Genomic DNA, 54,045 nt, shown 5'->3' with positions numbered 1-54,045 from the left:
TATGAAAACCAGCTCTGACTGGAGCAGAGGAGATCATTGAGGCAGATTAACAGTAGCATAAAAGGCTTTTTGTACTTTCTCCCTTGGTGAAGGCACATATCTCTCAACAAAGTCATTTTTCTCCTAGGAGCTTGCAGCCTTATTAACAATCTGAATGTTTGTGTGCTGAAAGTGATATTTCTCACTGTTACCACGCTTTGAGTTGTGTGGACCCTTAAGCAATGAAGTCTCTTGTTGGCTTGTTACAGAGAGTTATTAGGTCTGCCCCCAAGGCCATGCTGGTATTTAATTACCCCTGCAGTCTCCCCGTTTCATCATGATGGAAATGACTGCTGCCATTGCCAATAGGGGAAAGAGGGGACTTCAACTGACCTTAATTGGTTCATTTACCTCTGCCTGCCAGGCGCAGATGGAGCTCTTTATTACTGTCACTGCCAGGTTCATTCTGCTCTGATGAGGAGTGTCTTAAGAGGGAGAGCTTGACAGTATATGAGGGCACGATGACACGGTCAAAACATTATCAGTCTGTGCGATCAAGCAATCAACTTTCAGAGCTTCAGAGCAATATACAGACTTTTATAATACAAGTTTCCTTTGTCACCAGTTTCTTGTTCTTTTCAGCCATACTCAGAATATAATCTAACCATCCTTATTAAACTGGCAAAACAGTTTTACTTGTCTACATTTACTATTCATGAGCTACTCTTGATTATTTTGTATAATAGCTGTAGTGTATTTGCATTTCTGTGTATCTAGGTTGACTGTGTCTGAATGATTTTATTCATAGGAATATGTTTCTACATCGAGTCATCACTCGGTAATTCAAGGCAAAAGTTCATAACACTCAAGTGTGGTATAGCTGAAGAATATATGTCAGCATGTTTTAAAAGCGACAAATGAAAAACTCCTCTTCACTCAATAGGCGCTTTTATGTGAATAAACCCTGTGTTCAATTTCAGATTTACATAATCTTGTTTGCCTAATGCTTCCTCAGCACATGCTAAAAGAGGACTTCACTTTCTTTCAGTTTAACAATATATAATTGATTTGGGAACAATTTCCCATCTTCATCTTCCTTTTTCAATACAAGAGCATCAGTTGGCATAGTAACCTCATTTACCATCTGCAGGCCTCATTCATACTGAAAAATGACACTCAGGGAGCTGTCAAGAAACAGTTCGGTATTCCTCAGCAACAGTGGGTCAGAGTGTGCCTGCTGTTAATCTCAGTGCTTTGGAGAGTGCTTGGCTGTCTTTCTTTGAAGATAACAAAGGGATGTTTTTAGAAGGTTTGAGTTGAAGGTAGCACGGTTGAGTTCCATCAACACACATTTCTGACATAGTTGGGGAGACGGATCAGCGGGCAGGGCGTTGAGAGCATTGTGAGAGGATCAATTGTTGTGTGCTGATAAATTTATATGGCTTTTCAAAGTGGCATTCAAAATATATGTTATTACTATATGAATTACTTCAGGAAGTCATACGTTTTGAATAGCTCTCTCATGTGGAAAATACTAGAATTATGGAAAACCGCTAATCTAGTGGTGTCCAAAGAATATAAAGTTTACATGTAATTAGTCTGTGCAAAAAAAAAAAAAAGCAAAGTAGAAAAAAAGAGAGCAGTTTGGGTCATTAAAAAACTGTACCACACATTGCATGATTTCTTCCTCTGAAGGCTTAAATAAGATAATAATAAATAAGATTGATACAAATATCATCAGATATTTGAATGAGATTGCAATCTCCAGCCATGTCCATAGCTTCCAATCTTTATGCTAAGCTCTGAGTGGTTTCAAACTGCTTCCAGGACCCTAGTACTACTGATCTCTCAATTAGCAAGACAAGAAAAAGCCTCTCGCACAAAATGTTGAACTGTTTCTTTTAGAGGAGAGGTAGCCGCTGCTGATCCATCAATTACTTAAGGCAGAACATGACATTTGGACTTGTCATAAAGGCCCAGGTGTTACTGATGACATTTAGAATGAATGGCTCCTTTCTAATCATGTGTCGCTTTAGGCCATGCAAGTGTTACATCGAACCAGCATGTTCAATATCAGGATCTTGAACCTGAAGCAGCTAAATCGAATGCAGTCATCAATTTAACATTTCACATTTCCCCTATTACTATCTCAAGCAGTTTTCCATGGATAAAGGCCTATGTTTTACAACACATCAGCTTAATATACACACACGTGGACGCTCACATAGATACATTTTTGACTTCATGCTGTGATGCTATGATACTTAAGGCATTCTCATTTTGGCAGCAACAAGAAACTGTTATTAGATTTAAGCCAAGTGAGCAGTCAAGCAGAGACTGTCATTTCCATCTAACAATGTCACATACCTCATGTCCTTAAGGGTAACAAGACAGCAGATTATTACATTGATAAATGCTCTAATTTTAAGTGCTTCCACCTCGGGATGCAAAATGTATGATGTAAAACATTATTTCTGATTTCAGCATAGAAACATGCAGTTTATTGGATTATAGATTAAGTTGTATTTCTGTCTGTGTTGCCCAACTGTGGCATTTATAACACCCCATTGCAGATATCTTCTACTTGTCATTTTGAGCAAAGCCGTAAAAATAAAAGTTATTACCTTAATTAAAGAGTTAAATCTGTGTGAAAATGTGCTGCATGGTGGTGGTGGCCTTGCAGCTAGAAGTTTCCTTGTTCAAATTTTCGGCTCGGCCAATCCCACGCATGTGTGGGCGCTCTCCCCACGAACCCTGGCTTTTTCACACAGTCCGAAAGCATTGACCATGAGAGTGAGTGTGAATGAGCATAGCTTTTTATCTCCTTCCCTGTGATGGACTGGCAATCTGTCCAGGATGTATCCTGCCTCTTGCCAGGTGGTAGCTGGGATGGGCTCCCACTCACCCGCACAGAAAAAATGGGGGCATGGAAAATAAACAAATTAACTATTTAAAGGAACCCATTAGCCAAAGTAAATTACACTTAAGACCTTATTGGCACATAATGTCTTTGTTGTTTTACATTCTAGAACAATTCTGTGTGAAAATGAGAGGATTAAATAATTGAATAAATGACTTTGTGGCAAAATAAACATGTGTCACTTACCCTGAGTTATTTCTAAGCATAGATACAGGATTCATAATAAAATCATATTTGTTATCTGATGTCAGGGCACATTTGTGTTGATACTCGCAATGGGAATGTTTTCGTGCACAAATTTGAAAATCACATTTGGCTTGTAATGCCGTAGAGTCTCTAAGTTAAAGTTGGACAGTTAAGCTTTTTAGGATCTTATGTGGGAAACACAAGACACCCGTCTGTGTCAGTTCATCAGATTATGTTTGAGCGGTTTCTGAAGCAACAGTTTACTGTGTTGTGCTGGGTCGCATATGTGAAGGTGTAGCGAAATCGGTTATGCCTTCTAAATTCAGTGGCTCTGAGTATCAACTTAAGCATATTTTCTGACACACAGTCCTGATGAATGTGTAGCTAATTTACCTATTCCTCTTCTACTATTTTGTACATATACTTCATAATATTTCAGCAGATTTGATTGTACTTTTTCACTGCACTTCTATTTATATAAGATCTTTAACTTCTCTTAAAATAGTTGCTGAACAATGGATATGAATGCAGAACATCTTAAAAAACTTGTAAAATGTTAAAAACTAGTATACAATATGAATCAGTTTTAAACACGAGTGCCAAACATCTTAATACATTTCACAAAATGATGTGTGTATGTGAGCACTTCAAACAAGATCATGGACAGATTATTGAATGGTCCTACCTGGCAAGGGTCCAGGAACCCAAAAAGTCAGTTTCGTCAGCAAAATATATCTGGAAAAAAAGTGACCATAGAGAGAAACAAAACTACTGTAGAAATCACCAAAGGATGGTTCCCCCGAGGTGCCATTAGTGGCTTTGTTATTCCTTTTCTTTTTTTATTCAGACAACATGATTTTCATGTTCACACAAGTTATTATGCACAAGATAAAAGACACCACCAATGGCACTTCAGGGATTCTTTGCTAAAAAAAAATCCAGACAGATGAAAAGTGACAACAAAGGGATGTAAAATTGCAACATAAAAGAGCAATAGAGCTATTGAGATACACAACTACAAAAGATGTGCTTAATGGCTACAAAAAGAGGCAATATAACCAAAAAATTAAAACAAAGACACAAAATTACGACATAAAAATTTAAAATGGTGACGGAATGACTCAAATTTGCAATAAAAAAGACACACAGTGGCCACAAAGAGAGTTTATTTTCAGCTAAGAGCTAGCCTGGGAATTCCCATGCTGCTTTGCGCGCGATTTCATTCACACTGCAAAGGCAGCCTGGAAACCACCGCCCTTATTTTTGCCTGAGTTAGGGAACCACTCACAGAACGGGGGGGGGGGGGGGTAGCAAGACGATGAAGACGTCTATGCGCGACACCGAAGCTTGTAGAGTGTTAATCCAACATGGCAGCGGACACAACGTTACCGTTCGATGCAGCCTTAGAAAGTGTTTTAAGTAGCTTAGAGCGCAAGTTTACTTTTAAAAAAGAGCAACGTTTGGCGTTGAAAGATTTGATTACCAAGAAGGATGTATTTGCTCGTCGAATTTCTGTCATCTGGTATAAGTGATACAATTAGCTATGAATCGCGCGCAAAGCAGCATGGGAAGAACCAGGCGCCATTTGATAGACATTCGTAGCGCCCAATAAACGGCTCTAGGCATTCGTAAACCACCCCTCAAATACGAGAAAATGCACACCTAGTTCCCAGACCACCATCTCATCGAGATGTGGACGCGTCAGCCAGGCTAGCTAAGAGCAGCAAAATGACTACAAAAGCAGACAAGTACAATAAAAAAGAGGGCACGCAACTACCACAAAGCATAAAAAGAAACTACACGAGACAAAACTTAGTGCTTAGTGACAACCCACACATGTAAAAGACATAGACAAAGATCTTTGTCTCATAGCATACATTTTTACTGTCAACAATCACCATTGTGATAGCAGGAAACAGAGAAAAAGCAAATATAGTTGATTATGACTAGTTCCATTAAAACAAGACAGTAGGTGTGAAAATGTGCCAATGTTACTTTAATGCTACTTTTGAAGGAAGGAGGCATGTTGCTTATTAAGTTATTATTGCACACCTGATCCAATTAGGAGTTAATTAGGCAAGAGCATTGGTTGAGCTAAAAGAAATATACATATAGTCTGTTATTTAAAACATCCTTTTTCTATATTAATTCCATGTGCAGAGGTCAACACAGAATAAGAAAGACTAGCATTTGTTTTTGGGCTAATTATATCAGAAACTGTTCTCCTTTAAAATGTTCCCCCAAACAGGGGAACGTGCTTTCGCTGACATCACGGTAGCCCCGCCCTTTCTTTCAAACGATTGGCCGACGCGTGGGAATATTCAAATAGAGCCTTGATTGATTGGCCCGGAGCCGGTTTCAACAGTGCGGAGAACTCGTTTCCCATTCCGACGTCTCTTTCTGTCGCTCACACCGCTTCCGTCGACTCGCTGAGATGATACACAAGTGTCTGCACGCAAAACCCAATCGGTGAAATTGTCCTCCCGTACTAGTGTCGAGCATGTCGAGGAAGTACAGTTGACGGCGCCAGCTTCATCAATGGATGTTTCTCCGGAGGTTTCTGCTGCTCATCGAGAAATCAGCGGCGAGAGTGCTTTTGCGAAGGAAATACGCCTTCCGAGGAGGAGAGGACCCAATCAGCCGTGGCGAACCAAAGATAAACAAGCCTTATGATTAGACAAAACTCTGTAAGACATTGATAATGTTTATTTCCTTCGTTTACAGGGCAGTGTGTGGGGGCTCTTGGAAAATGTTTCCTAGTTGAGAAAAAAAAATAGTTTGTCTCGCCAAAAAAAAAACAGTTGAATGCTTTTTATTTTTGTGTACAGCCTAAACAATGACGGATGAAGGGGGAGAAAAAATAAATATGATGTACAGATGCTTTGGCGTATAATGTTAGGGTTTTAGGTCGACGGTGCGTAACTGATCAAAGATGTCCTATACGCACTAATAAATAAACGTCTCACCTTTATAGTGTGTCGTACATCCATCTTAAATAGTGATCTGAATGGGCGAATGATTTTCCATATGGTTGGACTCCAACTATTAGGTCATCTTGTAGTTAGACTATTTGATTTTAACGAGATTCTTCTCCGTAATATGCTTTTAACAATTGGCCGTCGAGAAAAGTAAGCTCGGTTAATTACTATATGCATTAAAGATAAAACTATGTTTGCGTATTTGCGTCGGGTCCGCTGTGAGTCCATATCTGTCTGCACATGTGCACTGAATGATGGCTTTGCCTGCGCTGAAAGGCGTTTTATATGTCAGCATCTCAGTGGCAGCGCTTTGAAGTATATTATTGGTCATTCGGGGCTGCTCTCTGAGGGTTTCCATTTCTATTGTCTAAGAGCCGGAGGTGGGATCATTGCACCTCACTGCACCGGTGGCAGCTGGGGTTGAAGGTTAGCCGCAGCAGAGGTTCTTATAGATTATTGGCCAGGTGTGAAATTCAACCCTGCATGCTTTTCCTGCCTCTGCCAGATCATTTATTACTCAGAGAGAGATGGGATGTCGGGGCTTACCACCAGAGGCAGAGAGGAAAAGGCTGCAATTTGGTGCTTTATCTCGTTTTTTCTTTTTTTTCTGGGTGTCATAATAAATAAAAAAAAACATCACTACCCTGCCTTGCTCTCTTTGGAAAATCCAAGCATGATTATTTAGCCAAAGCCAGCCACAAACATGTTCAATCAACCAGCTGTAATTACTTGCTTGTTACTTGCGTGAAAATGTACAAAACGTATTTCGTTTCCTGAGCCTGAACTTTGCTGGAGACTTTTAATTTGTATTGTATCCCGGCAGTGAATGAGCAGGTATCCCCACAGGGGTTTCCCTCTGATCTCACATCACACCCCAGCAGTAATTCCAAACTCTGTGAAGAAAAGGGATTTGTCATTTGGCTGCCTGCTTCCCTTTGCTTTCTCCGGAGCGAAGCTGAGCTGTGATTTATTGCGAAGTTTCCCCCAGCTTGCTCAATCTCCAGGCCTCCCGAATTACTGAATGAAGGGAGCTGCTCTCTGCGCCAATGACCTTTTCTTGGAAGATTATTACCCAGGCCAGAGCAGAGGGGCTGATTAAGGCTGTGTCCTTTTCTGCCAAATCATCTACTGCCTCACTTTCAGAGCTGTTAAGTGTACAGTAAATTCTGTGTTGTGCATCAGCTTATAGCTGGCAGACTGAATGATGAGAGGAAGCAGATTACTTTCATTTGATATGCACCCACACTTCCGTCCCATCTTATAGGATCATGTCAAAATCTCTGGCTGCTTAACAATTTGCCTTGTGCACCCTTGGTGATCACCTTTGTATCTGCAAGGGGTTGTCATGTGGAATTACGAGCAGGCTGCCATATTTTGAAATGAGTCTAATTGGTCTTTTCATTCTAACGGGGGGACTGGGTATGAGATGGGGAGTTTAAGGGCGGAGGGTTAAGGACTGGGTCTCTCAGGTCACTGGGGAGGGGGCAGAGCAGCCAAGGTCATTATTATTGCCATTTGGTCTCTGTGCTTCTGTTCAGTGATTATGTTGAATTAATGATAATCCTGCCACCAATTTGCACTTGATGCATCATCATTTGCCCGGAAAAAGAAAGGCGGTGAGATTGTGACGACATATATTTGGTCCAGAGATCAAAGACTCTTTTCTCCTTGAATGCTTTTGATGCTTCTCAGCAAGGGAGCGTATCTGTTTGTTGTCTGCCACATGAGATTCATATGGGCAGCGTTCTTTTCTAGTTTTTAATGAGTGGTATGTTTGGTTCCAGATCGACATGGCTCAAACGAATCGCTGACCCTAAACTAAGCAGCGAGGGTACAGGATGTAAAAATGAAGTTAAAGTCATAGCTTTTTGTCTTCTGGAAAAGGACTTCTAAATTTACTGCCCGTTTGCTCAGATCTGTTATCAACCTGAGTCAAGGTTTTCTAAAGACTGTGCCACATGCCCTGTAGCTCTTTGACAGTGTTTCTCAGTTTGTATACAGGGATAAGGATAAGATAAGGCGGTATTTACCCTCTAATGCTACTTTGACTTTACCCCATGGAGTGTGTTTCTTCTTCCGTGGCACCAACTATGAAGGAGGGGAGATTTGGGTCAGTCCAAGGCTTTCTACTCCCAACCAAGGCTGTACTCAAAGATAAGACTTGATTGTGCAGCTTTGGATTCACAGCTTCATTTGTGCACAGTATCTGTGCATGTGAGCAGATGGATTTAGTTTTCTCTGAATAACGAATAGATTGAAAGATAAACTCACAAAAGTAGTCTTTATGAACTCATAAGTAAGTGATTAATTATTCATTATTTGATGTTTAAGTCGCCAAACCTCAGAGACAAATATTTCATGCTCGCAGAAGCTGTGAAAGAAATGAGTGCTAGCTTTGGACTTTGACTGTCCTTCAGTTCAAAGCGTTTGTTGTTACAGTGTTAAATGTTCTCAAATGTTCTGCTGAAAACCGCTGGTGGTTTATTATTTGCACTTTACTTTCTGCTCCCTTATTTATCCGTGCCACTGCAGTTCGGTGGCAAATATGAAACTTTTTACTCCTCTGAAAGAATTTGATAACTTTTGTTCACAATTGCGTAGCAGATTTAGTGTATAAGGCTTGATGTCATATTGTAGATGAAGATGTAACCTCGAAAATATGTAGCAGGTACGTCCAACTACCAACCTCAAATGGCTCTTTGAATGATTTAGTTAGAAGCCGTTTTAAAATGGGGGGGAAAAAAGACGGTCAGTATTTATGAACAAAGCGAAAAAAGTTGAGGACAGCTAAGCGGATTTATGTGAGTCTAATAACGTATTAAGAAAAGGCAACCTTGTTAATTAAGAGGAAAATTACAACGGCTTATATTTTACTTTTGACAGACTTTTAATGAACTGTTAATAGGTTTTTTGTTTCTATGGAAAGGCTAGTGTGTGTGTATATATTAGGCTAGTGCTGTCGTTTGTTTAAAGCTTTTGCCCTCTTATGAGAGTATTTGACAGAAATTGCATAGTTATTGGAGAAGTGGAGTATTTCTATTGTCATCAAGGATGTACAAATTTCAGGCTGATCCGCTTCTTTGTAGCACAGCTGTGCCTTTGCATGAGAGAGACTGTAATGTTAATGTTTCTCTCGGTCACCCAGCCATTAATGCTGCATGATTTACATCTAAATGAATGCTCTGGACATCTGTCTGAACACTGCCCAGAGATAAATGACATACATTTTGAGCATGCGGTAAAAATGTAAAGGAAATGCTTTCTAATGTTGTAATACCTTATACGGGAGCTAATCTCAATGGTAATGAGGCTCATTGTTCCGAGCCGCAGGCCTGGAGTGTTCTTGCAGCGCAGAGCGGTGCGACTTTGGGTTGTTTGGTTATATTGTATGTGAACCTTTGTGTCCTCTTTTACTTTCTTCAGAATGAAGAAGAGGAGAGAAATCTGGGTCTTTTTTTGTATGCTGTTCTCATACCAATTATGTAAACTATTAGAGAACTTAACAAGGCCAGCTCTTATCAGCTAATCCAGAAGTAATAGATTCTATTAAGAATGTATGAGGGGATTGGGGGGAGATCTGTGCATGTGCAGAAGGTTGTATTGAGATGAATCCAGCAGCTGCTGCAGCGCTGCTGTCTAATTCAGTCTGTATTTAAGACTCCTTGTCTGGTCTCTTTTACTGACGGGTTCCTGCAGTGCCTACCTTTATAAAAACTATACACAATACGCAATTGATTATGCACAAGTGGATTGCTATTCATTGACTATATCATTCATATTCAAAGAGAGGCACTCTTCCTCTCTTCCTTAACGACTAATTGCTCTTTGTTAGTCCTTTATTTATTCCTAAATACTCCTGTTTTTGCTTTTGTGCTCCTCCCTATTTGGCTTGTCTGCGCTTCCTGAGTCGAAAGAAGGGAAAACATTTGCATAGCACTCATGGCAATCCACTCGGATGGAAAAGGGTGCTCGCCTTAAACCTTTTCATTGTCATGTAATCATTTAGTGAGGATCCTCAGGACTGCTAACAGGAGCTGAGATGGAAGAGGTCGGGAAAGATGTGTGTGTGTGTGTGTGTGTGTGTGTGTGTGTGTGTGTGTGTGTGTGTCTTTTATCTGCGCATTTCATGTTTGTTGAGAGGGAGGCTCTTTGTGCAATTAGCTTCTATCTTTGCTCTGACCCTTGATGCAGCATGAAGTCAAAAAAGACTGACAGAAGGTCAGACAGACGCTGCAGCCTGAGTGCATGTATAATTTAAAGCCTTTTCCTACTTTGAAGGATGTTCTTGTGCTGTGGCTTTATACAGCCGAACAGGTGAAGCTATGCACGATCCATTTTAGATTTTTCTAACATCGTGGTGGATGGTTTGAGTAATAATGCTTTCCCAGCTTTGTTATCTCAGGAATTGTGTTCAATCGGATTAGATTGCCTGGAAATTTGCTCTGCTAGTATGTTGACTGTTGTCTTAAGAGTAGGTTCTGTTGAACAGATGTTGATAAAGTTCCGTTGAAAGCTTTTCACCTGTTTTGCTCAGACGGACATTATAAAATCTCTCCCTCTTGGCCCTTCTCTTTTTTGTTATCACTGCACAGAATGTCCCAAGCATGGATGCCATGCGAGGCATAAAAAGCTTGAAAAATAACTTTGTCCGCCTAAGCATTGTTATCACAACGCCACGGGGGACGGTTAGATGGACGACAAAGCGTAAGGTCTTTATCTCCCTGGCAGGCCTTCAGTGGACCACATCCGACTGCTTATCAGCTGCACGGTTGTCGCATGAGAGTGGCGAGAATTAAACGCTCTCCCAGCTTAAACATTGTGTCCTTATTATGCACGCTAGAGAAGTCCTTGAAAACATGGCAAGACACTGGAAGTTTCAGAGTATACACAACTGGGTGGTAACTACCACCGCAAAGTCTCACATTGAGGTCTGTTAGCAGCTTGTTGGAAGGTTCATCGAAGGAATCCGCTTTGACGGAGACTAACTTTGATTGTTACATTAATGTTAAGATCCTTGATCCCATTTGTGAGGATGAGTTAAGCTAAGCTAATGTCTGCCATCTTATCTAAATATCTGCCAAATCGCTGACAAATGCTGTGCTTAATTTCTGTATTATTTCAGCTACAAACCCTGAAGGATATCTTGGTATGGCGTTTATAAAGAAGATGGTTTTATTGGGTAAAATGCAGAGGGATGCAGGGCAGTTAATGTTGGGCATTCTTGTGTAACTTTGATCTCATATCCTGCTTCCCTTTTTCATGTTCGAAGTTTACAAAGGGAATTCTAAGGTTAAGTTTTTATAAAATCTCTTTAAATTTTCAAGTCAGATAGCAGGATGAAAGACGCCATCGTTATTTTTCAGTTTCCGCATCATTTTGGGCTGTCTTTCCCACTTTCATTGAAACTTTTTCAGTTGAGCTTCTGTCGGCCTCTGCTTGAATTCTAATGCCCTCCTTGATGTGTTTTCTTCCTGATTTCAATTATGGGAGTAATGGAAGGTATTCCAATTCATGTCTCATTTTCTGCTTGCGAAGGGATTTCCCTGGAGATGCCTTTTCACTCTTGTGTTCCTGCTGCCTTTTCTGTGTCTCCCCGCTGGCAAATGTGTTGTAATGGAGGGGTTGTTTTGAAATTGCTATTATTTTCCAAATGGAATCTGAACATTCTGAGGCTTTTAGCTCTCCTGGTGTGTCTGCTCAGATGAGACAGGTTGCACTGAGCTGTTTGAAGTGAGCTCGTCACCGAGGCACAGATGTTGAGTGGAGGAGTGGCGCAGGGAAGAAAGGAAAGAGGCGAAACGTAAGGGAATCTTTCTTTCCTTCTGTCCTTCTTTCTTTCTTTCTTCATCCATTTATGTGTCAGCACCTGTGTAAAACAAAATAAGAAAAACACTACCTCTCTTATTTCAGTTTAAGTAAAGGTAATCATGTTTCTGCAGCCCATCACTGAACAGTTTGTTCTGTGGTTATTCACTTAAGCTGCCCTCTGGACCCTCGGGGAGAAATAAAAACAAAAATCCAGGAAAGCTTTAAAACCGAGCAAGAAAAACACAATCTGACAGCTTAATGCTGCAGGCTTGTATTAGCCTTGTTGGGAACTACTCTATTGTAAAGAAAATGCAGTGTTTCCATTTGTAACCATTGGATTGATTAAAAATTAATATCATATCCTATGTGTGTCTGACACTTTGCATGGGTAGCCTCTTTACCAGATTTCTGATTCGCATACATCAACATATTTCGCAGCCTGACTTTTTTACGTTTTGCAATGCTAGCATTCAGATGTTGCTGACTCCTCCAGATAATCAAAGCGAATGTCAAAAGTGATTATCACTGAACTATTCCCTCAATGCCTGGCTTTCTCTTCAGAATGATTGCTTCAATCCGCTCAGCTGTGGAGAGGAGCACTCTTGTTCAGACACAGGCTCTCATTTCCTCTGACAGTACTTAACTCTGCAAACAGCACAGCCTGCTTTAGGGAGTGAGCTGCTTTTGGCTTTCGCTGCCGATCAATACAGCCATAAATTTACAGAACAAGAAGCCAAGGTCTCTCGGCTGGTTAGTGTTTCCACACAGCCTGACCAGGCTGTGTGGAAACATACAGCCTGAGGCTACAGGAGGGTTAGTAATGATCTTTGTGATCTCAACCGTCAGAGTAAGGTTTATAATAGGAAAGAGCCATCATGACAACTAAGCAGATGAAGGAGACTGAGTAACCATTAAGTGTTTCTTCTTTCTTAAATGTACAGTATCAGCACTATTTTTCTGTTTGATATGATTTTACAACCTATGTGGTGAAGACTCCATTTTAAAGCCTCATGTTTAATATTTATTTATTTTTATTCTTTTAAATCTATTTTTTCAAACCGGACATGAAGAAGAAGCACTTAAGGATGCCATGAACAACCCATTAACAACTTGTCTGTTATGTTGCAGAAACACCCTAAAACATGCCATGCGTCATTGCTTATTTTATTTACTAATTCAACATAGACTTGATATAAAAGATGGAAATCAGTCATCTGGTGTCGGACTTTCAGCCACTGAGGAAGCCATAAAGTACAATACCACTTAATGGCTCCGAAAGTCAAATCCGTGTCAGCTCCATGCTCTTGTGGTCACGTCCGGCTCCACCAAGATGGCAATAGCCAAATGCTAAACTGAAAGGAATCAAAGTGTCGAAATGGCAGTTCACAAATCAATGGATGAATCAGTCTTTTGTAAAAAATCCATAGAGTTCACAAATCAGACATTGTGCTGCAGTGTGAGGGGTCTTACAGATTCTTTTTGCTGTCAGAGGGGTTTCTCCCTGCTAGGGTAACATAGAGGATTTAGGTTGAGCTTTGGGCTTTGTTAGGGCTTTGCAGTCTAATTGTTCCTCCGACCCTAAGGCTATGTCAATGTTTTTTCTACATTGTTCATATATGGTCAATTCACCACTGTGGTCCAGACTGAGATAACAACTATTTGGATAGTGGGTAGATTGCCATCTTTGAGCAAAAATGTATGAATAAATCCATTTCTATGGAAATGACACAAGCATTTTGAGGTTTCAGCAGGTCTTGGAAACTCTTTGGTTGATTTCCATGAAATATGGGACAGCCATGATGCCATAAGGTAAAACCTAATAACTGATAATCCCGGTTTAACCTTTAACCCAACTAAGGACGTGCTCATCAAGCTCTGCTGTACTCTAATTGGCTAATTAGCTTTGTTAACAAGCTAAATTTAGCCGAACATTGTCACTGTGAGCAGGTTGAGGTGAGCATTTGGCTCCTCGCACTGCTGTCTGTAAGTTCAGCCTCCAAGAGCTCCGCATATGGCCCTGTCTGGTTCCTTCTTGTTTGATCAGCATTGTATTCGGTGTTGAAATCTTGTTATAGAGTCAAAACCAGTTATTTTTCTTCTTCATTTTAGCAGGAATACCCAGGCTGCGTGCAGCCCCAGTGAACTATCATGTTAGCCTGTATCCAGAGACGGCAGAGCTTCTCATCGCAGCGTTTGGCCTGCACACCCAAAAGCCTTGATGTTCCAGCACCACCGCTGCTGCTGCCGGTACCGCCACCGCAGCCATGTACCCACAAAGGTGAGTGAGACAATTTGCCTGAGAAGACAAAAGGCAACTACCAGACCCAAGGCATTTTAACTGTGGAAGAGGACATAGTTATTCACTACGCACAGAAAATGTCTTCAGGATGTTATTCACACTACTCTTATCTTCTAAAAAGAATCTTCTCCCTGACATTGTCGCCCAAAGGTTCTTTTAAAGATGCATATGCATAGATTTAGCAGCTATTTCAGCTTCTTGATTTTATAAGAAAAAAAAAAAAAGCCTCCTGACAACGATGCCTGTTAATTAGGTCAGTAATCAATGTGCTCCTGCAGTGAAAATGTATGCAAGTCAAAGTGGACTATGAAATTACAGGCTTAATCAACTCTCCCACACAGGGTTACTAACGATGCTCACATTCTGTGCTCTGTGTCAGCGCTGTTTGACCTTCATTTTGACTGATTATACTGCCATTGTTGAAAGGTTGGGAGGGTATATTCAGGCCTGGGATTTCTGATTAGATTTCTTTCAATTAAGTGATTAAATTTAGCACATCTACAGATTTAGATCTCGTTGGATAGGGCTTTTTTTTTTTTTTTTTTCCTTTTCCTACATCTGTGTCGTTTATGCCATGATCCACATTTCATAGGCTTTTCTTACTTGATGGCCTGTATTCACTGAATGAGATCATAGTGCTCCAAATGAATTTGTTCTTTTTCAATGTCTCAACTGTCCAGGAAATAAAACAAAAAACAAAAGAGCTGGTGATTCTGCTTATTAAAGATTTTTACGTAATGTTAATCTGGATGTTTTTTTGTTTTTTTTTCTCAGGCAAAATAAGCCAAGTTTGCATATCAGTGTCATGTTTGCCAGTATAACACATGTCTGCAGAGCAGGGCAATGTTGCAAATTAATGCTTTGTTTGTCGTCATTGTTATACAGAATATCTTTAGATTTAATGCTGTAGTTTCAATTTTTACTGTGTAGGTTTTAGTAAATGTCTCTTTTTTTTGGAAGCATGAAAAGAGGGAGGGACATCATTATTTTTGGGTTTGATAACCCTATAACTATCAGGTTTCTGAACCTAACACCTGCACTTTCACACAAGTGTTTTTACTTATTCTGCATAATTGGACTTCCTCTCAGGTTGAAGTTGAGTGGAGCCATGCTGGGAGTTTACTGAGGTCACCGAAACGCATATACTGTAGTTAAAAGGGCCATAAAAGCAGTTTTGATCTAACAGGTGCAACGAGTCGAACAGGACATTTGGGGAGGTGTCTGTAAAGTACCCACGTAGTTATGAGCTCTAAACAGCCAAAAAATGAGTGAGAAGACTGGGTTGTTGTGATAGGCCGTGTAGTTAATTGTGCTTCCCATATGTTGCTGCTGCTAAACCATGCATATCCAACTATACAAAAATGTTGATGCTCCATCTACTCATCTCTTATTTCCTCAGGCAAAACACCTCTTTGTTATTAAATATTAATTGGGAATCAGTGGAGCACTTGTCCGCTAAATGTTGGAACAGAAGGGCTTAGTTTGCCTCGGGCAGAAGCAGGGACGCATTTCTCATCCTGTTTACCTGCAGGGCCTCCACCCCTCCTCCACCTCGCTTGAGTTTTATGTACTGCGACTGTGCGTAGTGCAGCACCCTCCAGCTCTACTCTGACATTTCAAGCACTGCCAGAGGGAATAGACTCCTGATGGAAGCTCAGTCTGTGTGGTCCAGGCTTGTTCATTAAATGAGTCGTTGCTGGATTGAGTTAAATAGGGACTTTTACCACTGCTGGGCTTTTGAAAGCCATTTCCATTTTTAGCTATCAATAAATGGAAGGCACTGGACATGAGAGCTCTCTCAGCTGCATAAAGCCATGTGAATCATTTCTAAGAAACTAGCGTTACGAAGATGAGAGTAAATGAGAGCTGTGCTCTTCTCTGCTATCTCGGCATGAAAGCAGGAGCTGGGAATGCTTTTTTCCCACGCTGCTGGCCTGTGCTCAGGCTGGCTTTGAGAGGGGAAACTTTGCCCAAGCTGGGCCAAGCGGCACAGAAACAAATGAGGAATGACACTGGTGCAAAGAAGTACTCACCAGAGCCTCCTCAAGCACACATAACTAAGTGTTCAACCCTGAGGTTACTCTGTTCTTTGAGGACCGTTCATATAGAGGCTACTGACACGGAAGGAGGGAGGCAAGAGAAAATGGGGTGAATGAGTGTCTGTGCTTTTTAGTTTTGTGTGTTTACAGAGGAAGGTCATGAATAGAGAGGCTAGCGTGAGGGGGGGAAACGTGAGAGCACATGCTGTGGTGTTAGCATGTCCTGTGTCCTACTGCAGTGTGAAACTTAGCGAATCAGCTGTTGGATGTGTTGCTTGGTTTAGGTCAGAATACAGCAAGTAGCAGCTGCAGTCGCTGTGAAGGAGTAGTCTGTTATAGTGGGGGCAAATTCAAAGCTTCCGTTACATGGCCCGCATGTATAAAGTGCTTTTCTAATCAATCGACGCACATACAATCCTATGATACTTTTTTTTTTTTGTTTCTCTACACTGGGAACATATGTATGTGTGTATATATATATATATATATATATATATATATCACACACACACCTCTGAATGCAATATGGAGGTCAACTTTGTGACCAAGGATGCTGTGACATGTGGCTTAAGAACCCAGAGATTAAACCACCCACCATCTGATTGGTGGACAACCGCTGCATTTCCTGAGCTGCTTCTGCACATAATCTTATACTGCTTTTTAATGAGGCTGACACTTTCAGAGTTCCATGCCCACCCAAACCATAGAAGTGATCCGCCTCTAAGTCCCTTTAAAAACATCAGTGGAAAAAAAAAAAAACGACTGGAACGTCTAATCCCCAAACTGGAGATACCTGAAATGACTCCTTCAGCGATGTTATAACAACTTGATAAGCTGTTGACATTGTGGCGTTTGGTTTTTATTGTTTGGCCTTTTTGCGTCCCCCTTCTGTCCTGAAATCAATCCCGGCAGCTTGACACTGTGTGCATTGAAAGTTGGACATTCGGCGACTGAAACTTACCGAAATAATCAAAGACACCAGGATTTAGTTTGCATAATATAATCATGTAAATTTCTGAAAAACAAGTGGCAGAATTTTATTTTCACTTTGTGGCTTGAATGTAGTGCGAGAAGTTGGCAGCTGCTAGTTTAGTTGTTTCCTCTGGCTAAGCAGCAGATAGTCGATCGCAGAGGCTCGTCTCAAATGGATGAACGAAGGCAGGACCAATTAATTACATGGTTCTAATGACTGGGCTTATTGGGCCAACTCTGTGCATGGGAGACGTTGTCATGGTAACAGAGAATTAGGTTTAAAAGGCATTGTGTGTGTGTGTGCTTACCTCTGTCCCTAGTTATTAAGGTAGGCCAGAGTATTTTAAATATGAGGATTATTGGTTTGGTAAACAAGTATTTATGCCTGCTGAGAAGCGCTGTTCTGTAATTAACTGCCAGTCTTCAGCGCCATGTTCCTGCTGAGGATTTGACACAAGTAAACAAGTTATCTCACCCAAGTGTTCAAGATAAGTCTTTAGCCTAACATCAAAGACCTGTGGGCTTTTTTTGCCTGGCAGCTCTGCCGTTGTGTTGTGGATATATTTTAGTCTTTATCTCATGTGGGAATCATATCTAGCAGTCATTGTAATTGTTTCCTTATGTTCTCCCTGTGGGTATGAAATGGTTGGAAGCCGCTGTTTTGGAAACCCAATGAGCTTGTCCAACTCCCGCTTCAGCCCTGCCTCTGGGGCTTGTTTTGCCCATAAATTAGTGATTAACTCAAACTGCTCCAAAACAATGAGGTCTCTGCTCTAATCTGTGGGGGAAATGGCTTCAAGTGTAACCACGGGAAAAAGATTAGCCAGTTTAAAGTGGCAGAAAGCATCGAGTGGGACTGTATGTGGGTGGAATGATGGTAATGCAGCGGTTATGTACCACTGCATGATTAAAAAATGTTTTGCTACTCATTTTATATTTTGGTGGTAATGTATAGAAAATCTCATACTTCAGATCACAAAGACAAAAGCATCGTATCATAAATTAGGTTTCTAGTGGTGAGTCTGGGTTTATGATTGGGCACCTACCCCCAGCCCTTTATTTCCCTGCATGTCCGCTCCGTGGGAAAAAGGAAATCAGGATTAGGTGTTTCCTGTGAAAGGGTGCTAGTTTTGCTTGATGCTGTAATGGCAGCACCAAGCTGAACCAAGAAAACATTGAAGCGCAGGTCAATTTAAATTTAACGGCCTTCTAACTTCATCACACATCACTGCCAAGCTGCTCATTTTAAAGAAAAATAATAATACAATCAAGGTTTTCAGTCTTGTGTGGTATCCCTGAATCAGCCCTGAGGGAAATGCTAAAAGGTTAGAGAGTGTTTAAGCGCTGCGTGACGGCTTTGGCCGAGGCTGTTATGTTCTGTGCTGCTTCTGCTCTCTGTCAGGGCTGAGGAGAGATGCATCGTGCAGGCTGCAGGTTCAGGGTGATTAAGTGCTTAAGGTCAGACTGCTAATTATCTCCCTGCCATTCCTTACCTCACTACATACAGCTGCCATTCCCCTGTTGTCATGTGAACGGCGTCATATTTCTTTTAATTTCTCATCTTCTTTTTACAACTCTGAATTGTGCTCATTGTGTGAATACATAGTTTCCCGGGAGCGGAACTTCGAAAACGTGTCTCGTAGAGGTTTAGAGTTGACCATATATGGTGTCTAATGATTATTATTTTCAGGTCTTTGAATGTGCCAATAGATTAAATATACATGGCAGTTCTTTTGAGCTATGGGGCCATATCACAGAGGCTTCTAATCTTAAGTCTTATAACAGTGAGTGTAAAAGCTTTGGTATTGTATCTTATCTTATGTAGACGTCTTTTACATCTCAGGTCAGGAAATATGTTAAACGTATCAACAGGTTCTCCAAAGCTGGTTGTAGTTGCTCAGCTAACTGCAAGATCGAGGCCTGAGGTAGCCTTTATCGACTAATGAGCCTTCGGTCATTAAAACACAGTTGATGGGGTTTACCGTAGGGCACTTGGTGAATAAGTTCCATCTGCTGACACTTCATTAGTTGTGTAAGTAGACTGAACGAGTTGCAAAAAAATGACACCGTAGCTTTACGGTCCTCCTAAAGTTAGGAGAGATTTATATTTTGTGAATTTATTTTATTTTTTTCCAGAATCAGGTCCTACTGTAAGCTTAATTACCACATTTACCAACACTTAAGACGGGACCTGCATATGTATAAAGAGTTTCTTCTTCTTCCTCCTTATTATGTCGGTAATCTTGTGACCTTTTGTATTTGTCTTTGGTCAGTGCCGAAACCCTGGGGGATTGGGAGTTTCCTTGTTCAGAGGTAGAGACAGCGTTGTATTACCTTCTTCTGTTATTTAAAAAAAAAAAAAGAAGAAGAAACTTTGAATCGATACTAAAGCAAAAGATAATCTTGTGACTGTCCAGATTAATATTTAGACTTTTTTTTTGGCATCAAAACCGCTGAGTTGGAGCAGCTAAGATGAGTTATTTGTGTAAAATTTATTTTGGCTTTTCTTCTGGAAGTGATTAATGCACAGACTTTGAAATACAACCTCTACTTTGACTTTTTCCAAAGCAAACTTAAAACCGGATTTTTAGAGTGTTCACATGACCTCTTTGGACACTTCAGGATCATCAGTGACAGGATACTTTTTACTTGTCATTTTCCCTGATGTGTGAGAGTGAAACTTGAGCTTTCATATTGCCAGATTGAAATGAATTAAAAGAGTTGGAACAAGACTTGGGATTCCAGTCCTGACTTAAAAAATGTGTGAACATGGTGAAGAATTGACTTCAGGATATGCTTTCATTACAGCTACCACATGCTTTGTGAAAGCATGTAAACATCCCGTGCGGTGCTCAGTTTACAACAGCATGGCGCTGCAGTTCACTGCCATTTGACACTACTGATTGCATTTAAACTCCTCAAGATTGAGACACTTACCTCTGGCTGTGATTTAGAGCAATTTTAATACTGATCATGCTGATCACAGATGTGAGTTCAAATTAAACGGCAGTTGGGGTTTCTGTCGGCATAACCTAAAGTGTTTATTTTTATTTTTTTTTTAAATGTATATGTCATAGGGTGCCGGTGCTTGGATGATAAATGTGAATACAGAGTGCCTATTTGCTAATGAGGTTTCCATAGTGCCACATTAAGGCAGCCACAGTGGGAAGTGCAGCTGTGTTGTGTCTCCATAGCTCTGACAGGGCTGTAATCTGTGGACTAACAATATCAGACACCCTGTGAAGATGTGTTAGCATTCAGAGTGTTTGAAGTGTTTGTGGAGCAGTAAGCCATTCACACCACGCAGGGTTTCGCTTTCACATTTTACCCAACTAGAAATGGCTAAAATGCCACGATTTGATTTGTTTTGCCAAATTGTCTGTCACTGGTAACTGCACATTACCCAAGACAGAAGGGGAAAAAAAGAAAAATGTATCAGTCCTGGTGCGTGTGATGCAAAGAGTCATTACATTTTTAAATGTGTCATTGCTTCTAGTCATCTAAGCTCCTTTCAGGTGGTTATGATCCTTTTCCTCTTATCTTTATGGTCATGAATAATACATTTTCAGCCAAAAGCCAGAAATTGTTATTGCAGCTGGCTTTTCCTGTTACCTCTTTCTTCACATGTAGGATTATGGGAAACCAGAGAGGAGCAAGCTCACATCTTGATTTTGTATACAGTACAAACACCTCTCCAACATCCCAGATGTCATTGTTTTTCTATAGCAGCACTACGCTGTGATAAATAATAAGCAGTGTTTTGCTTTGTTGTATTTCTCTGCAGAATTCATTCATGCTCCTGGCACCATGGTGCTTGTTCCTTCTGCTCCATTGGGAGATTGTTGGATGAATTGAGCACTCCAACTTACCTCTTTCCTCCATTTTAAACACCCAATTTATTTCTTTCACGAGGTGGATCTTGTAGATTGACTCATTTTCACAGTCGGAAGGCTGACTGTGGGCCTGAAATGAAATGTACTCCCAAATCAATTTCAAATGGGAACAACGAGCGAGCTCTCCCCTGCATAGCTAAAATTGGTTTTGTTATTGAAAATGAAATGAAGTGTTTTGTTTTTTTTATTTTTTTTTTGTCCTTTATTGCAGATTACAGCCTTGTTCTTTTGCCTGCTGTGGTTTCCACTGACTCGCAGTGTGATGTAGGTTAATGTCAGTGGCTTTTGTTGTTTTTTTTCTGGCAGAAATTCCATAAAAATGTCACACTGAGAAGTGGCAGTAATTTCTACCTGGTGATTTGTTGTTTTTCCAAAAAAAAAGGCACCTATTCCACCTTTTCTTGGTCAGCAGGAGTTAAGCAGCCATGAAATAGCCTGAATAACAGTGTTTGAATCCAATCTTGTCCCGTCTGCTTTCCAGCGCACATTTCAATCAACGGTGCTCTTGATGACTGCTCCTTTTCCCATCAGCAGCAACTTGTGCTGTACAGTATGTGCTCCAGGGTTTTACTGTAGATTCGGTCGAAGTTTCTAAAAGCATGAAGTAAAATGAAATTACATTAGCCGGACCTGGTGATGCTTGGGTGATTTTTGAATTTCAAGGCTCGGGCAAATTGCAGAAACGTTTTAAAGTAATCTTAATTAAATTAGTTTTTTATCGCTTTAATGATATTAAAAAGCCTCTGTTATGCTTTGTGGGTTCTTTAATTTCTTTTCGTGGGTTATTTTTTATTTTTGTGTGCATGTGAGTGGTCAGAAGCCACTGCCTGGGAGGCCCGGTTTTTAGTCCAAGACTTCCTTCCTCAACTCCCCACTTTTGCATGATGCCTGCTCAGTGCGTCGTTAGGCACACATTTAAGCAAAGAATAAGCATATGCCTCTCACTCTACCAATTTCAACCAATCAGAGCAGACTGGGCTTTCGGGAGCAGAGCCTTTAAGAATCTAAAGAAGCAAACGCAGAGCATTTCAGGCAGAAAGTGACGAGCCATTCTGCAGCAGTTTACAGTTTGAGGAAAATACAGCTTTTTATTTTAGATTAGAACATAAAAACCTATTCATGTGAATATACAAATGAAGCCATAAACCTTTTAAATGATTAAAACCTGGGAATTTTAAGTGTGCTTATGACTAGGTTAATTGCAATTGTCAGGTTTTTTTTTAAAGTTTTTTAAATCATGCAAAAAAATGAATAGTTTAAGGCTATTTTTGAAACTAGAACTCTTCTCCATAGATCTCTTCTGCTCAATGGCTATAAGCCTCAGTTGGACGCACTGTGCTAAAATTTCCTCTCCTCTTGCTATAGCTTTTGATTTCTACGGGTGAGCTAATTCTGGGTTATAGTCTGAATTCATTTAATTAACCACTGATCAAACGCTTCTGAAGTTGTTTACCCAAGTAAAATTATTTTATAAGACTGATTGATGTCTACCATTTTCTCCTAAAACAGATTGAACACCATAAACAAAAGACTCTGACTTCATGTATTCTGATCTCCTTTTCTCCCCGCTTTCTTCTCAGGAGAGCCGGCTTCCATGATTTCTCGGTATCCGTCTCCTGCAGAGTTGGACGCTTTTGCACAGAAAACCGCCAACAGCCCTCTGTCCATCAAAATCTTTCCATCTGATGTGCGTGTGCCACAACACAAACAGCTAAACAAGACGGTCAATGGGTTAGACACCACAGGCCAACGCTGTAGCCCCTACTCACACTCTGGAGGTTACCAGGGCTTATTGGGCATTGTTAAAGCCTCTGTGTTGGTCAAAGGTGTGGTGAAAACCTCTGAGGGCAAGAGGACTAAACATGCAAACTCCCAGGCTTCTGTGGCACCATATAATAATCCTGTGAATAATGGGTACACGGTCAGACACGGGCATAAGGCCTATCATATAAGCTCATGTAAGCCCCCTGATGTACCCATTGAAACTCTTTGTTCTACTGCAGGAATTGCCTCGGGAGATCAGAGCCTGGCCCCCCAGTCTGAGCTGGCAGAGGTTCAAAGCCTGATGAGGCAGATGAGCAGGGTTCCTCACAGCCAGGCCCTGCAGCTGGGGGGAGAGGCTCGAGCCAGCCCCTCTCTGCAGGCTGTGGCTGCGGTGCCGCATTCAGATTCCGACTTTGTTCTCGGAGTGCCGCCCCAGAGCAGTCTGGCCTTTGCAGGGGCAGTGCTACCGGCCCAGAGTGCAGACACAGCCAAAGCTGGATACTTAGAGAGGGGAGACTACACAGTGTGGCGGCACAAAGCTCAAATGCAGCAGCAACCCTATCAGCAGGGAGCAGGGAGGATGTACAGTGTAAGTCACAGCGCTCACGGGCACAGAGCAGCAGAAGCTGGGGTTGGCCCGTCTCCTGAAACCTGCCTCCCTTTGCCATGCTCCTCGCAGCTGTCATATAGACGGCACCCTGGAAACGTGGGCAGTGGACAGGAGCGAGTCAGCAGCTCCTCTCTGAACCGCACCGCCATGCAGGTGGAGCAGACGGTCGGACAGTACTTCGCACCTCTCTGGGACAACCCTAACAGTGACTGTTATTCCTCTCAGGTGTTGGCACCGGGTACATGTGCAGCCAGGCCTAGAGATCATCCCCATTTCCACCCAAGCTGCCATCAACACAACCAACCACAGCTCCACCTTCCTCCTCCTCCCCCTCATACCCAGGCCTACAGCACAGACCAAAACCTCTGCTGTGGGCTGTCTAGTTTTAGCCTGTGCCACGCTGCAGTCCTCAGCAGCAGCCTGCAGTCTCTGGAGTGCCTCATCAGTGAGATCCACCCTCCTTGCATCAAAGAACGCATGCTGGGCCGTGGATACGAAGCCATGGGGATGCTTCAGCAGCTGGAGCACCAGCAGCAAACCCACATCCAGCTCCCCGTCTACAGATAAGACAAGGGGCTGCCACGCAGGGGGACACGGAAGACAGGAAACTTTTTATAGACATTGGAAGTGTCAGTTTCCACATCTGTGAGAAAGACATGCCTTTTTAGTTTGTGCATGTGTTTGTAGGTTTTGTGTTTATATGCCTGAAATAGGTAAACGATAATCATGAGTAGAGATGCAGGTTTATGATACGGACCCTTCACGTTTTTTTTTTGTTAAGTAAATGGGCGTTAAACACGACTGCTGTTGTTGATTTAACACTGAAGCTGAGCACCTGATCACGCTTGTATTTTAATATTTACTCTGTTTTACAATTGTTTTTTTTTTTCTTTTTCTTCTTTTGAAGGCTTTTACAAAAATGGAAACGAATAACAGAATTGATTGGGGCTATCCATGGGAACACATGCCCTTAAATCAGAGAAAGATCTTTGGTAACAGTTTTTTGTGCATCTGTATATTTTTAGTCAAAACTGTTGATGGGCGGGAAAGTTTTTTTTTGACTACCTAAACTTTTGGTTGTCACCTGCTTTGTGAACTTTTCTTGTTCCCACTTCCTACTGACTCCTGTCATAATTGATAAATGTCGCTTCCCAGCTTGTTCTTTAAGATTAAACTGTCATGGCCACTGTAAGAGGAAATATTGCATTTAAACGTGAATATCCTTTTCTGTTATACAGTTTTAGACCAAGTGATGTAATTTACCATATTAACCTATTTCATGTAATCCTGCTCGGCTCAGCTTGATAGGATTGATGCATATCCAAATCAGCACTGTGGCATTCAGGCCATGCAAGATGTGCCCTGTGGTTGTATTTTTAACTTTTTTTTTTTTAAATCTCAAAGTTTGTGTGGACATTTTTCTTGAATGAAATGCAGTTATTCTCCTGAAGGTGATTGTTTAAAAAGAACACTTGTGTAATGGAGTGCTATGTTGGAGAGCAGGCTGCCTGAATCATTTAGTGTCTTCTTTGTAGGGCTATATTATCTCTGATGGTTTGAGACGTATGATTGAGTAGTTCTTTGTGTGTCTGCGGTGGTTCTGTAATACTATTTATTTATGTCAGCCTGGTGAGATATATGGCAAACTGTTTCTATAATTATAAAGTGCAATTATTATATATGAACATGTGAGCTCTCTCCATGAATTATGTTGAAATAACTGCTTTTTGCAACGTATGACCCTAATCCTTCATCCTTGTTTTTGTTTTTTTGTCTCTCCTTTTATTAAGGATTGTCAAGTAAATTAAATTTTCTAAACCCAGCAAATACTGTTATTACACTTTTAGATTTATTATGTGGCACACATGCAGCCTTATTATATTCGTGAATGATAAACTAGTTGTTGAAAGCTGAGACATTATTTCATCCCCCCCTTTTTTTTTCTTTTTTTTTTTTTATTGCTGAGGGATTTAAAGCTTAACCAGACAAGTCTTTTTTTTTTTTTTTCCCATAATTTTGCATGCATGCATCCTTTCACTGAATGATTTCAGCTCTGTAATATGATGGCAGTCAATCCTTGGCTGAAACACACTGGGCTTGTTCCTTTATAAATGATGCAAGCTGAAAGTGCTAATTTTCTTATCACTCTGAATTGTGTTAGACCAGATGGATGGGCAATGCTTGAGGCAGAAGCCATTGAATACTTCAAAGTACACATGTAAATGAAACCCCCACCCCACACACTTTAAGATATTACATTTTAATAGAAAAAATATATATATGCACAGCAATATTGGTGTTCACATTATTTAGAAATGGGGCGACTGTTACCGCGCTTTTGAATTGCAAATCTTCAGTGATGTGTATGGCTGCTCCCTTCATTTGTCCTCCTCAATTGGATGCTATAGCAGCGATATAACTTGGATCACCGTGTACATAAAATGTGCAGCCAGTTTAAGTAGCCTATTATAAAACAAATTACAGAGATGATGCGAATAATGGCATTAGAAGCACTGTTTAGGAGCAAAATGGCAATACCGATTGATAACCTAAATTCAGATAACAAATGAGCGAGTTAAAGGTCAGTTGCTTTGTCATTGAGCTGCAGTCTTTAGTCGGTTATATTCCGGCTACGCTTGGTGTTTTTCCATCCTCTCAGGCACGACTGCTGATAAACCTACAGGATTACAGACATGTTCCTCTTGCTCAGAGACGATTAGCTCAGGCTCCTCTGGGAGAGGAACCAGAGCCACAACCAGAGCTGGGGCACACTTCAGATAAGTAAGAGTGGGCAGGGGAAGAGGATGGCTGATGTGGAGCATTAGGATACATGTGGAAGTCGGACTTCCCTTTGATCTACTCCTTCTAAATCAGCTATTAGCCTTAAATGTTTAGAGAGTAGCTCATCCATCAAGAGATTTTCACAGACTTGCACTTATTAGAGAATTATAAAACACAAACGGAGCTCTTAAAGTTGTCAAAACCTGGACCTACACTTATACACCAGATACATTTAAACAATCACTACACCTTATTTTAAAAATATTCCATGAAGTGACAGCACCATGAACGTCTGAAGAACAAAAACAAGTAAATGCTGCCACCTGGTGTAAGATTATGGAACTGGATTCAACTTTATTTCTTTGCCTCGGGGCAAATTTGAACACACACGATTCATCCGAAACAGACATACTTAACCATAAAGCATTGATTCATAAAATATGGCTCTAATTAATACAATAATAAATGTGGAAATTACTGTCTTTTTTAAATGAACAAAGGTTCTCACACATGATCATGCTTGTGGATGGGTCATAATGTTAAAAAAGACAAATGGGAACAGAGTCGGCCCCTACGAACACTAAACAACTTCACCCCAAACACATCAGGTAAAACCCACCTGAGGGCGGAAAGAGACTCCAAAACAGAACTGTAAATACGTAAATTTGGAGCTTTCATTCAGCCACACCAAGGCACAATGTGGATTAAAGATATATATATGCATTTTTTTTTTTTGTAAAAAGATAGCAGTTATATAGCAAAAAACTCTGGTTACCGGGGGTGGTAACTGCAGGGCTCAGGAAGCAGAGAAGATCCAAATGTGAGAAAATACCAGGAATTTCTCCCCGTAATAACAAGTTGTGTACTTCTTCAACTGGAAAATGTCAAAAATTAAGCCCAAACTCTCACAAATACATAATTCTGGCTAAGAGTGCGAGACTGTTACTTTAACAACTCTGCACGCACTTGAAATGAAATACAACAAAGCAACTTCAGCTAGAATTCTTCTTTAAAATTAAGGCATTAGCATATTTTAAAGACCTGAAATACAAATGTAATATTTAGTAAGGCATAATCAAAGTAATAAATACCACACAGAGGGCAAAAAATTCAAACAATCATATAAACACCTTTTTTTTTTTTTTTAAAAACTGGACCAACGAAGAGGAATGACTCCTGCATCTCCAGTCCAGTCTCGTCCTGGGACATCAAACAGTGTAGTCCAGCTCTGCGTTTAAATTCGTGTACATCTCATAGATGGCATCCACTGTAGCAGTGTAATTTACCAGGAAGTGACGCACATTCGCCAGACAGTCCTCCTCTCCAACTTCCTCTCCTTTAGACAGAGCCTTGAGGAAGTTTGATCTGTAGGGAGCTGCAAGTAACGCTGCCTGCAAGAGACGACAAATGTGAATTAAAAGTCATTTTTAAGTGCACGTGGTCGGGTTGACTGAAATGTAGCGTACAGTTGGGATTAGCTCACAAGAAGCATAAGGTACGTTTTGCTAAAAATAAGTACGATATAAAACTTTACGGTGTGACACATTAACACAAAGGCCTTTTGTGCAATAGTGTTGGGGGAGCGTTTGGCTCCTTCGGGCACATGTAACCTTGGTCGGGTGAATGGGGTCAAGGAAAGAGATTAGATTAACACTTAAAAGGGTAAAGTGCTAAAGAATCGGTCTGGATTTAGGCCAGACGTTGGGTCTTCAAGCACAACAATGAGCTCGTGCACACGTCCAAGTTGGTCCGAAGCTTTTGGAGGGGCAGGAAATCAAGGTTCCAGGATGACCCCTCTTAAAACCAAGATCTAAGTGCTGCTGAGAGTCTGTCACGGCAGCTCAAGGGTAAGGTTACAGCTCAAAAACTGTCATTCAAATGAACTGGAACAACTTGCTAAAAAGGAATAAGCTGAGGCTCATCAAGAGATGCGTGACAACATGTCAGGAACTACAGGGTTTGGGTTAATTGTGAATAAGAGATGGCGACACAGAATTCTGGCCTTTTCTGTTTTTCCTTTTCCCCCTCGTTTCGACTAAAATATCCTCAAGCTTTCTTGCAGTTTGTCTTTGTTCTTTTGGAGGTAATCCTAACACAGCACTCTTGGTACTGGTCATAAAAAAGAAAGAATCTCATGCAGCTTCTTATGGGCTGGACATGTAATGCTTCTTCCGCGTGTACACTTTTCTTACATTGAAGACCTTTTGGACGATCCAACCATGGTATTTCTTCAGCGCTTGTTCGTAGGCTTTGGTGACGTTGACCCGGATCAGGTTGGGGTTGTTCTCATCTCTTTCTCCGTCTGCTAAACTCTGTAGCAGGACCTGTATGAAACGGAGACCCCTGCGGGAAAGAGCCAGTCCTCGTAAAATACGCCTCTATGTCTGCTTCTTATCAGCGGCTGAAAGTTCAACATACAGCATGACACAACAGCTCACCTCTTCAGCCACATCAGTGCCAATGTTGCTCCAACTTTAGGCCATTGTGCTCCGTCGGCCTCTCGCTCTGCCTCCAGAATGTCCTGCAAGGTGACGTACTTTGCTGGATCCTTGAGATAAACTGCTCTTATTTTCTGAAAAGGGGCAAATTTGGTTTGAGTTTGCCAACACAGAGCTGCACCATTAAGCCCCAGCTGGCATTTCCATCCATAACAGTTGTATGAAAATACACCAGTGCTCCAGCAGAGGCATACAAACGCAGAGACAGATCTGTATCTTACCGTTATATTGCCATTAATGTCTGATTTGATGATTGAAAATACTTTTGATCCCAAGCAGTCTGCAAGAGAAACAGACATTTGAGAGCACAGCGATAAAATATAAATGACTTGATGGCACACGTCCCTCCCGGTGAGGGGATGATGAATGCGAATCGGCCTTTACAAAAAAAAGAAGAAGATGAAAAGGGGAAAATGCAGTGAATGCATAGTCTCAGTTAGGTCACAATGAGGTCAATGTGAGCCCTGTTCAGTGTGTAAACAAAGAGTTTCTATGTGGGCTAAACGGCCGCAGCTGGATCGGATCTTCCCCGTGACCCAGCAGCCCAGTTTCTACTCGGTGTGAAACAAACACGCACCGACAACTGCCAAGTCATACAATAACCATATCAAGAGAAACAGGTCCGCCAAGTGTGCGCCATGGGCAGCGGCGCGGCGCCGTCTCATGAAGTCACCTGATGCGCGTTTCGCAGAGTTCAGGTGGAGCTATACTCACCAAAAAATGAAGGGAGGTGGGACACACTGTCCAGGAATGTCTTCGTGTTCACCGACTTGTCGGGAGGAAGTTCTTCAAACTGATTATCCAATAAAAGAGACATGGTTTCGTGTCGAAAGCGCCCGGCTGAGCAGCAGTAGCAGGCAGCAGCAGCTCCCGGCTGAAAAGAACCCGGAACTGTGGTCTTGTCAGATGGGTGGGGAAGCGCCAGCAGCCCCTATCACTTTCGTTCGTTTCGAAACAGGTGGGAAACAATACACAGGCGTGTCGAAAACGCATCGTATGTCACACAAAGGCACAAATGAAGACAACGGCCAAGTTGAGGTATTAATGATGGTGTGTATTTTTTTTTTCTAAAGCAGGGATTGTTTTCAACCACAGAGGCAGCGGTGAGCTATAACTTACAGGGAATTCAGTGTCAGGTTTGACACCAGGGTGGAAGAAACTGAATCAGCGCACTTTTATAGAATCTCTACAGTTTAATCCTATCTGTAGCTTTTGTAGTAACTCGTTACATGTCCTTGGGGTTGCATAAAGAGATTACATAAAAAAATAAAAATAAACAAGTAAACATCAACCCAGATTACATTTGAAATGAAAAGTGTCACAGAAGCGTTGTGGGAGTTGGGCTGATGAGTCAAAGGTAAGAAATCAAAAGGTACTATACCCTGTCAGGTTATGTTTTATTGTGCTTCTTTTTCTAACGAAAAAAAATTTTTGCATTTAAAATGGAAGGTGAATATCTACTGTAAATGCTTAAAGTCATCTATGTGGGTTCAGATTAACAACAAAAAGAGAACTAAAGAACAGGCATGCAGTTACACAAGTAGACCTGCAGGGTTTTTTTTAAAGGGGGATTTTGATGAGCCACAATGTGTTTTAATTGCATTGAAAATGATGCGAGTCACTGAAAGAGAAAAATCTGTGTATTCGTGGAACTCAAGATGTTGCAGCAATGTCCACATTTGTGTCATTTTTACATGGTGAGTTTTGTGCACGTCTAACCCAACTTTCCCTCAACATCAGTTAACACTTTTGAGCCCAAATCATCTTTGCAGAAATTTAAATAATTTAATCCTTTATGATGAACCCCCGTTTACCTTCTCAGCAAGTCACCCAGAAGAGAGAATACTTTTTCCACACCAAATTGGAAGCATTGTTCAAAAGATAAATGATTGACAATACATATTTATGATGAAACAGTGGTTTTGTTTCCTTAAGATGATCAGAAGTGACAAATTCTTCTAAAAAAAAAAAATCGCGCTTCTCTTATCTTTTTGCCAGTTTTATTTCAACCTGAGTAATGTCTACTTAACTGCAGCCGTGCGACTAATTCTGTTTCCACCTCTGGTTCAAACTCTTCCGGCTCACAACAATGATCTACAACACCGAGGGCACAGCTACTTTGTCACTGGCTGTAGACCAAAGCGGTACGTATTTGACCACAGGAAGCATGTAAAAACACTGGAGTTACAGCACCACAACAAATACACGGAGATCACAAGTTGCCCGTAACTAACTGCCAGCTGAGACGTCCCAAACCCCAGGACAAACGTTAGCCTGTGAGGAGCATTGTGTTAAACAAAAGCTTACGAAAATATACACTAATATTTTCTTAGAGGTAAGACATACAGTTTATAAATAGAATAGCATTTGGATTATTCTGATAAAGAATTGCATGGATACATACATTTTACATATTTGCATAATGCTATTAGAATTGATTCAAAGTGAATTTCACACAGGCCAGGTTTAGGCCATCTTTGTGAGCAACTTCGCCCACTCACACGCATCCGTACACGCTCGCAAACACACACACACATATCGTAACTATGGCTGTAACATCATAACTCCAACAACTACTGATACTTTATCTATAACCACATCTTCAAATTGCGGAAAGACAGAACCGCAGAAGTCCCCTGCTGGATGGAATGAAAATGCACACTTTTGTTGGCCTGACACGGCTCTTATCACACTGAAGCGGTTTGTGTAATCACAGTTGGCTCGCTTAATGAAAATGTGGACATTAACCAAGCTGCATCACGACGATTCAAGACACAATACTGTCATTGCCTTTAAAAAAAACAAAACACAAAACAATTCAAACTGAAAATAAACCAATGTCTTAGAGAAGAGGCTAATCTGTTGCGATACTCTTGAGATTTTTGGCACTGACAGCTCAGCCATGCCAAAACGCAGACCTCAAGGAGCCCAACTGATGACCTACGGTGTCCACTACAGTACTGAGGAGAAAAGCAAAATACGAAATGCTCTGTTAAAGTGCTCGTTGTTCTAATTGTGTTGTACGCACACACACAACATTGCACTTCAGGAAATCGAGTGGTTTGGATTTGTAAGGTAAGAAAATAGTGACAGGGTTCTCTCCAACATCTTTCAACAAGTTTCTGTTCATATCTACATGACAGAGGAGAAAAAACAACAACACCAAATTAAGATTTTCCCAACTCAAGGAATGTATGTAAAATGCTTTACAATGATTACTATCAGAAAACAAACAAATCAAACACCAATTAAGATGAAAACTTAGCAATATGACTAACAAACAGTATAGAAGGTGCGTACGAAATGTCTTTGGGTTTCAGTTAGTTGTTGTTTTCTTTGGTTGTCACAGTAACCAGTTGCTTGGCAGCTTTGGCAATGTCATAGGCGCACTGAATGACCTGCTGAGTGACCAGCTGGATGTCCGGCGGGCAAGGATTGTGCTCTGCGGCCTTCTGGCACTCCCCATGGAGCCGGCTGGCACTTGAGGTCAGCAGATAGAGAGAGCTTCGTACCGTTTCGGAGGACGGTCTCTGTTGGAAAGGGAGAGGGGCGATGGGGAAAGTTCGATAAGGCAGGAACAAGACAGTATCCATGAAAAATAAATAAAAAAATGCATTAGTCTGTAGGCACACTAATGCCAATTGGATGTCAGTGCGAGTGAACATATAACAAAGCAGTCCAGTAAATGCTAAAAACAACTACGTAATCCAAAGAGCAGGACCTACCCATTTGGAGCAGCCATTTCAGACTCCCTTAGGCTGTTTTCAGACAAACAACAAATCTGTTAATTACTTGAGGGATGGAAAGCAAGCTGCTTACCTTGGGAAACAGGGCGGCCATCTCTTTCACAGCCATGCAGATCTTTTCAGAGCAAGGCAGAAAGCTGTGGGAGATGCAAACAAAATCCTGAATGGGAAGTCAACTTCTCCCTTTGAGGTGTATGGAAACAGTTCAATTATTTTCAGTTTTTAGTTTTGTTTTTATATGCCATTTTCCCTTCTAATGAAGCTCAAAAAAAAAAAAAAGAAGCTCCGTGAGGTAATATTCCCCATGACACCAGTACAAAGCACAAAGCATGAACAATCAAATTGAGATTATTTACAGTTCAATCCATCTGCCTTTGCTTTTTCCATCACATAGCAATTTGTACTGTCTGCCTTATTTCATAATGCATTTTTCAGTCTAGCATGCCGTGATCATTGAAGGGGAAATTAATATATTTGCGTAATCTAACCAACAATACATGTATCACATTTCCTTGATGGTGTCACTAAACCTGCAGGTGCGGCGTACAACAGCTTGAGTGAAAAGACATCGGGTTGTTAGACAACACAGCTGTTGATGTTACAAAATAAATAGCATCTATTACTAAAAGAGATCCTGACACAAGGAAAAATGAATAAATGCTCAAGCAGTTTTATCGGACTTAAGTGACCGTATGGGGCAATAATAAAGCTGTGAAAGCATGTGGTGTGCCAGCAGTACCTCAGAAAGAAGTGTCGTTCACAGCATCCTATTAATTCTTTAGTGTTATCAACCCTCTCGGCCATGGCCATGTTTATCCTAAAACAAATGCCTTGGATCTCGTACAACAATTTGGTTTGAAGAAATCAAATACTTTTAAGGTGGTTTATAAAAACTACTTGGGCTGCTGCAGTATCACATGAAAAGATACCACAGGATTTAGAAGCATCTCCAATGTCAGTTAATTAATTTAGTAATTATCATTCCATTAAAACAAAGGGAAAGCATTTCTTACATCATGACAGCAGCAATGAGAAATCAAGCACTAATGTGAGTGTAACAACACTATAAATCATGACATATATGAAAACATGTAACCACTGAATCACTGTGGGATTAGGAGGTCAGAGGGGAAAATGAGATCATGTGGTGTTTGTTTCCCGTCAGCTGCATTAACAGACTCAAGAACAACACCCAGAAGACACACGGTTTCTAGGACACAGGGACAGACACTGGTGATTCCTAGTTTTCAACTCAATGTGACTGACTGCGTCCACCTTGGAACTTTGCGTTTACTAGTTAGCCGACAAGTATGAAAGCAGGCAGCATACTGTGCCCAGAGGACAACTATTGAAAACCACTGACCTAGAAGCAGCCGAGCCACGTGTGCTCTTTAAAAGGCCAGACAGACACATAGAAATAAAGCCATCGTTGAAATGTATGGCCCGACAGACCACAGCCTGAGGTGAACAGCACCTCATCGTGAAAACAAGCAGATTTTGTTCATTCAAACATTTGATGAATGGCTTACAATTGAACCAAAACATCGGCTGTTAATTGTGAAGGACGAACTACACGCTGTACCTTTCATGTTTGGTCTCCTGGGCAGCTCGGAGAAGCTCCTGTATGTTCTTAGTGATCTGCTCTGTCTTACAGATGACATCCTCGGTGCAAGGCAGAGTGGCATCTTCTTCACCTTCCTCCTCTGGCTCCACAGCTTCAGAGCCTGTAAAACGGCTTCTACAAAATGGAAAAAACAAGTATTGCTTTACTTACAGTCGTGTGTGTATATATCTACAGTTCAAGTGCAAGAACAGGCCAATGATAGGCGGTGAATCAAGTGTCTATCCAAATACTTTTGCAAGCAACTGTAGATTATCTTTGGGCAGACAGTAGGTGATAGTCAATCACACTTTCTTAACACTTGTAAATGCTGTACTATACATCCTTTCAGCATCAACACTGCAATGTACACATGTGCAATAGTCACAGTGCAAGACGTCCATTGTCAGGTGAGGTAAATGAATTCAAACTCGTCAAACTACAACATTTTGCTGCAAGATACAAATGAAAAACTTTAAAGGTCCTCACTGTATTTCTCATTTCCAGTCGACAAGAGAAGTCTGAAACTCACAGAGAGTTGATACGGTGCTTGATTTCTTTGTTTGTATGACATGCAACCCCTTGCACAGCAGAAATCAGCAAAACAGCAGAAAAACAACCTGATGCAATATTTGGATGCCAAAGGGAAGCTGACTGGGGGAGTTGAGCGCATTTATTCATACAAGCAAGAGCAGAAGCCCTAAGTTTGATGAGATTAATATCTCTGCCACTGAAAGAAACCAAACAGCTGCTAAGAACTTTGGAGTAAAATCCCTCTACATATTTGGTCTAGAAAAACTCAAACGTTCCTACTTACCCAGTTTCCTCCAGTTCAGAGTGGTTTGGTGTAGTGTCGTAGTCGTTCTCTGGCATTGTACTCTGTCCTCCCAGACTACAGCCCTAAAGGGATATCAGTGGATCAGCATACGTCAAACACAGTATGTACCCTGCATATGATCACCACACACTTATCAGAGAAAATGTAGGAGCATTTAAATTAGAATCATGCATTTCTGACTCAGACTCGTTTCCTTTCAAATTGAATCCAGAAGAAAAAGTAGGCCGTGGTATAAAACATTTGTAGCGCAATGGATGTGATTAGTAGATGCAAAGAAATCCTAATGGAAACTGAGGGTTCTGTCATCAGTGACCATCACTAATAAGCAGCACATTGTAAGGAGCACATTCTACTTTTCACGGGTATCGGACACTGCTGCAGCCCGGTCAGTCAAACAGTGTTGGTGCAACATTTCATCATCACTTCTGATGTTTGCTCGAGAGAAGCCAGTGTTGTTCAGATGACTGAACTGTAGCGGGGGCACTGCGGTGCAAGCATGCAGGCAGGCAATACTGATAAGAAGCAGCTCAAAGACACAGGTCAGGAGAGAGAAGGCTGTGGGGTCAAGCAGGAGGACAGTTTTCACCGTCCCGTGGCCTCCTCTGAGCCAAGGGGACTTTCAGTACTTAACCCTTCGAGATCTCTCATCCGACGACCAGGACAGGGGGGAGGGGAAGGTAGGGAGGGAGGAGGCAGCTGTCCCCAAAGGACCCCTACCAATCTAGAAAGGGGTCAAACCGAGTTGAGCATACTCTACGGAGGTGCAGTAAATGACTGAATGAATAAATAAATCAAAAATCAACACCAGCCCCAAGCCAGGCACCTTCATTTTGAACACCTTCAGCATGAACATTGATGGCTCTGTGCTTACATTGGTAGGGAAGGGTTGTAAAATGACTCCGTCGTCATGGCGAGCTGTTTCGGCTCTGTGAGAGAACTGCCTGGGAGTGGAGCTCGTCTCGTACATGGACATGGCGCGGCCTCCACGGGCTGGATGTCGACCAAAGGGCCCCTGGGGGTGCTGCTGTCCGCTGGGGGTTTGCCATCGCAGCGTTGTGTTTTCAGTCTGCAGGGAGCTCAGCTGTGGACAACAAAACATCTTTCAATTCAGCCACAGCTGGGGGCTGGCCCCCCTCACATAACAGAGACGAATAAAGACGAGCCTCCAGGTGAAAGACAGTTCCACTGGTTGAGTTCACCTTCATCTCAGTTTTGTTTTTGGTATCTCCTCATGACCTTTCTCACAACGACCGGTTTGTTTCCTTGACAAAAGAAACGCTGACACTGTATGTTGACAGAAACACTTGAAGCACAACTCCCTGAGAATTTGCCACTATGGTGGTTTCCCTTATTTATATGAAAAGCACTGAGGGGGTCAAATAAAATGCGGTGTTGTCTTACGTCTCAGAGTTTAAGCTTTGGTTGGTGCCAGAGGGGTGATGAAAGTAAGACAACTTTGTTCAGAAAAAGGCAGTTATGGAGTAAATAAACCAGCAGGAGAAGACAGTACACTGTGTTAATAATTAGCCAAGCATGGAGAGAAAGACACTGGGGTGTGGAGAAATGCGAGACATTCAGGAAAACTCATGAAATGTTGCGTGTACAAAAGTCCCACAGTGTCTTTTAAGCACAAACCTGCAGCTCCTTATTTTTTGAGGTTCTGTACATATATCTATAATGTCTATACTTAACACTCTTCACCAACTACCAAGTCAAATTCCTTGTAAGTGCAAACTTACTTGGCAATAAACTTGATTCTGAAGCATGTTTAACACATGTTTTTGGGCATGGTCGCTGATCATTGCCAATCAACTCAAACTACTCTTTCCTTTTTCGTTCTCACAAAACAGGAAAGGAAAGAGTAGATAAATATACAGATTTTATTTGTCACCCCAATTGCATACGATGGTTCAGATGTGATATTTTGGTCATGTGGTGTTAGATATATTGTAGGCTTAGCTTTTAGCACAAATGTATTGATTCTTGGAATGTATGTGATCATTTAATCTAGTGTGTACGGTATATATTCTTTTTCAATACTGGACACATCTTGGGGTACAGAGTGTATAGTACTTTTTGTACATTCTTGTTGCATTTTAGTATTTTCATGCCAAACGTGAACAAATTTTAAACTATTCGAGAAGGAGCATTTGCACTCTAAACATCACCATACGTGGAGGTAGTAATTTCATAAATACTATTTGAAGGATTATTTCTAATGTCTTCATGTTTTCAGTCATCAATTAGCGTATATTGCTACATCGTCAGTTGCATCATTGCCTGTTACAGCCATCTGAGGGCAAACCAGACATAATTAATCAAATCAAATGAGTAAAGGCTTCGCTAGGGACACTATGGAGTCAAACAGCTAAAGTGGCCTTGTATTGCCACAAAATCAAAATCAACCCCCCGATTATGTCTCCGGACAGAGACTACGCTGTTGAATTGAGTCACCAACACTGGGGTGTTGGCAGAAATCTTTACAAAAGGGAGACTTTCTCCAGCAAATAAAACAGTAAAAACATCCATCTCTGACAAACAGTGGGGCTATTTGGGAAATATAAAGAACAAGTAAGGGCCTGGGCGGGGGGGGGGAGGGGGGGGGGGGGTTGCCTGCAGCTAAATTAGAGATTAAATAGTCGAGGTTGTTTTTCATAACATAGTTCTGGATGTGTCAAGAATCCAATTCAGTTGCTATTCTGTCATGATGAATACCTGCATGTGTAGGCCCAATGATCCCCTCAAACTCCAGCACAAATCCCTGCTACATTGAGCTGTGTGCAACAGATGATTATGCAGCCTCATGATAATTAATCTTTATGCCGTCTGTGGTATCTTTGTTTGTGAACTGGTGCTTCTGACCTTTGACATGGGAACCTACTCGAATCTTCACTATAAATCAGTGAAAATATGTTCGTTTTTAAAGAGTAGGTCAATTCTTGGCGCCTACGTCAGCATTAGCACACCAAAGGGGACTTTTTCAGTCATGCTGGCACGTGTACACTTCAGGAAATAAAATGGTGACTTTACAACAGCAAGAGAAGCAGCTTTTTGTGTTGGCTGAGCAACGTGTTAATCATCTGGATGTCCTTCTAGGTCTTCCGTTTCAATGATGACAAAAGAAATGTGGGAATAAGGCAAAGGTTCATGTCTGAGTTGATCGCTTTCTTTTCAGTTTGACACCATCCAGAATCTCCTCTGCTCTTCAAAGCTGCTGTTGGACTGGTTGGCCCGGCAACTTTTCCATAAAGTCAAAAATTACACAGGAGCAGGTTTATTCAGTGCAACTTAGATAAGATAAGGAACTTCAACAGCATTCGTTTCCTACCGCGACTGCACCTGTGGTTGCAATTCTACCTCAGTTTTGAGCTTGGTTCATATTTAGTACAACAGAAGATATAAAAATGTTTAAGAAAAGTAACCTTTTTCTGTTGTTTTACTTTGAGTATTTTCATCTGGCAGATATACAGCCAGATGAAGTCAAGACCAAAGTGACCTCTAATCATGATCATCTTGATATAAATCTATAATTCCATAATGTGCACGGTGCACATTATTGCCGATGATGTACACTTTGCCCAACAGCAGCGTGTAACGAAACCTACCTTGCTCTGCATCAATCGTAGCTCTTCACTAAGATGACAGTTGACTTTGAGAAGCTGCTGTATTTTGGATTCTGATGCAGTCAGAGCACTCTTCACCTCCATGAACTCCTGAACTGTGATCGGTCCATCGGACAGGTCAGAAGACTCTGAGCTCTGAAGCAAAAAAAGAGATGAGCAGAAAAGCATTTACGGGACCGATCTGAAAAGTCGAGCGAGATGTTGAATCTTGAAGGAAGAACGGGCTCCTTAAAAATGTTTTTACCTTGGTCCTTCCATCATTGCAGCTGTCCCCGCAAGTGGCCTCTTGCACTGGATCTTCATCTGATGCCACGCTGTCATAATCTGGCTGGTCGTTGTCCTGGCTCTCGCTGTTACGATGACTGTCTATTCCCTGAAGGATCAGCTCCACACTCTCTGATGGCGGACCACAAGATCGAAGGAGCAGAGATCAAACATGAGTGTAGCTATAAGCAGATGTTTGCATTAAAACGTTGCCAACCACAAATACTTTTCTTTTAATGGATCTAAAGCTCAGGCGTTACCGTTCTTGTTGCCACAAACAATCTTCCTTGAGTAAGCACATGAAAGAAGACAAGCCGGGAGGTGCTTTGCTATAAGCTGGAGGAAACCAGATTTCTCACTATCAAACCCAAATTCACAAATTTGACTCTGGTATGAGGCTGCTCCCACATAGTCAATATTTGCATTGCACAAATACAGACTTGCTGTGTCCCATTTGCAGCAACCAGTATAGATATATATGCTAATAATAACAACTTTGACTCTTTCGTTAATCAACTAAAACTAAAATACACAAACAAAGAATTCTAGTTGCGTTAGAACCAAACAGCTCATCATACCTTTCGGACTTTCGCAGGAATTACCCCACTGCCGCCGTTTAGCGTCCGTTAAAATATCAATGACCAGGGTGGCAAATTCATGTGCGCTAAACCTTGCCAATTTCTGACGACCCTGTGAAAACAAATGTGCCAAAGCACGTAGGATCAGCCATCAAACATGAACTACTGACACAGTGAAATGGCGTTTGAACTGGGAGATGACAACAGTCGACCGCTTGCCTGGTTTCTGGTAGAAGAGTACTCGGGATTGACAGGCAGAAAAGGCACAACTGTGGTGTCTGTTACAAGTGTGCTGTGATTCTGAGTGGCCAACCAGACTGTGAAAACGGAAAGCAACAAATCACAGTAAACAGACATTAATACTCAAGTTTGAAAAGGTTACTATGCAGCGTAGTTTTTGTAATTCTTGGATTTCTACCTGCATCGGTTTCCCTTCTGTCCACTTCATCATAAACATCCATGGCGAGTTCTTCAAACTGATGGTTACTTAACTGCAATAAAATAAACACAGAATTTTTGGCTAAGTTTTAGAATATCTGAGCAGCAAGCAAATGACAGGATACACACTTTAAGTCGCAGAAAAAAACAAAGAGGCTCACCGACTGCAGTTTCTTCTTTGCAGCCTTTGCAAACTCTGACAAATCCAGACTGCTTAGAGATAAAAAAAAATATATACAAATGTATTATTTTCCCTGCTGAAAACATATCCACGCCAGCAAGGAGGCGGCAAAAGACTCAAAGCTACTTACTTATTCCTTATCCATCAAATGCAGCAATGGGGGAAAAAATAGGATTATAACTCTACAGTGAAAATCTGTACAGTGAGCCTATCAGAGCCTGCAGTATCATTTGGTTGGCTTTTTCTTTCCATTGAAAGACCTCAACTTTTGAAAACTCGGCACAGAGATATGACGACGGCTTTCAGAATGATCATTACCTGTCTGCCATCTGAGGAATGATGAAGTGTTGCCCGTTTCTGTGATCTGTAACATAACAAGGGGACGACAGAGTGATTTCCAGAGGCACACCACACACACCAGCTTTTTCTTAATGCATCTACACACACTTACCTGGTCTTCTGCCGCAAAGGTAAAATGTTAACCTATCAGTGAGCTCATACTGTATCTCCACTAGCCTCTCTGCCAGCTCCTGGTGTCCAGCTTGTCTGCAAAGATTACAGATAATAAGGAAAATTCACAAGCGGGTCTCTGGACTATGGCTAAAGTGCCTGAGATGCAACACCTTCAAAGCCTCTTAATTTGAAAAAAAAAAAAAAAAAAAAAAAAAAAAAGAAAAGAACAACAGACCCATTTAGAGCAGGGAGTTTGTTTAACTACTTTATTTAAGCTTGAAAAACTAATGTATCAAACAGAAATAGAAAGTGTGCTCGTGTTTGGTGGAGATGGTAACTATTTTACATTTATTTTATCCACTGGGTCTCGGTCTCCAGTCCAACTTTTTCTAAACTCGTCCAGCTGAGGACATAATGACAATGGGGTCTATCTCTTGAGTTCATTGTTGAGCAAAGCATGTTAAATATTTCAGCCATGCCAACTCAAAACAAGGCTTTTGTCTATTTTCTAACTTAGTTATTGGTTTCTTTCAGAAAAATGGGAAGCTTTTCCCAATGAACACATCAGCATAGAAATAGAGGGAATACATGCTTTTTGCTTTTCTAAGAGCGTGTCTTAATCTTCGTAGGATGTGAATAGTTTCCTGTTGCACAATGAGCTGGTGTCTGCTGAGGCGACGCCTGCAGCTGCAGCACAGGCCAGTTTTCACAGTAGTCAAAAGTGTTGCAAATGTGTTATTTACGCTTATACAGACCGCAGAGACCTTTGGGGACAGAAGCGGCCCCGTGAACTTTGGAAACTACGACATGCAGTGCACTTCGGTGGTTGAAAATAAAGGTGGTGCTTTTGGTGGCAACAAAAGATTCTTTGGAAAAGTAAATCAGAAAAGAAAAAGAAATAAGAAACGGTTTTAAAATACTTGTATGCTCCGTTTTACCTTGCATAATCAACGGGAGTCTTTCCACTGGAGTCCAGAGCTCCGGGATCTGCTCCATAAACTGCCAACAGCTCTGCTTGCAGCACCTGACCTGCCTTTGCTGCTATATGCAATGGGGTGTTTCCTTTCTCCTGATGTTCGCCCCAAAAAATGAAATCGACAAAAAGTTTCACTTTAGCAGAACGGCAACTTAAACAAAGAAAAAAATTCTTCTTCTTTTTCTGTCTTTAAATGCTTTTATTCCACATGACTTACAGGATGGAAGAAATTGGCCTGTGCGCCTAATGACAAGAGTCTGAGGCAGGTCTCCAGGTTCCCCGTCCGAACACTGGAATGGAGTTGCTGAAAGAAATTCAGAAATGTCGTTGGTTTGGATTTAATGGTGAGGTTCATACTCAGTTCGGAGACATGTAGAGCAATTCAACTCTCAACAGCCAGTCCAGCTTTGAGCTCGATTTTGGTCTGACCAAACAATCCTTTCTTTTCCAAGCGTTAGGTGAACATGCTCCCCATGTTGGCTTCACTAGAGGCGCTCAACAAGAACTGCGATATAATGTATTGAAATGAGTCCACAAATGATATAAAGATTTTTTAAATATGTAGAACAGTCGCAGCTTTTTTTGCCACCAGGCTCATAGCGAGGCGACGCTTTTTAATGTTCAGACTGCAGTTTAGAAAATGAGGCTGGCACACTGTCACGGCTGCAATGAAAGCAGCCGACCAACCCATAAATAGGGACAAACATTTCTGACATATACAGGAACAGGATAGATCTGAAACTTAAAAAAGAAAGAGAAAACATCTCGCCTTCTTTCATGACACCTTCGCTTTGTGGTTGTGATCTGCCACTGCTGTCTCCAAAAATATTTTTCTATTGGGGGATGATTATTTCAGCATCTAATAGTGTTGTTGTATGAAAAACAGTAAAAATACAATTTCTCACCTTGCTGAGGTCTTTTGCGGTTACACTGTCATCCTCCCGACAAGGCATTCGATGGACGTACGCCAACATCTGATACTTTGCCTTGATGAACTCGGTCTTGTTGGGACTGGAAATAATAAGAGAAGCTCACATGTGTTACCAGGTGCCCTCAATATTTAGACCATTCTCAATCAGTTGCCATCATATTCTACACGATTTGTGTTCAACACGAATGACATTGCCCTGACAACCTATAGTGAAATCACACACAATATGATATAAAAAATGATCACATCTGAATGTACAGTACTTGGTGGGAGCGCAATTTCTCCGTTGCAAAATAAATCATACCACCACAACACAGAAAGATTAGAAAATGTCACTTTTGTCACTTTTAAAGCAGCTCTAATAATTGGGTTTTAACTAATAAACAACAGTCAACCCAGCAAGCTACCCCAATAGAGGGCAGGAACTACCCTTCAGGATCTAATTTTAGGTTGTTTCCGCCAATTGAAATGAATGCTTAGTTCCCGAGTGACTTAAAATGCTCTCAGTTCTCTGGGGAGGTTTCTACAATTCCTGTCTGCAGTCAAATGATCAAAGGAGTTTGCTCCGACAGAGAGGGCAAAACTCAGCGTGGCTGTGTTCATGTGTGGCCGACTGTTTATCTTTCCTCCTCCAGCCAGTTGCCAGAAGGACACAATATTTAGGCTATACCTGGAAATGGAAGTGATTAAAATGCATGACATCTCTCTCCTCTGCAGATTATGCTTAAGTAATTACAGAATCTAAAAGGACCATACGTAATACTCCTCTTAAAAGCACTCGGCTGTTTTTTCAATTTTCAAAATTGAACAAAAGAAAACACACTTTAGCGTCACCATTCGGGATATTAGAAAAATGATCACACTGGCGGGACATAATGTGACTGTGAAGATGCAATTTGCAAGTATGTGGGTAAATCATTTTTCTATCTGTAAGTCATCCGATTGAGTTATTTTTAGCTTGATGACTCTTAAGTTTCAATGACTCATGGTTATGGTACAGACGAAATATGCATCTTCGCTGACCTTAACTATGAAAATCAATGGTGTCAGTGGAAGCTTTCTTCAAAGTGCAAGCAAGCATACCAAAATCGGTACTGACAAAAAAAATCCTTAAAAACCACTCACTGAACTCTGTCCTGAGGGTTGGCTTTGCGCTTCCCGCTCACTGAGGAGGAAGGGTCCAGAAGGCTGTGTTCCCATATTGAATTTGCTCCATTACCATACAATGTCTGGACCATCTAGGACAAGAAATCACGTGTAAACCTCAACTGTAGCAAATCCATTCACACACACTAATGCACGCCCTCTCAGTTATAATCAGAAGACATGTGATTATCGACTGGATTCCACTCATTTGCATGGGGGTGATTGGTGTGCGGGGTTTGTGTCCCTGTTCCCCCACCTGCAGCTGAGAGGGTGGCCATGGAGAATGAGTCAGATGTCGGACTTGTGAGCTGTGTCGCCCAAGACCTCGATGGATGCTGCAGCACTCATCGCAGATCAACACACCCCTGTTAACGGAGGCCCAGCGTGGCTCTACAACACACATGCAATGTTTGTAAAACGGTCAGCCATACTTTGCCTTAAAAGTGACGTTACGCACAGCTTTAAACTGGAGCTTATCTATTTTAAACTAGACAAGGATATTCGTTAACAAACAGGAACAGGTTACATGCTCCTCTATGTGATCGACATGCCCACAATTGATCACAAAAATAAATAATTCGTTGGGAGACATGACTTATCATCAGTAAAACGGGTAAAATGATATAATCTTATGAGCTTCCAAATTGATCTAATTAAGCTAGCTGGGCGTCACTGCATGACCCTTAATTAATTCGAGCAAACAGTTTCAGGTTCAAACAAGTAATGTGACTACACCGACACGACTTAAGCTGAACCGTTTCCACGAGCAGAACATTTTCAGCTATTACAATTAGCCAAATCATTAATTGCTAATGAGCTGCCACCGTTCCGTTAACGTTATCTCAAGCTAACCGGACGTAGCGATAAGTTGTTTAGTATGGGCTAGCTGGCTAGCTAGGCAGCTAACATTAACGCTAGCTTGTTTTGCATCATACCCGGAGCGCTGCAATCAGCGCAGACTTCTCTGCTTCGCACTCGCTTTGACATCCCTTAACTGAAGTCCTCGGTGTCCAGGGAGAGCAAATATTTCTGATGCGCTTCAACACAAACACACAAAGGCGCGACAGGATATTCCGCCTCGGTAGGCAGGATTTAGCACTTCTACCAGGCAAAGGAGCTGTCTGTCTGCCCTCCCACTGTTGAACAAAGCGACGTCTCATTCCAATATTTACTCAACCTCCTTAGCAACTCCTCGTCTGCTTCCTCCCTTGTTTCCTTCCAAATCCAACCTATTTTACGAAACGCGGCTCAAATCACCAACTGCAGTATGAATCTGGTGATTCAGAAGGATAAAGTTCCGGATTTGAGTGTGAATTAAATTAAATCACATGCTTCACTTGCCATAGGGAAGTTTTGTACCCTTTATGGCGCTATTTTAATCTGGCAACCCAGATTTTCTTTGGAAATATCAGGCAATGCTACACTAATAAAAAAAAGATGAAATGATTAGCCTAGTTCTGCTCTTAAAATTTGAAGGATTCAATTCCGTTGACACATTGATTGCGGATTAGTGCATGTTGCACAGAAATGGATCATTCTGCATAGTCATCCTTTTTTTGTTGATACAATGATTTTGTTGAGAAAATGACTTTCACCTATTTTCAATTGACCATCACAATTGCTTGACATTAAATCTATAATTAGATATACTCACACCCACCCACAAACACACACACACACACACACACACACACACACACACGGCATGGTTATCATAACTCAGCAATATGCTGCCCCATCTGGTTTGCACTTAGTGGTACCATCATTTGTTTTTCAATTAGACATCTTGCCAAGACAAGCTATTTCTATGTTAGGGCCATTTGGCCAAGGAGAGTTGTTACTGAGCGCTGCATCAGACCTGACCTGAACTGACCTAACCTAAACCTGTATCTGGGATGGTTTGGGGTGAGTTGGAGCACAAACTGAGTTTGTTAGTTCCTGCACAATGGGACCATGGACAGAGACGTAGACCCCAGGCTTGTCCGGTGAGGACAAAGACAGAAAAAACAAAGCAACCATGAATCATTTTTTTACTTTTCACATATACTTTGTAGTCATTTTACAAGCTTTTTCTCAGTTTTGTTCATTTCATACCTCTGTGTTGTAGTTTTGTGATGCAGTTCTGCTTATTTGTATTTTAGTTCATACTAATCTTGGACATGTGGGTCTTACACTGTTCGTCTCATTTTGGTGTGTGTGTGGGTGGGTGAATAGTCGTTTTGGGCCTCGTGCAACCAACGTTTGCATCTCTTTATTTTTGGTCTCTGTTATTTCTAATCATTTGTAGAAAGAGAAGATGCAACCTCTTTCAGTTATAAGCTTTTACTTATTACAAAAAAAGATCTTAAATTCAGGTAAAAACGGCCTCTGATAAACTACAGTATATATGACATATTACACAGTGTCATTATTTAGTGAGCAAAAACTAATCCAAAATGCAGAGGCAGTGTGTAAAAAAAGTACTCCCTAAGCTTCTATTTGAGTAAAGAGGGTAAGCAGCAGTCAGGTGCTGCTCGGGAAATATACTTGATTGCTTTGATCGTCAGTAAGACTGAGCATCCCTTCAAAAGCAGAAGTTCATCGTTCTACGATGGGAAAAATTGCTCACAGATGGAAAGAGCTGAAGTCAGTTGCCAAACTTCCCAGGAGTCGACGTCCCAGAAAGTTCACCCCAAGGTCACACTGTGCAATGTTCAACGAAACTATCAAACATCCAAACCTTTTCAAAGTCCATACCTCAAACTGATTGAAATGTGCAGTGACAGGACCTTTAGAGAGCCGTGCATAAATGATTGCCCGGAAAACGTGTGTGAACCGAAGCAATGCTGCAGCGTAGGTCAAAGCTCCTCCACCAGGATGTGAGAGACGGGTAACATCATACAAAAAGTATTACTATAACTTATTGCTGCTAAAGGTGGTTCTGCCAGCTGTTGAATCATGAGGTGAAACTTGTTTCTTTCACACAATGCCTCTGCTTTTTGTCTTACTTTTTTTGTGAAATTCATAGTGGAACTATGTAATGCATGGTGTGTTCTTGTTCAAATGAGGTTGTGCGTATCTAATCATAAAACATAATTTTTCATGTAAAACCTGAAAGAGGGTGTATTTTCTGTTTCTCGTGACTGTGTGTGTATGTTTTTCTGTTTTTTTCTTTTTCCTTCATCATTTTGTGGTCCTTTAATTGTCGCCCAATGTTGACAATTTGGCATTTCTGTCCCCTTTATGCCACATTTTAGCTCTGGAGTTTTGGCTACTCGTGCTTGCCAGCCTGGTAAAATAGGCTGTACAGTTCAATTTTAAGAGGAATGTGACTCGTATTTTTTCAGATTGACCAAAATCTTCCTATTGTTCATTTGATTACACATAAGTGAGAAAACATGAACACGGTTTGCATATATCCTATTTACTCTACGATATTGCGTGTATGGTGCGTGTCCAGGGAAAACGTGCGCGTCGGCGTTGGCATTAATGTGCCACTGTGACTTTAAAGGGGTGGTGGTTCACGGTGAGGTAGGAGATAGGTCTAATATAGTCGTAAGGAGCATATCGCAGCTACATCCCTGAGCCTTGCTGTCTTTTACCGTGTGGTCTGAATAGGTTTCAAGGCATTTTCGAGAAAGCTGTGCGTGTCAGCCGCCACACCGTGCCCGGAAACATGGGAGGTACGGTCTCTGTCGCACATCACCATTAATTTCCCAGACAGCATCTGATCCACATATTCATCATGTTTTCTCCCGTGACAGAGGCCGAGACGCGCCAGAAGCTGTTGCGCAACGTGAAGAAGGAGGTTCGTGACATTTTTATTTCTTTTTCAGCTCATCCCTGTACATGATGACCATGGCTATGGGGCTGAGTGTGTGTGTGTGTGTGTGTGTGTGCGTGTGTGTGTGTGTGTGTCGGTTTGTGCACCGTTCATCGGGTTTGACAACGCCACAGGCCTGTTTATGATACGGTTCACCGTTCATTTTGCTTGTTAACAAGAATAAATGTTATTGGCACCAGTAAAAATTGCACAGGGTCCGTTTGACTGCTGGTACCGATGCCAAGATGATGAGAATGGTGATGATGATGACGATCATGGTGATGGTAATGATGACGATAGTAATCATTTTAAATCGATGGAGAAACCTACACATTTCAGAAGCCGTGTACACGTTTGCACCTGCTAACGCAAAACCTTTATTGTGGTCTTTTCCCTTGAAGAAATGGCAGGTGAATTAACATCCCCGTCAACAAGCATCTTATTACCTCAAACTTAAAGGTGTGACCTTGCCATCTGTTCATGTTAGTAGGTGCTCTCACAGCCATTAACAAAAAGCACAAAGCAACAATCGTGCCCGATGAAAGCATATAACGTGAATCTACAGAAGGGACAGTGGTCACACCATAGATGAAGAAAATAAGAAAATAAACAACTCCTGAATGACTTCAGGACTCCACAGGGAAAGAAAACAGTCTGTTTTAGCCATTGGTAAAGGTGCCTGGTACTTCCAGACTTCTCATTGTGTCCGTGCTCCTCCTCACCTGTGACTCATTGCTTCTCAAAAAAAAAAAAAAAAAGAGAGAGAAAGAAAGAAAAAAAAAGGATCCATAGCTCTTGTAGCAGATCTTGCAACAGGGAGGGGCGTAGATGTAATGTGTAGATTCTAAACCCATCATATGTATCAGTTGATTTAGATTTTGAATCTTTTGCGGAGGTTGAAAAAGATGTTTTTATAGCAAGGTAGACTTTGCATGTTGTTCACTCATGGAGAAGATGGACAAAAACAATGCTGATCTCTGGCTGCAGTAGCCACACTCATTGTAATGAATCCGACCGGATCTTTGCGTCCTTTCATACAACACAGAGCACCACATTAAGTTAAGTAATAATTAGATGGCTCATTAGGACACAAACACTTAGTAGATCACGATCAAGCAATATATATTTCAAGAAAAAATGTCAGCTTATTTTATTGTATTCATTCATGTTCATTTGGTTTTTATAGAGGATAAGACAGATGTGACCTCAGGCTTATTTAAAAAGCTGATTTTTTTTTTATGAATTGAAATTGAGAATGGCAAGAATTTTCATGTAAAGATCAGCTTACTAGTAACGTTAAAAACACTTTGGTGTAGTGTTCCCTGCAGTTCGGAAGGAGCTTGTCTGACAAAATAACCTCCAATGGTTCCCAAAGGCTTTTCTCAAGTTTGGCTTTATTGAGCTTTTAAAGAAGAAAACCTGCGTAAGGAACATGGTATTAAGATGTGGCTCTTTTGATTAGAAGGAGGAAGGGGGGGGGGGGGGGGATTCTAATGCATCTAATGATGCATTAGAGTGCATCATTGTAAATTTGTACTGTGTTTTTTAAGTGTGCCTCATACAGGTCCTCACCTTCAAAACAAACCTGCTCCAAGCCACAGTTGATTCCTGCACTTGTTAATATGCCCTCCTGCCATACTGTTTACTGTTTGTCTGTATTTTGTTTTGTACTGTATTTATTTATTTTATTATTTTTATTGATTTCTTTTGTTGTGTATTTTATATAACCCTATTCTTTTAACTGTTAGCTCCTCCTCCCCCTTCCCTTTATCGAGCCTCTGCTTGTTCAGGCTGCTATTGAAAATAAGAATTTTTGTTCTTAATTGCTTGCCTGGTTAAATAAAGGTAAATAAAATAATAATAACAGGTGTCTCAAAGTTTCTTCTGTTCCCTTTGAAGTTACCATCGTTTAAAATTTGGTTGTTCAAAGCTCTTTCTACATGCATGTGCTTCTCTTTGTCACCCTTGCATAACGGTGTCAGACTGATAAAGACTTGTCCCACTGTCTCACTTCTCTCCTTTAGGTGAAACAAATTATGGAGGAGGCAGTAACAAGGAAATTTGTGCATGCAGACAGCAGCCACGTTATATCCTTCTGTGGTAAATGTTTTTCTGCGGACTTTTATTGCATGGCAAACTAATCTACACCTTTCCTCAATTGTAATGTTTGACTCTAACTTAGGCTACGAAAGATGACATATGGATTGTGGGAGATTAACCAAACTAAGAAGGCTCCATAGATAAAATATCTTTATTTTTTTCCTTTAAATAGTTCATTCTTTTGTATCTAAGATAAGCATATGCTACAGTGTAATGCATGACATTCTGCACACACTGTATACTGTAAATCAAAGTGTTTGTCACAACAGTACAGACTGATGGTTGACATCATTTTGTGACGAGCCCTGTCACTTCCCACGATCTCACCCTCAGAGTGCCAAAAGGTCTGGAACAGTTTGTTCAGATAGTATAAATCCTTATGATTTACTCTTCCTCATCATGTCTATTCATAGTTATTGAGGCGGGTGGATGGTGTATATAATAAAGCGGACTGACGCTTTTTAAAGGTGTTGATACTAACTAGGAGTGAGACATATGTGATTCACCTTTATCATATCCTAGCAACCATAGACCGTGTTGATTTCAGTCTATTTTTATTTGTGCCACCTGTGCTTGCCTTTTATTTAATGAAAAAAGAATATTAAGGTTTAGTAACATGAAGGATTTCACAAAGATGACAGTATTTAGTGCTTTTGAAATAAAAAAACAAACAAAAGGTTTATTCAATTAAAGTGACATTAAGAATAATCCAGCGAAGCATTGGCCTAAGCTCCATTTGTTTTTGTGTGTGAAGCCGTAGTAGAGGCCTGCCTTCTGCATGGACTGAAACGTCGTATTGCGGGTCTGCTCTGCAGTAATAAGGTCGCCGCACTCTTTATGAAGGTGTCAAAGAGCTTCTCACCTGCCGAAGAGCTCTGTCGCAAGGTCCAGGAGCTGGAGCAGCTTATTGAAAACAGGTGAAATGTTAACTTCTGCCTGTGAGAAACCAGAGACATAAAATCTCCAAAATCTTAAAGTCTATTTCGCTTTTAGTCTTTTATATGGGGTAGTATAAGACCTTGTGGTTTCCACTTTTACAGCACTGGTTGGAAATTTACATAAGTTCCTCATGGACTTGGATGCTATGGCAATATTAATCTTTCAGTTGCTTATTCAAACTGCTCTTTTGTGGCAAAGTGAATGTACAACGTATATATTTGAGTACCTTCAAAGTACCAGCAAAAAAAAAGATTTAATCAACACCTATATGCTCAACCAGAGTGTGCAGCCATATGCAAGAAAGATATGGTGACAGCTGTTTGGATGAGTAAAGATGAGGCATTCAGTCCCAAACATGCAGTGTATTTGCTGTAAAGTATTTGGATGGCAGTGTAGTGGAGCTGGTGGCACACAGTGGATGGAATATTCAAACGCTAGGAATACCTCGTCATTTTTTTGCATAACCACAAACCAGCAGTGAGACGGCTGAAACGTGGACACTGGTCAGTCACCCCAAACACACATCAAAAGTGGCTGAGGAGTGGACATTTGGTATGAACATTAAGATTTTAGAATGACTTTAGAATGATTTTAGAATGACTATACCCAAAGTCTCGAGCTTCAAGGAATTGTTTGTTTTTTGCCATTCTGCCCACAGAAAAAGAACAGTTAGTAAGTCCAATATTGACATGACAATCATGTCCATGATGAGATTAAGTAAACCTCCAACCCGAACTTTTTGTGCCATGCATCAGTTCCTGTGCAGCCAACACTCTCTATTTCTGTTCTTTAGCAAGCAGAACAATTCCTCACTGAGCAATGACCGCAGTCGGCAGTCCAAGCTACCCAAGTTCCCTCCTCAAGCCCTGAAAAATCTGTGGATTCGAACAGCTCTGATGGAGAAGCTGCTGGACAAGATTATCCTTTATTTGGTGGAAAACAGCAGGTATTGTTATGTATTAATGAATGCATTTGTAAATTTATGGCTAAAGAATATTATCTGTTCTGTTCAATGACTAAAATGACTGATGGTGTTTCAGTTCTGCTCCCTATGTGTCCTCACTTTGATAGCTTTCAAAGCTTTGAAAAAATATATACACATATTTCTGATTTTGTATACAATGTGCATCATCCTTTATTGAATTGTTGAAAACTTTAATGCATGTACTGCTTAGTTCATTTTATGACAGAGAAGCCATGCTGATGGATCCTGTGGATGGACCAATCCTTGCATCTTTATTGGGTACTTTCTCTTATTTTACTTACTTTCAGTTTATATAAATAATGATTCAGAACTCCACTTTAAACCTACTAACTTTTTTTTCAACAGTTGGCCCTTGTGCTTTGGAGTACACAAAAGTTAAAACTGCAGACCATTTCTGGACAGATCCGTCTGCTGACGAGCTTGTGCAGCGGCATCGAATCCACAGTAGCCACTGTCGGCAGGATTCTCCCTCCAGAAGGCCTGCCTTGGTAGGATAGTCAAAGAACTGATAAATACATCACGAAAGAACCGGTAATGAAATTTTGTTTTCGCTTGTGTAATACTTCTGATGTACTCTTAACCTTCCAGATCCAGAAGAGACAGTCCAGTGGTAGCATGGATGATCGCCCTCTCATGTGGGCGAGAGAATATGTTGAGTCGCTCCACCAAAACTCCAGAACCACACTTCTATTTGGAAAGAACAATGTCCTGGTGCAGCCGGTGTGTGTTTTCTTTTTCTTTCATTTTTATTACAACAAAAAGCATCCTTGTGGGTTGTTTACTCCTGGAGGAAGTGGATGCATGTTCTAATTGATTTGCATGTAACTGATCCTACTATTACTGCAATGAGAATTGTTGAGGTTTATCAGCACTTAATTGTGCCTGCAGAGAGACGACATGGAAGCCATTCCAGGCTACCTTTCTCTCCATCACACTGCCGATGTCATGACACTGAAGTGGACACCCAACCAGCTGATGAATGGCAATGTTGGAGAGCTCGATTCTGAAAAGAGGTTAGAGTTGGTCTGTTGAACATGATGTCTTTTTTTCGTACAGCTGACTTGGTGCCTTGTATTTACCCATCATTTTCTTAGTGTTTACTGGGATTATGCCATGACAATTCGTTTGGAAGAGATTGTGTATCTTCACTGTCATCAGCAAGGTATTGTAATCCCTTTTTAATTTTAAGTCAAGTTCCCTACAACTGACTTATAAAGTCCTGTTTCAATTACATTGATTTCTCCAGTAAACAGTGGTGGAACAGTAGTTTTGGTGAGCCAGGATGGGATTCAGAGACCACCCCTACATTTTCCCAAAGGGGGTCACCTGCTCCAGTTTCTCACTTGCCTGGAGACTGGCCTGCTACCCCATGGACAGCTGGACCCACCACTCTGGAACCAGAGAGGAAAGGTCAGCATCATTTTCACAGTAATGGTTACTCGTCACTGTGAACTTTTATGACAGTAATTTTACTTTGAATATTTTAGAATTGGCATGCATGAGTAGAATGCCTTCTTTCACAGGGAAAGGTTTTCCCCAAACTGCGAAAGAGGAGTCCACATGGCTCATGTGATTCCGTATCAGATAAGGAAGATGATGAAGCAACCGATTATGTGTTTCGGATCCTCTTTCCTGGCAATCAGACAGAGTTCAGTAGGTGTCTTACTATTGTGACTCTCTGTAATGATCCAATAAAGAATCATTTGAGATTACATCTATGATTGCTTCACCCTTTTAATGTGTAATTTACTACAATTTCAGTTTTAAATCATTATTTTTCCCCAGGCATATAATGTGATCATCTTTGTAATTAATTTATTCCCAATGTTTAACTGCTGCATTTGTAATATTTTCCTTTCTGTTTAGTGTACATGTTCATTTTAAATAGTCCTGTTGACAATAAGGAGCCTTTGCATGGACATAAAGTAATTTTTTCTGGCACATCTCCATCTTCACCCTCTCACGTGGTTTGTTTTTCTCATCTTTTTCTCCTTTTTCTATTTCTTATGATTTTCACACATGAATCTGTTGGCATTTCCTCTGCTTTTGCTTGCTTGTAATGCTGATGATAGCAACAATAATGATCAGAGCTCTTGTGGTGTTCAGTGGCCCTGGAGCTGATGGATCAGGGTGTTAATATGTGGCAGCCGACCCCTAGAAAGTCCTCCTGTTCCTCCTGCTCACAGAATGGCTCCTCCGATGGCTCTCTGCCTAATGGCTGCAATCAGGAAAGGTAAGTGTTTTCAAGGGACTGACTCAAATTGACATTAAGATTATTCCACTTGACTAAGTTTGCCATTTTCCAACCTTACCAGGGCTCCCTTAAAGCTCCTTTGCGACACAATGAAATACCAGATAATCTCTCGGGCATTCTATGGATGTGAGTGTAAACATCTGTTCTTCTGCTTTTCACCATTTACGAATATTTCAAGCTGCTTTGTTCCAACAGTTGATGTTGATCAATCGTATTAAAAGACTTCTTTCTCCACAGGGCTTGCGTACTGTCGCCATCTGTCCACAGTCCGAACACACCTTTCTGCGTTGGTCAACACCACTATAGTTGACCCTGAGGTGCCCTGTGGTGCTCGAGGAGGCCTCTCTGTGGAGGTCTGGGAAAGGTTCCTCAAAGACAGCTCGGTAAGATTGATGCACATTGTGCTTTACTGTTACAATTAATTCCTCTGTTTTTCTGTGCAAGGGAAATAATTGAAAAACTGC

The 54,045-nt window shown here is 41.2% G+C and overlaps 4 protein-coding genes across 10 annotated transcripts in view; 2 read left to right on the top strand and 2 right to left on the bottom strand.

Moving 5' to 3' along the window:
* Positions 1-5,491: 5,491 nt before the first annotated feature.
* LOC142372518 (protein FAM222A-like) lies at positions 5,492-25,424 on the top strand. The gene is made up of 3 exons (XM_075455453.1): positions 5,492-5,772; positions 13,981-14,149; positions 22,655-25,424. The coding sequence occupies exons 2-3, from the start codon at positions 14,020-14,022 to the stop codon at positions 24,013-24,015; spliced, it is 1,491 nt and encodes a 496-aa protein (XP_075311568.1). The 5' UTR covers positions 5,492-5,772; positions 13,981-14,019; the 3' UTR covers positions 24,016-25,424.
* Positions 25,425-26,558: 1,134 nt separating this feature from the next.
* Positions 26,559-29,650, bottom strand: LOC142373418 (glycolipid transfer protein-like). Its single transcript, XM_075456685.1, has 5 exons — positions 29,442-29,650; positions 28,949-29,007; positions 28,668-28,801; positions 28,422-28,572; positions 26,559-27,620 (listed from the first exon to the last, which is right to left on the bottom strand). The coding sequence occupies exons 1-5, from the start codon at positions 29,542-29,544 to the stop codon at positions 27,438-27,440; spliced, it is 630 nt and encodes a 209-aa protein (XP_075312800.1). The 5' UTR covers positions 29,545-29,650; the 3' UTR covers positions 26,559-27,437.
* Positions 29,651-29,760: 110 nt separating this feature from the next.
* On the bottom strand, positions 29,761-44,652 carry git2b (G protein-coupled receptor kinase interacting ArfGAP 2b). 6 transcript variants are annotated; one of them, XM_075456678.1, is made up of 20 exons: positions 44,437-44,652; positions 43,758-43,891; positions 43,481-43,593; positions 42,330-42,435; positions 41,642-41,728; positions 41,387-41,529; positions 40,447-40,541; positions 40,314-40,359; positions 39,976-40,027; positions 39,795-39,867; positions 39,596-39,693; positions 39,377-39,488; positions 38,779-38,930; positions 38,517-38,669; positions 35,783-35,992; positions 35,543-35,632; positions 34,891-34,973; positions 34,056-34,211; positions 32,547-32,610; positions 29,761-32,257 (listed from the first exon to the last, which is right to left on the bottom strand). In XM_075456678.1, exons 1-20 carry the CDS (start codon positions 44,486-44,488, stop codon positions 32,048-32,050), a joined length of 2,229 nt encoding a protein of 742 aa, XP_075312793.1. In that variant the 5' UTR covers positions 44,489-44,652; the 3' UTR covers positions 29,761-32,047. The 6 variants fall into 6 exon arrangements, with proteins under 6 accessions (XP_075312793.1, XP_075312794.1, XP_075312795.1 ...); XM_075456679.1 differs by having other exon boundaries at positions 39,976-40,024; XM_075456680.1 differs by having other exon boundaries at positions 41,387-41,517.
* Positions 44,653-46,991: 2,339 nt separating this feature from the next.
* The window catches only part of sgsm1b (small G protein signaling modulator 1b), a 15,000-nt gene continuing 7,946 nt past the window's right edge, over positions 46,992-54,045 (top strand). Inside the window, exons 1-15 of one of the 2 annotated variants that reach the window (XM_075455610.1) lie at positions 46,992-47,163; positions 47,245-47,288; positions 49,328-49,403; positions 50,158-50,320; positions 51,136-51,288; positions 51,518-51,585; positions 51,673-51,815; positions 51,916-52,047; positions 52,216-52,340; positions 52,422-52,489; positions 52,574-52,737; positions 52,851-52,980; positions 53,434-53,560; positions 53,643-53,707; positions 53,819-53,964. In XM_075455610.1, the coding sequence (XP_075311725.1) occupies positions 47,157-47,163; positions 47,245-47,288; positions 49,328-49,403; positions 50,158-50,320; positions 51,136-51,288; positions 51,518-51,585; positions 51,673-51,815; positions 51,916-52,047; positions 52,216-52,340; positions 52,422-52,489; positions 52,574-52,737; positions 52,851-52,980; positions 53,434-53,560; positions 53,643-53,707; positions 53,819-53,964 (1,611 nt within the window). In that variant the 5' untranslated portion in view covers positions 46,992-47,156. Of the gene's footprint in view, positions 47,164-47,225; positions 47,289-49,327; positions 49,404-50,157; positions 50,321-51,135; positions 51,289-51,517; positions 51,586-51,672; positions 51,816-51,915; positions 52,048-52,215; positions 52,341-52,421; positions 52,490-52,573; positions 52,738-52,850; positions 52,981-53,433; positions 53,561-53,642; positions 53,708-53,818; positions 53,965-54,045 lie in introns of those variants that run through there. The other variant, XM_075455609.1, reaches the window with a different exon arrangement.

Source organism: Odontesthes bonariensis, chromosome 22 (assembly GCF_027942865.1).
Source record: "Odontesthes bonariensis isolate fOdoBon6 chromosome 22, fOdoBon6.hap1, whole genome shotgun sequence".
Lineage (NCBI taxonomy): Eukaryota > Metazoa > Chordata > Actinopteri > Atheriniformes > Atherinopsidae > Odontesthes > Odontesthes bonariensis.
Note: the sequence above shows the minus strand (reverse complement) of the source record. Positions and strands in the feature narration are given on the sequence as shown.

What these genes read in the sequence shown, in the direction of transcription:
- LOC142372518 (XM_075455453.1), top strand. Translation starts at nt 14,020, where the DNA reads ATGTTAGCCTGTATCCAGAGACGGCAGAGCTTCTCATCGCAGCGTTTG. An exon ending in GCAGCCATGTACCCACAAAG is followed by an intron (nt 14,150 to 22,654) that starts GTGAGTGAGACA and finishes CTTTCTTCTCAG; the next exon opens with GAGAGCCGGCTTCCATGATT.
- LOC142373418 (XM_075456685.1), bottom strand. Translation starts at nt 29,544, where the DNA reads ATGTCTCTTTTATTGGATAATCAGTTTGAAGAACTTCCTCCCGACAAG. An exon ending in ACATTAATGGCAATATAACG is followed by an intron (nt 28,802 to 28,948) that starts GTAAGATACAGA and finishes GCCCCTTTTCAG; the next exon opens with AAAATAAGAGCAGTTTATCT. An exon ending in TCGTCCAAAAGGTCTTCAAT is followed by an intron (nt 27,621 to 28,421) that starts GTAAGAAAAGTG and finishes CGTCTCTTGCAG; the next exon opens with GCAGCGTTACTTGCAGCTCC.
- git2b (XM_075456678.1), bottom strand. Translation starts at nt 44,488, where the DNA reads ATGTCAAAGCGAGTGCGAAGCAGAGAAGTCTGCGCTGATTGCAGCGCT. An exon ending in CAGAAGGGAAACCGATGCAG is followed by an intron (nt 39,694 to 39,794) that starts GTAGAAATCCAA and finishes CCGTTTTCACAG; the next exon opens with TCTGGTTGGCCACTCAGAAT. An exon ending in TACAACCCTTCCCTACCAAT is followed by an intron (nt 35,633 to 35,782) that starts GTAAGCACAGAG and finishes ACCCCTTTCTAG; the next exon opens with ATTGGTAGGGGTCCTTTGGG.